At 35.9% G+C, this 72,089-nt stretch overlaps 4 protein-coding genes across 4 annotated transcripts; all 4 read right to left on the bottom strand.

Moving 5' to 3' along the window:
* Positions 1–13,953: 13,953 nt before the first annotated feature.
* Positions 13,954–14,508, bottom strand: LOC118070079 (uncharacterized). Its single transcript, XM_035088499.1, has one exon. The coding sequence runs from the start codon at positions 14,506–14,508 to the stop codon at positions 13,954–13,956; it is 555 nt and encodes a 184-aa protein (XP_034944390.1).
* Positions 14,509–33,473: 18,965 nt separating this feature from the next.
* LOC118070078 (uncharacterized) lies at positions 33,474–34,589 on the bottom strand. The gene has a single exon (XM_035088498.1). It carries the CDS (start codon positions 34,587–34,589, stop codon positions 33,474–33,476), a length of 1,116 nt encoding a protein of 371 aa, XP_034944389.1.
* Positions 34,590–34,753: 164 nt separating this feature from the next.
* LOC118070077 (uncharacterized) lies at positions 34,754–37,702 on the bottom strand. Its single transcript, XM_035088497.1, has one exon. It carries the CDS (start codon positions 37,700–37,702, stop codon positions 34,754–34,756), a length of 2,949 nt encoding a protein of 982 aa, XP_034944388.1.
* Positions 37,703–37,792: 90 nt separating this feature from the next.
* LOC118070076 (uncharacterized) lies at positions 37,793–39,256 on the bottom strand. Its single transcript, XM_035088496.1, has one exon. It carries the CDS (start codon positions 39,254–39,256, stop codon positions 37,793–37,795), a length of 1,464 nt encoding a protein of 487 aa, XP_034944387.1.
* Positions 39,257–72,089: the final 32,833 nt, after the last annotated feature.

Raw genomic sequence — 72,089 nt, 5'->3', positions numbered from 1 at the left:
CGATTTTTTTTTCTTTTTTTTATTTACGTGACTTTATATACTTATAAATTAATTCATATATATGATTAAATTATTCTTCCAATGAATTACGGAAAAAAATTGTTTTTCTGAAAATAAGCTGAGGGTGAGCAACGAGTTACTATGAATTCTCTTTTTTAGAAAATCTTGTCTTTAGAAGACAATTGGAATTAATTTTAAACTTATATAAACAACCAATTACTGCATTTATGTAAAATTTTAATGAAAAAAAAGGGAAAAAATTTGGCTGTGACTGGGATCGAACTCTAATCGGTAAAATAAAAGCCTGGTGTTCTAATAACCACAGAGCTAACATATCATCTCTGACATTGTGTTTATGTTTATAAATTGTATAATGCAGGCTTAAGTACGAAGGGTGGGGATAGAGTTTGCCAGCGAAGTGCCGGAACTCGCCACGGATTGTTTAAACTACTTTCCAATGTTAATAATAATATGATTAACTTGTTAATAACATAACATTGTTAATACATGTAAAGATGTATAAGTTGTTAAACACAGGCTACTATTAATGTATTTGTACAAAAAAAAGGTTTATAGCCCTGTTCAAATATTTTTTGACTTAGCGTCCATACATTCAATGAGTGAAGAAAAAAAAACAAATCATTATAAAAAATTAATTATCGGATGTCAATATCATAATTACATGCTAATCTAACAAATAAAGTAGAAAAAAAAATGGTTATGACTGGGATCGAACCCTGCCTTGCAAAATAGAATTCTGACGCTCTAACCACATGGCCAGCATAATGTCAATCTAGAGATTATGTGTATTTCGTTTTTACACTACATGCTTGGATATACCGACTTGGAATTGAGCTCGTTTGTTAGAATTTATACTTGATAGAAATGATAATGATGGATTAATTTATAAGCATAAAAAATATTATTTCAGATAATGAAATTAGATAATTACAAAAAAATTAGAAACCTACGATTTGGGATGATCATCATTGGAAATTAGTTCAAATAAGTCCGACAGATAGCAGCACCATGATGACAGTTGACCCCAGTCATCTATATTGCAAAAATGCTCAATCCGTGTCCAGAACTAATGGAGCCCTGTATTTTAAGTTATTTTCTAGTATTACATTAATTAATTTCCAATGAGTATCATTATTTCGAGTCATATGAACTGCAATAGTCATCAAAGTGTAGGGCATTGTAAAGTGACACACTCTATTTACATCACATATATGTATTACCTATACACACACATACACGAATTACTCGCCGAAATGCAGGTTTGCGAATAACAAAACTAATTTAGCCTCATTTGATCAATATTTCATAAAATTTAATGAGTTCATGTAGTTGGAATTTCCCCGCAAACCGCGATCGTTTAATGCGATACACCGATGGAAAGCCGTAGAACTCCGTCAATTTCTTTTATATTTAGGTCCAATCGTCTTACATGATGTTTTATCATCTGCAAAAATGGAACATTTCATTACATCACATTGTGTTATACCCATTTTAAGTGATCACGATTTTTATAAATCTAATAATTCTTATACCAGATATTTACTAGAATATTTTATAAAAACAGCGAGAATATTATATGGTGATTGGACACAAAAATTTAATCTCCATCGGATGTTTTATCTTTTGGTCAAGTTGATAGTTTTAGTTGCTTTCCGTATGAAAATTATCTCCATAGAATAAAATTAACTATTCGTCAAGGTAATAATCCACTAGCTCAAGTAATCCGTAGAATTTCTGAGATGTCGATTCAGACACCGCCAAAAAAATAGTCTCTTCGCGCTTCTATTTACAATATCCTGTTGTAAATAATTCAAGTTTTCCAGAAGATTTTATTAATTTTTACAAAAGAATAAAATTTCGTGATTTTATTGTTACAAATAAATTTCCTAATAATTGCGTTTATTTAGAAAAAAAAAGAGCTATTTTTATCAAATATATTTGTTTTAAAACTTTAGACAAAGATCCTGTAATAATAGGTTCCGAAGTTATCAAACATACTTCTGTAGATCATTATCCTATTGACTCCAGAGAAATAGGAGTCTATTAAGTCTTGGAGTTTGCTCAATTCCAATCATAGCCAATTAGAAAGATTACTAAGAAAGGTTTCGTTATTGAGGTTGCAGATAACTGTTATGTATTTCCATTAATTCATAAGAATTTCCGTCCAACTAATTGTTAAATTCTATCTTCATCGCGATTATTAACTGTGTTTCCTTATTTCCAGAAGCATGGAAATCATACATTATACCTACTGGGGAGACTATGTAAAAAAAAAATGCACCAGATACTCTACCTCCATGGTAGTGTGGAAAGGAGTAATTATTTTATGTTTTATTTTCAGATAATGTTAATAAGTATATCCTACCACGCTTTTTAAATAAAATAATTTTGATTACATAACTAATTAGAATGGAATATGTAATGTCAGAATAGCAAAAATATTTTTCAATATAAAACATAATTACATAACATACGGTGCGATTAAATGACTTAAGGTGTTATCTATATATTATGCACTACTGTACTTCAATAATTCGTTGATAGTTGAATAAGCTACAATTGTTCAATTATAATAATTTATGTAAGACGAAATCATTGCTATGGGATCTTTAATACTTTATACACTTCTTGTTCCATTGTCAGAGTGCTGATAACCTGGACGGCGATTTCAACTCCGAAAATGTAGCTCGCGTCTAATGCAGATCATTAAAAAAAAAATAGGTCTGAGCACACTTTGTTTGTGCTAACATGATGAACTTCCCATTAGTAATTGTTTATAACGAATTTAAATAGTTATAATCAATGTTTGTTGAAAACATGCAAATACATGTGATAAACATTACTTATTCAATAAATACGATTTTTAATTGTTTATAACAAATTCATATTGTCATAAAAAATATGTAATTTTTGAGAGTCATATTTCATCATTAATAATATTTTTTTTTGAAAGCTTCCAAATCCATGTGATATACGCATTACGTAATCGATGAACACAATTTTCAATTGTTTTTAACAAATTCGTATTGTTATAAACAATGCATGTTTAATAAAAGTTATATTTAGTTGTAAACAATAATGTCTAGTCAGTATCGACTCAATTTTCAAATGAGAATGTTATTGTTTGACTTAAAAATATTTTAAATAGCTAATCTTTTCATTTTTTATGAGTTATTTTGTTATAAAAAAAACGGCTGGACCTAATTTGTTTAAATTTTACTCAGATCTTTTTTTCGATAATATCTTCCGAATTAATTTTGGTTGTAGTCGATATTTCAATCCGTTCTTGAAATATCGAAAACGAAAAAAATGCTGACGTCCATGCATACGTTTGACGAACACACATCATTTAAAAAATTGGTCAGTATGCTTGCAAACACTGAGGAACGTGGAGATATGATGAAAATTCATATTTCACCAATCGACCCAATTTCAATAACTTCCTAATGGGAAGTTAATAAAGAAAAAAGAAAGATTGTTTATGTTTGTATTTAACAATTGTTCCACGTCTACACTGAGAAAAAATTTTCGTTTGATGAAAAAATTTTTTAATTACGACATGTATGGAAAAAATGACATTTTTTTTGTTTGATGGAATAAAATGATTTTAATGAAATATTCATAATGTCGAATAAATATTCCACTGTGACTATTTTAAATTTCGATGCTAAAGATGTGTTGAGAAAATCTCAACTTGTGAATTAACTTAACCGTTTAAGGATAGGGATGATAGTGCCGGAACAGAGCAAACGGAAGTCAGGTTTTATAAAAAATATAATATCTTTATTTTCAGCACTAACAGGTACACAATATACACTGAATGACCTTTGATGTCTGAATACAAGAATTGAATGTTTTTAACAATAATTAGAATAACAAGAATGAATGTTTGAATTGAATGTCCAACAATAGTTCAATTTAGTGTATTCGGTATTATTGACCTCCCACACGAGCTCAACACGCCTCTCGAGTTGATCAAGAATATGATTGCTCACGTGGCGTTAGCCTATATATGCAATACAAAATGAATTTATTTTACTTTCTTGAATGTTCTGTGAATTGTCTTGAACTATTGATTGATTTCCATTGTAGACTACAACTTAAATGTTTCTGATGATTTACAATAGCACTAGCACTAATAATTGACTCAAAACTTTAAGATTTGTTAGAAGGAATGTGAATGGCGTGTACACTGAACGAGAACAGTGAAAGAATGGCGACAGGAACTTTATTAGTCAAAAGGGACACTGAAAATTGGTCAAATGAGTGACTAGATTAAGAATTATAGATTATTTGGTCGATTGGTTATCGACCCAGTCCCAAGATGGCCGCCGAAGTTCCTGTCAGCTGGCAAATTCAAACTGAGAATTAATTAATTCTCAACAAGATGAAATGGAATATATTTTGTATGGGGTAAATTTTTTTCTCAGTGTATATTCAAAATTCTTTCGATTTATTTTGGAACTATTAAATAAATAAAAACTAATCACAACGCAATTTTTCAGTGGTTGAACTCCTTTCAGCTGCGACGGAAGACGAAGGAATTGCCATTCCAGCCCCTCCATCTAATTTTTCAGCGACTTGCGAGGAAGACACAACAACAGTAGCTAAAGTTGCAGAAAATAATGGTATGTGATGGTATACAATGTGACGTTATTTTTGGGATAACGTTCCATTGACGCTTTAAAGAAATAATTTAATTAATATCGGAGGCTAAGCGTAGCCCAGTTAGGTTGCTCTAGCTATTGTTCACGTAATATTTTATTATTTTGAGTCCTCAGGGGCTATTTAACAGATGGTTACAGTAATGGTTCACGTTCTGTTTATAAACTATTTTAGTCTAATAAATTATAGTTATTTTTTTTTTGTTATTACTTGTTTTGAAATATTAATGTAACGAGAGGTAGCAAGGTTGGAAGATGATGTATTTAATTTTGATAGTAGGAGAAGACTCAATAGATCGAGGAGGAGTTGGTAGAGGAGAAGAAACAAGCATTTGTGTGGTTGAGAACCATTAAGTGGAGAAGTGAATCGCTAAAGTGGAGTAGAGAGCCAAACGAAACGTGCCACCCGTTGGATGGTCCATGCCAGGAGACGTTCTAGCCCTGTGAGTGATCATCACCTGATCAGGCCCAGTAACATGGCACTCCAATAGAAGAGATGGAGGTGTGGAAGGTGCATTTTGGAGATTTTTAAGGTTTTTGGGATTTAGATGTAAGTTTTGCCAGTTTAGTTATTCTGGCGATTAAAAATAACTTGGCGCCCGTCGTTTATAATTTTTATAGGCGAACTAGGGATGTTAGTTGGTAAAATAGAGACCTGGAGGAAGGTAAATATTCAGTACACCTACCCCAGTGAAAAAGTATCGTCACAACGAATATACATTTATTGAAAAAATTATAATTATTATATAAATGTTAATTATAGCTAATTCAATGACTGATGAAAATGATGAAAATCAACAACAATTTATTATTCATGAGTTGATAGATCTGGGATCAGTCACTGATAACTTGAGCCAGCTTAATGCAAATCAAGTATCACCGAACAACGATATCCAAGTTATAAAAACTTATTTAGCAACGGTGATGAAGCAGCAAGCAGAAATACTGCTACTACTCAGAAGTGGCCATCATTTAGGAACATCAGAAAATGCAACCCAAGCTATCGCAGAAGACTCGGATGATGAGCAGGATCGTTCACCCTGCATGCCATTGCAAACTTTGCAGCAATTCCTTAATTTCGACAGATATTTACGAACAAATAAGAATGTGCGCAATCAATTTGTAAGTACTACTGGAATATTTTTATTAAAAAAATCGAAAAAAAATTGATAAATTTTTTATTTGTAACAATTATTGTCTTCATTTCAGAAATCTCGAGCCGCTAAAATTGGTGGAAGCGACCAAAATAAAGTGGTCAGTAAAATCATGAAAATGGTCATGACAGATAAGCTAGCGGAAAAATTCACATAGATTGGCGGAGGAGGAAAATTTGCCATGAATGACAAAAAAATTCCCAAAATAATATTTAGTAAGTATATCTAATTACTCAATCATCATAATTTAATCACCTAGGTGGCCCCCGTATTTACATAGATGTTTCTGTCCTTTAAGATATGTTGCGTAACACGGGGGCAGATTAGATTATAGTTCGTCGTGCCCCATTTCGTACTCCTTTATATCGTAGTCTGAATATGGGTACTCCGAACACGCTAAACGCGAGACGCGTTAGCGACCGCCGACCAAAGCGGATAAAGTTGGTGCTACGGGAGACTGAAATCCAAGCCCTGTGCCTAAGGCTGCAAAGTTAAAATATGACATATAGGACTAGGTACATCAGGCCAATTGAGGTCGGACTCGTAGTGGTATGTCGTAAGGCCTCGCGCTTGTTACGTGTATCCCTGTGCCTGTTTCAAGATGCAGGTATACGCGTCCCGGGAAACGCCATTGCGAAGAGAGTAGAGTTATAATTTCCCAGAGTTGTGTCCTAGTAGGCGAGGTACTCAATTTCCGTCCTTCGGACGGGATAAGCAAGGATTTAATCACCTAGGTTTGCTAATCTAAGTTTATTATAACATTTCAAATATACTTAGGAAGGCGTACAACATCAAACTGCGGATGGAAGAGACAGATCGGATTATAAAAGGATGGCTGATGACATCAGGTGATCGAATCAGAAATGCTGACAGGAGTGCCAAAACCAAAGAATTAAAGAAGCGCCAAAGACGCGAACAAGAACAGGCAGCGATAGAAGAAAAGATATAAAATGTTATGTAGTATAATGTTCTACTGTTCTTTATTAATAATGTCAATAGATTAAGGTATTAAAATAAAAATCTATTCTATAATTGTTTTATTAATAATATATTAATAGCTAAATGCATTTCTCAATATTTTGATTGTTTGTAAAACCATAAAATCAAACATATAGTCTCTGTAATCGAATACATATATAATATATATCTAATATATTGAATTATCAAGTTATATAACGATGACATTACACATTTATTTGTTGTCATTCTGAAAGGAGTTGCTAGTTCAATAACATAATTTATTCATTTGGATTACAGTAAATTAGTGCTACTTAAAATCAAAAATTTCACGAACTATTATCGACGTATGAAAGCTTCTGCAGGTATTACCGACTGCTCATGAAAAGTGATACAAAAGTGATACGTCGTAACACTTATGGGCAATGAAAATAAAAAAGTCGTTTTAGACATCTTCAAGATATCTTTTCACTCATTTTATGAAATCTTTAAGGACATTTTTATGGCTGGGCTGAAGTCCGAAAAATTCCCGAAGTTGACTTTACGCCTTCGCGTTGTGCGGTAGACGGCCGAAACTTGATATCAATTGGAATTGAGTAAATAACAGGGAAATTGATCAAAAAATGATAATTTACGGAAATTCACTACAAAACAGGAGCTTTAGGGCACCAAGACATTCACAAATTTCAGAATAATTTGTTCTGAGCAAGACAGAGAACAAAATATATACATCCTTCTCCTTCTTATTTTTCAGAGAAAAGACTGCCAGTTCAGGCCGTTGGCGAGCAAGTTTAGCCCCACCTTTACTTCTGTTTCCAAGCCTGAAGCTTATGATATCTAAACGTAAACAAAGCAAATGAAAATATGCTAGTTCTGGAGTCAAAGCGGTCAACATTTATTTTGCCAAACGGTGTTCGATTCCAATTACGGCAAAATTTTTAAATTCCATGTAATTGCAATTTTATCATGCCAAAAATGAGTTTTAAATTTCGATTTCAATTTTTATGTATAACCATCTTTTAATTAATCGATGAAAAAATTTGAACAGGGCTATTAACATTTTTTTGTACAGATACATTGATAACAGCGTCTTTTTAACAACTTATTAACAATAAAAAATAGTTCAAACAATCCGCGACAAGTTCCGCACTTTTCGGGCAAGCTTTATCTCTACCCTTCATGCCTGAGCCTGCAGCTTATAGTTTACAAGCATAAATGGATAGTTTATAAACACGACAGCTCTGCGGTCAGAGTGCTGGACTACCATATTGCCAGGTAGGATTCGATCCCAGTCACGGCTAATTTTTTTTTTTTTTCCTTTTTTTATTCATTAGATTTGCATGTAATTATAATATTAAATGTCAAAATGAATTCTTACTGAGGATTTGATTTCTTGTTTCAATGATTTGGGTAATTTATCGACGCCGAGTCGGAAAACATATGAACAAGATTATAAACACTTTTTTTAGTACAGCTATATGAACGTAGCTCCTTTAAAGCAATTCAGAAGAATTTAGAAGTAGTTAAAACAATTCGCAGGGAGTTCCGGCATTTCGCTGGCAAACTCTATCCCCACTCTTCGTACTTAAGCCTGCATTATACAATTTAGAAACACAAACACAATGTCAGAGATGATGTGTTAGCTCTGTGGTTATTAGAACACCAGGCTTTTATTTTACCGATTAGGATTCGATCCCAGTCATAGCCAATTTTTTTTTCCCCTATTTTCTCAGTAAAATTTTACATATATGCAAAAATTAGTTATTTATATAAGTTTAAAATTAATTCCAATTGTCTTTTAAAGACAAAATTTTCTAAAAAAGAGAATTCATAGTAACTCGTTCCTCACCCTCAGCTTATTTACATAAAAATAAGTTTTTTTATCCTGTTTAAATATTTTTTTACTTTTCCGTGATCAATTTAATAAAATATATAAACTAATATTTAAATATGTGAAGTCACTTAAACGAAAAAAATAACTCGCCATGACTAGGATCGAACTCTGCCCGGCAAAATAGAAGACAAACACTTTGACCACAGAGTTATCAGGTTAATAATTTTTCCATTTATGCTAGAAAATTATAAGCTGTCGGCTTGAGCACGAAGAGTGGAGATAGAGCTTGCTAGCGAAGTGCCGAAACTCGCTACAGATTGTTTAAACGAGGTCTTCGCTGTCATAGAACAGAGACGTGAACATATCACGAAACTGGGTCCATTCTGATGAGTCGCCTGAGAATGTCGGTAAAGTTATTTCTGGGAGAGTTGCCTGTTGGTAAATCAATGGAGTCATCTGCTGGGTTGAGGCTTTGTAGTCGTTGATTGCCTTCTGGATGTGCTTTTCGTGTAATTCTGATTTCATGCGGTGGAGAGTTGATTCAATGTCGTAATGAATCCTCAACGCACTTTCGTACACTCTATTGTGTACGTGTGCTTAAAGAGCGTCAACCGGCACCCCACACCTAGTGCCTTATGTAGTAGGTTTGTCAGGCACCTTGAGCATCGTCTCACTAGTACCTTCTGCATAAGAGTCAACTAGAATGGGTGATGGCACTTGCTCCACACTTACTTGTCCTAACAACTTACTATCACCGTTATTTGAATCATTATCTTCAGCTACATCCACCTAGTTCGACTTGACAGGAGAAATTACACGTTTATCTGCCATGATTTACTTAATTCAGTTGTCTGGGATCACGACCAGTACACTTATTACTAGAAACTGCACAAAACCGATTGCAAGAGTCGTCTAATGTCACCTTGGCACTAATGGTAGGCTTTCACGAAAGTCTCGACACCAAACATATCACACAATTTATTGAACGAGTCTACGAACTCTTAATAGTCTTGTGAGGAGACGACACTTACACTAAGGACATTAAACTAAATACTATGTTTATCGACACGTGAGTTGACTGCGTCAAGGCCATGTTGACCCTAACCAGAATGCGCGCCAAGCGTTTAAAGGAAAGTCCAAGTTGGTTAAAATGAGCACCACTGAACGACAATAACAAATATGAGTGTCACTTAGCACTGGAATGCGTAAACAACTTTTGCCTCTGAAGTTGTTTACACGGAAACACAAAGAGTTGTCTGGTCACAAACACTTTATAATGAATATTTCACTAAATATTCACTTAAAACATTCACCATTAGAATCTTCTAGAATTGTTAGAGATGCATCCAAACCGTTCTCATCCAGCTCGAAAGACCAAATATTCTTACTTCGAGTCACTACAACGAGTCGTCTGCGCGATAGAATAACAACAACTATCTCAGACCGCCTGTAGCGACAGGCACACAATACAACGAAATTTTTCAGGGGTGTGCTGTACGTGTGACTGTCCGTGAGGCTCTATGGCGTCGACGCCAGCACAGTTACGCGCCCAAAGACACACAACTGCTTTTCCTAGACCACTTGCACTGTTAAGACTACTAATTCTCGCTCGCGTTTTTCCGTGGGACACTGACTGAAACGACTGATATAGAGTTTTTCTGAAAATCGTGAGTTTAATAACAAAGTCTGCGATTTGGCTGCGTAGAAAACCACAGAGTCAACCGCGTAAGTTGTCTGGAGTTAACTGACGCCACAAGTGCTAAACCGTGTGCTTGTTGGCGTCATTAAGGTCGTAGAGTTGTCTGCTGGGCCACTAGAGCAACAGTTTTCCCTGATTGGTTCAATGAGTTCACTGACGCGCCGGTGGACAAGTCCAGTATTAAACAATTTTAAGATTCTCAGATTGCAATACAATATACAACCAAAAAATGACCAAAACTCATTTAGTAATAGAATCGTCTCCTCACAAACAGTTAAACTATTATGAAATATCCTCCCATGCTGGGAGGCAGTAGTTATAAGTTTTTAAGTCTAGAAATTAAGTTTTGGAATTAGAAGTAAGTTTTGGTGCACATTAGTTGTAAGTGGCCCTTCCCAATAAAATCTGGGAGAAGCCACGTGAAGATAACTACCAATAAGAAGTGTTATACGACAAGTTCAATAAATTTTGAGTTCGGAAGGTGTTCAGTAATTAATTACTGAAGAGCTAACCTCACTCAATTCAATAATTCATATCTGGTCACCTGGCCGGTAACCAACTAGAACACTCATTACTCGGACCAATTAGGGCCCTCAACGCCGCCGACTTCCGGGCTTCACGAATTTTCTCGATAAAACTCGATAGCCGACAAGTTGTTGCTGAACCGCGCTTACCGACGCTGGATCGTAGCTGTCGTACACGCACTCATTTTTCTTTGTTCTGAACTCATTCTATTCAAGTAAACATCGAGATCATAATTAGTGCTCAACAATTAACGTCAGCAGCTCACTGAACTCATCTTGTGCTCAATAAACTCATAGATAATAGTATTCATAATTCTTGAACTCATTGTGAACGGCGTGGACTTACAACCCACGTCGTAGTACATTCAAACTCTCATTCACTAGTGTAACTACAGTGCTCATCGTTTCCATGAACTCAAGTGAACTCATAAACTCATTTACTTTAAACTGTGATTACTGTTGCCTATTGTTTAATAAAGTTTATCTGTATTAAATTATTTTCGTACATCCATGATTGAGTTAACCCAGCATTTTTACTCATCCTATATCATTTTCAAACAGAAGGAGAAGAGAAGATAAAAGATTTCAAAAAGGGAGAGATTCATGAAGCTTGGTTTGCTCTCATACTCGTTAATTTTAAGTTTAATTGTAGATTAAGTAAAGAAGATTATGATTTAGTTTAGTTACTTTGATTTAAAGTTTTGTCTATTTGTCAAAAGTTAAGATATTGCGTTTTAAGTTATGGGTTACTGAGAAACCTTTTGTTAAGAAATACTCTTTAGTTAGTTTTGTGACAAGACGAGTCTAAGTTCATTGTCCATATCGGACAAGTGGCGCCATCCGTGCCGGTCAGAAGAAAACCTGAGGCAACGTACACTCATGTCGCCCTCTATGGGAGATTTCCACTTGCTGTCACAGCACCACCGCAACTACAGTCGGTATCATGGGAAGAACAACCTACAAAATATTCCACTAGTCAGCGCTTCGGTCGAGCCAAGGGGCGGAGTCAGAAGACGGTGGGGGATCCCGCCAGAATCCGGCGGCTACCTCGACGCGCGAGCGAAGAGAAGTCAGGTGAATGCCGTCAGTTGAACGCTAGAGACGCCGAGTTACACCACGCGCTCGTGTAAGTACAATTAAAACGCTACAAGTCACGGAAGTTCCCGAGGACGGTAGTACCGGTAGACGCGCACAGTGGAAGATCAACCAAGAAGGTATCGGCCACGACGCAGCCAGACTCCTAGCAGACAGAAAATCAGGTCAGGACGCCAGGGTAGTCCCCCGCATACTCAGCAGTCTAGCAGCAGCCGCCATCCATCACTTCTCCGGCAGATGTAGCATCCAAGGCAGCAGAAGGTCGCCGAAGGTCAACCCGAAACAACGAGACAGATTTTCTGAGGATTTCCCAGTACTCTCCGCTGTAGTATTATCAGGGTGAGCTCGGAATAATTTTATTGTACCTATAAAAGGGCCTACGCGCACGGGCGAGCCCCCGTAATTATCATAATTGTAAATAATACTTATTGGCCCTTCTGGCAATTGTCTTGTTATGTTTATGCCGCCTCGTACCCGGCTAGTATTCCAGTAATTATTGTAAGCTATATAATTAATTACAATTGGACCAGTACAATCAATTATAGTGAAGCGTGTAATAATGGGTCCGCTTCAGGTCGCGGATTGGTGAATCCTGCGGGTTGTACGCAGATATCCTTGAATAAAGTTTCTATAATTGTATTACTCGTGGAAGACAATTTCCTAGGGTTAAAATCCTCCTGTCCATTGCACGCAAATTTGCAGAAATTGACTTCAGAACCTCCAAGGAATACTGGAGACCTCCGACGAATATCATCAGCGTGCTGACGGATACCTCTCACACCCGCATTCTGCGTGCGTGGTGCAACTCATCGTCGTTGCCGAAATTCATAATATTTGCTCGTAGTATTATTCTCTTGCGTCGCTCATATATTCTCGATATATATTCCTCTCGGATAAATTACTCTACCACACCAAATCAAGGAATAAGGTACGTGAGAAACTACCTATATATATATTAAGCAGAAACATAAAAATTACACTTCATTCCATTGTCTACTTTCAAGATCCGAGACCCTGAAATACCCGGCTATTCCATATAAATAATAAATAGCTTTTGTTACGACGAAAACTTCTCTGAAATGGTTAAAAAGTAGATCCTGGAGGAAAGAGTCAAAGAGACACTCCATCAAACTTTTCCCGGCGCGTTTCCTCATTCCACAAATACCTTCCAGTCCCCTGAGGACTTCCCTCCACCTTCAAAATAGAACAGGAATCCCTTAATTCCCTAAAAATCCTAACCTCAACCATCTATAATATATAATATCTGTTCTGACTTCGAGTCGACCGGACGAGAAAACTAAAAACTAGTGGACTGTAATGATACGAGCAGAACAAAGAAAAAGGTTGGATGCTAGAAGGTTCCTTAAAAATAGTTCATTAACACCAAATTGTATGGGTTTTATAGATTTTATTAACCAATAACACTTAACTTAAACAATAGAAATTGATGATCACTAAGTTTATGTGAGTTGACTGTACATTAAGTGTTCATACACTTATGAATCGTCTGATGGTTAATTTTTCACCAAAAAAATCTTAAACAGTGAATAGCAACAGGCACACTATACACCTGAGTTGTTCGAGTGTGTGATGTATGTGTGACTGTCCGTGAGTCACTATGGCGTCGACGCCAGTTCAGCTTCGCGCCCAAAGACACTACAACTGACTTTACTGGACCACTGGCACTGATGAGATTAATTATGATGGTTCAATGATGTTCACAAGAGTTGTCTGGAGATAACTGACCGTATTGTTTACTACAAAGGGTGAGCTGACTGCAAAAAACTGCGAATTGACTGCGTAAAATTATACAGAGATGACCGTGTGATTTGCCTGGAGCTAACTGACGCCACAAGTGCTCGACCGCGTGCTTGTTGGCGTCACTAGGGCCGTAGAGTTGCCTTCTGGGCCATGAGGGACATACTTCCCGATGATTGGTCCAGTGAGTTGACTGACGCGCCAATTTTCAAATATTCTGAGACTTGCTGACTTGGGGCCCTCCAAGTCAGAACATTGTCCCACCATCAGCAACGCCTTTGCTGATCTTCTGCACGTGAACAAGCAGTGTGAAAAGCTCTTTATATGTAAAGAATGAGTCGCCTATGGTTCTGTTAAGATCAAACTTTACAGATTTGACTGCAGCTTCCCATTTTCCTCCTATATGTGGAGCAGCTGGTGGATTAAACCTCCACTCAGTTCCATCCTTTGTAAATACAGCTGCGTGTTGACTGGCCTGTTGAGTCCTCTGCTTGAAGAGTTGTCTGATGAGCGTGTCTGCGCCTCGGAATGCGGTGCCACAATCACTGTGGAGAGTTCTGCAGTCACCTCGACGTCCAGTGAACCGTCTGAACGCTGCAATGAATGAGTCTGCTGAATAATCTGTTACAATCTCTAAATGCAGTGCAGATGTAACGAAGCACACAAAAATGCACATCCAACCCTTCGATGTTTTGGTGCCTCTGCCTATCCAAGTCTTTAGCGTGATGAGACCAGCGTAATCCACACCACAGACGGCAAATGGTCGGGCTGGAGTGATTCTTGATAACGGCAATTGACCCATTAACTGCTTCGCTCGTTCGCCACGTAAACGAGCACATTTCATACAATGATAAATATAGGATCGTACTGGGAGTCGTCCGCCAATGATCCAGTACGATGATCGTATGAGGTTCAGAGTTGCCTGCGTCCCACCGTCCCAATGTTCTTTTATGAGCATCTGCAATGATTAGTCTGGAAAGATGAGTTTTCTGTGGTAGGATTGCAGGATGCTTTGCTTCTTGGTCCAAGCTAGCATTTGCTAACCTCCTTCCAACACGTATGACTCCTTGAGTGTCAATAAATGCTGTCAATCGTGCTAGGGGGTGTGAGACGGGCAGTGAATTTGAGTTGATTTGCTTGATTTCCTGTGAGAAGTACGATTCTTGAGTTGCCTTCATCCAAAAAATCTTTGCTCTCTCTAAATCTCATGGCGTGAGAGGAAAGGTAAGAGATGACTGAGGTACTCGTCTAAGGAGTTGGCTGAACCTGAAGCAAATTGCAGTCACTCTGAGCAATTTGATTAGACGAGAATGTCTGTACATCATATCCGAATGATAATCATGGTGAATTATCTGAGTATTTAACGTGATCACTGGTCGCTCTTCTTGCTGAGCTTTTGAATCGTACACTGATGATTGAGTTGGCTATGATGATTCGTCTACTGTTAACCACTGTGGACCTGTCCACCACAGGGGGTGCTTCCGAAGCTGGGATATGCTGATACCTCGAGAAGCACAATCCGCTGGATTTCGTTTGCCAGGCACAAACCTCCAAACGCTGATTGGAGTGAGATCTTGAATTGCTGACACTCTATTTCTTACAAACTCCTTCCAACGGGATGAGTGAGACTGAATCAAGGTCAATGTTACTGAGGAGTCTGTCCAACATACCGTTTGAGTTGGCTGAATGTCTAATTTGTTTCTTACATAAGTGATTAGTCTGGCAAGCAGCAATGCTGCGGTGAGTTCTAGTCTCTTTAGAGTTGTGCATATGAGTCATTTTTTGTGAGTCGTCTGATCATGTGTCGTAAACACTGATGAGCTCTCGCTGATGAGTTGCCTAGAAGAGATGGTGATGCTTTTAGTGGTATTCTCACAATGTATCTCCCATCTTGATCTCTTGAATGAGTCGTAACATAATGATCTTCACACGATTGATCATCTGGGCTGAGTTGGCTGGCTAAAGTATCTGAAACTTCTTCTTGAACCCAGAATTTTATCAAGAGATCAGATACTTGCTGGTATGAGCTGACCCTTGCTGCGTGATGAGTTCTCGTAGTTGAGCATCTTGTCTGTTGTGGCATTCCAATGAGCATCCATCCAAAGATTGAATCTTGGGCTATTAGAGATGACTAAGGAAATTGTTTGATGCCCGCCTTCACAATCAGACCATAACAATCTGCTCCTATTAAGATATCGTTGGGTCTTGGAGTTGAGTAGTCTGGATCAGCAAGTTGAAGAGAGTTGAGAGCTGACCAGTTGATTTCCTTGAGTTATCTGGTTGGTAAAGTACCAGTGACACATTTGAGGATATGAGCATTAATTGTAACTTGCTCCTGTGTGTGAGTTGATCCAAGTGTCACTGTTGTCACTCCTCTAGTTTGTACAGCTGGTTCGTTACTGATGCCCCGCACTGATATTACTGATGGACGACGTTGGAGATGACAAGTCTTTACCACACTTGATGAGATGAACGTAAGCTCAGACCCTGAGTCTATTAGGAGTCTTACTGGAAGCTGAGAGTAATACTGCAGTGGCTGTGGCGAGTAAGACTGCTGAGCTGTCTAATTGATCTGAAGACTCATTAATACATGTCTCTTCTGCTGCTCTAAGTGCTGAAGAGAATCGTCCATGAATCTCTGAGTTGTCTGTCTTGTTCTTGGTGATTGTTGAATCATGTGAGTCGTCTGAGAGTTGACTAGTGTAAGTTTGACTAGTTTCTTCAGCTGTAGGAGATCGAACGAGACCTTCTGACTCTTCTTCCAGGACCCTCAACCCTCCTGAGGCCGAAACCTCATGTGCTAAGTTCATCCCTTCCGTCGAGTCATCAGAGAAGCGTTCTTTACTCCTGTTAGCGCATATAGATTGACATGATTTATCACCATTGATTGTTGAGTTGTCTGCATGTTGAGTGATCACACCACCACTTGAAGAGTTGACTGAAGCATAATCAGAGTTAAATACAGAGAGTTGACTGTGATGATGAGTTACCTGGTGAGAAGTCAGTTCAGATGAATGAGTGTGATCTGGGGTCGGCTGTGGAAATGGCACGTCATCACCACACTGCTGGGAGGCTGATGGCTGTTGGCTGCTGTGAGTAGGCTGCGGTTCTTGGCCTGGTCCATACCCTCTTTTTCTCAAGGACTCTGTCCTGGGCGTATGAATCATTGAGTGGTGCTATCAATTGCACGTACTGCACCTCTTCTCTGACTGACACACCTGCATGGAGTGGTGGCCGAAGCAGCTGAAGCACAGCCGTGCTGCGAGGACCAGCTTGTATCGGTCGTGTTGCGAGAGTCCTGCGAATGATTTGCAGTCAACCAAATAGTGATCCAAGCTGCTGCATTGATCACACGGGTAATCTGCTTGTCGTTTTTGAGCCCCATGCCTGGAGGCTCGAGTCGTCTGCGATTGAGTTGTCTGCTGGCGTGTGGACTGTTGTCGTGATCTGGACTTTCTGGTGATCACTGGAGTAGGCCACCGTTTTGCTTGACGGGCTGCTTCCTGCGCTGACTCCATCGCACGTGCGACGAACGAGAGTAGACGGTCCAGAGTCGTCGGTGAGTGAGACCTACTTCGCTCGAGTTCCCATGACTCACGTAGCGGCTGCTCAAGTTTACTGGCCACCAGGTATACCAAGAAGTAGTTTGCTGAGTCGACTGGGACATTGAGTACCTTCAAGGCATCTCAGTTTTGGCGTACCACGCCTACGAGGTTATCGAGTTGTTCAGCTGACTTTGATGATGGTGTAGTCACACTGAACAAATCTTTGATGTGAGTGAAGATGAGTTGCTCTGGGTCATCATACCTGGCCTTGAGTTGATTTCACACTGGTTCGTATCTATCGTCGTTCATCACTGCATGACGAATCAATTGGAGTGGGGGACCTGATACATTGGCCTTAAGGTAATATAGTTTGGCCACTGGTCTGAGATCTTCCCAGTCGTGAACGAGGGATGTGAACATGTCCCTAAACTGCGTCCACGTTGATGAGTCGCCTGCGAATGTTGGGAGAGGGATCTCTGGGAGAGTTGCCTGTCTGTAGATCATTGGAGTCGTCTGCTGAGTTGAGGCTTTGTAGTCGTCGATGGCCTTCTGGATGTCTTTCTCGTGTAATTCTGATTTAACACGATGGAGAGTTGACTCTATGTGGTAATGAAGCCTTAAAGCACTTGGTACACTCTATCGGTCATGTATTTGTGCTGAAAAAGCGTCAACCGACATTCTACACCTAATGCCTCATGCTCCACTACGAAGTATGTCCAGAGGTCGTTTAATTGGGATAGCTTAGCCTCGGTCATAGACATTGTGACGAGAGCAGGCTGTCGCACAAGGTCAGCCACATCTTGTTGCATAAATTGAAGCTGCTCATACCTGGACATTTGAGATGTAAGCTTAAACAGCGTGGTGTTTGCCAGGGCAGGAGGTGATTTCGACCTGTCACGTGATGTGGTGGCTTTTTCGGGAACCTTGAGTGTTGGTCCACTGATACCTTCTGCCTGAGAGTCGACTGGAACTGGTGATGGCGCTTGGCTTACACTCACTTGCTTTAATATCTCACTAATCCCTTCAACTGACTCATTGTCTTCGGCTACATCTACGTAGTCCGATTTTGCAGGCAAATTAACCATTTGTCTGCGATAGTTCAGTTGAGTGAGTTGTCTAATGTCACTAGAGCTACATTTATTACTAAGAAAATGCACAAAAAATGTTGCTAGAGTTGTCTAATGTCACCTTGATACCAATGGTGGGCTTTCAATAAAGTCTCAACACCAAAAGATTCACACAAATGAATTAACTGAGTCTACGAGCTCTTAATAACTTTAGGTGACAAGAGTTACACTAAGAACACTGCACTAATTATTGAACGATGTTTATATACACGTGAGTTGCCTGTGTCAAGATTATCTTGACTCTAACAAAAATGCGCGCCAAGCGTCTCAAGAAACTTTTCAATTGGTGAGAATGAGCACCACTATGTCACAACAATAAAGATGAGTGTCACTGGGCATTGGAATGCGTAAACACCTTTTGTCTGTAAGGTTATTTACACACTAACACTGAAAGTTATTTGAGTCTTACTGAATTACAAGCAATTTATACAGAACATTTCACAAAATTATTAAGCAATAGAACCTTCCAGAGTTGTTCAATATGCATCCAAGCCGTTCTCATCCGGCTTGAAGGACCAAATGTTCTGACTTCGAGTCGACCGGACGAGAAAACTAAAAACTAGTGGACTGTAATGATACGAGCAGAACAAAGAAAAAGGTTGGATGCTAGAATGTTCCTTAAAAATAGTTCATTAACACCAAATTGTATGGGTTTTATAGATTTTATTAACCAATAACACTTAACTTAAACAATAGAAATTGATAATCACTAAGTTTATGTGAGTTGACTGTACATTCAGTGTTCATACACTTATGAATCGTCTGATGGTTATCGTTTTCACCAAAAAAGTCTCAAACAGTGAATAGCAACAGGCACACTATACACCTGAGTTGTTCGAGTGTGTGGTGTATGTGTGACTGTCCGTGAGTCACTATGGCGTCGACGCCAGTTCAGCTTCGCGCCCAAAGACACTACAACTGACTTTACTGGACCACTGGCACTGATGAGATTAATTATGATGGTTCAATGATGTTCACGAGAGTTGTCTGGAGATAACTGACCGTATTGTTTACTACAAAGGGTGAGCTGACTACAAAAAACTGCGAATTGACTGCGTAAAATTATACAGAGATGACCGTGTGATTTGCCTGGAGCTACCTGACGCCACAAGTGCTCGACCGCGTGCTTGTTGGCGTCACTAGGGCCGTAGAGTTGCCTTCTGGGCCATGAGGGACATACTTTCCGATGATTGGTCCAGTGAGTTGACTGACGCGCCGGAAGACAAGTCCGGCATTAACAATTTTCGAATATTCTGAGACTTGCTGACTTGGGGCCCTCCAAGTCAGAACAATATGATATACACATTTCTCAAGGATCTTCCTCCCTCCAACATCTACTAATTTTTATTTCTTTCTCCTGGTGCGAAAATAACCCTTTTCGCCAAGAGAAGCCATTTCAGTTTATGTAAGCTTTACTTGAGCCCCAGAATTGTTACATGGTAGAGCGTCGTTTAATTTGGATACAGTTATTGTTAAGGTAGTTTAATTAAGTAAAGTTAGTTAAATAATTTTGAAAATTGAAATATGGTTAACCTGTCAAGTTTTCCTGTAGTTTAGGGACCTTTAATTTATTCCGTTAGTTACTTTATTTAATTTTTTTTTTTATTTCTTCTATTCATTTGTATTTTGTTGAACCATATTAGTTAAGTGAGATATAAGTTTAAGATTTAGTTTCAAGTATTGAGATTTTGGGATATTGTGTGGACTTTGAGTTAGTTAGTAAATTTTAAAATATTAAGTGTAGATTTAAGTTTGAATTAGTTGTGAGTTATACCAGTGTAGTTATTCTGGTGAGTAAAAATAACTTGGCGCCCTAGGTAAAGTAGTATTAGTCTCCCAGGGATGGTTCTAATCCAGATTCCCACCTGAAGGAAGGTGCGTTATGGAGAATACCTTTGAGGGGCAGAAAATAACGGTACAATATATACATATCATAATTATAAAATTCCACTATTAATCAATTTTCGATCAATAAATTAGAGGTCATGTACAACATGCATAATGATGCTCATAAAACAATTGAAGAATTAGAAAATAGACGGAAACGTTATCGAGTTCCCCTGATTCTTTGGATCCTTGCTTTTGAAAAATTATATGAATGATATAATTCACAATGGAATTATTATTGATGCAGAATTCGACGTTGCAACAATGAACTTGGATGGGATTGATGATCTTATTGATGAACAAATCGCATCATCTGCAAGCATCTTATATGAAACAAATATATTGTAAAGTATTTGTATGTCGCCATCTAATGACTATTAGACTAACGACAGTTTGTTAGTTAACAACGATTGCTTGACGATTAGATTGTTTATAGCAACGAGGGGAGAGTTTGTTTATCTCCAGTTTTTGACTGTGACTTGAGTTGACCGCACGGATTCTTTCTTTTAATTAATTGCTGTCAATCATTAATAAACATTTTTCTTTATTTACTAATTTTCCGAAGTTGTTATAGAGTCTTATTTTACATTGGTGTCAGAAAGTGGTTCGTTTCACGTGCCGTGAATATTGTTGTTCGGTGATTTTTGGAAGAGTATTTAAAAAATCATGCCAAAGAGTCCAAGTCGGAGACAAACTCGAGCTTGAAGGAGAACTCAATATGCCGATTGTGTCGAAGACGGTAGTAATTAAGGACTTCTAGCTTTAGAGATGAGATTAAATCGTTTGGAAGAAAGACTAAATCGTCATCAGATTCGTTTTGAGGAAGGTCGAAGAGAGACTCAAAATTTATTTGAAGAGATAAGAAATTTAATTAATAATAATAACAATAATCATAACAATAACAATAATAATAATAATAATGATAATAATTTGGAAATTCATAATTTCGAAAATTATTCTAATAATTTTGATCTAATAATTCAGCAATCTAATAACTGCTGATATTACGGTTGTTAATTCTTCTTTGTTTAAAGGGATGGTAACTGTTTCCAATAATTCTTCTATTTCTTATTTTATTTTTACAGTTTCAGGTGATAAATTTGATTTTGATTTTATCGAAACCGTAAAAATAAAGATTTCCAATACTAAGGTTAATTTAGAGGTTGTTTTTGCTGAAATTGAAGAAGAATGTATTCTAGGATTAGATTTCTTAATCAAGTCTGGTTTATTTACTGATTTCAAAGATCTTCTTGATAAAAAATTCTCAGAAAGTAATAAAGTTGTTTCAATTAATACAATTAGTTCTTCGTTGAATAAACTTCCAAAATTTGTTTTAGATTTGTTTGAAAGATCTTCAAAATTCTTGAATGTCAATGATAAATTTCGTTTTGAAGAACTTTTATTGGAGAATATGGATATTTGTGCCAAAAAATCTTTTGATTTAAGGAAGTTCAAAATTTTACAACATAAAATTAATGTTGGAAATGCACTTCCTATTAAACAGGCTCCTCGTCGTATTCCTTTACATTATAGGGATAAAGTTGATTCAGTTATGGAGGAAATGAAACAACAGAATGCAATAGAACCATGTAATGGTTCTTGGGCTTCTCCTGTTGTTCTTGTTCCAAAAAAAGGTGATGAAATTAGATTTTGTGTTGACTATCGTAAATTAAACGATGTCACAGTTAAGGATTCAACTCCAATTCCTCATCAAGAAGACATATTGAATATGGTTCTTGGTGCTCAATGGTTTTCTACCGTTGATTTAAAAAGTGAATATTGGCAAGTTGAAGTTGCACCGGAAGATAGATCTAAAACTGCTTTTTGTATTTGGAATGAGGTTTGGCACTTTAAGGTTCTTTCTTTTGGTTTGTGTAATGCTCCTGCTACCTTCGTTAAACTTATGAACACAGTTTTAAAAGGTCTTCTCGGTAAAATTTGTTCAGTTTATTTGGATGATATTATTATTTTCAGTAAAAGTCTAAATGAAAATTTAATTCATCTTCAAAATGTTTTTGAAAGACTTTTACAAACTTCTCTTAAGATAAATCCTAAGAAATGTATATTTTTCCAAAAAGAAGTTATTTTCTTTGGACATGTTGTTTCTGGTGAAGGACTGAAAAGTTCTCCAGATAAAATTTCTGCTATTATTAATTGGCCTGTTCCTAAAAATAAATCTGAACTTAGAAGTTTTCTAGGTCTTTGTTCTTATTACAGGAAATTCGTCAAAGATTTTGCTACTATTAAAAAACCCTTATATCTTATTAGTCAGGAAAAGAAAGATTTTATTTGGGATGATTTAGCTTTTCAAACGTTTCAGAAATTGAAACAAATTTTGACTTCTACTCCAATTTTGGGTTATCCTGATCCAAATTATCCTTTTATTCTTGATACTGATGCTTCGAATGTTGGCATTGGTGCTGTTCTATCTCAAAAGATTTCAGTTAATAGTAATGGTGAGACTGTTTATGAAGAAAAAGTTATTGCTTACTTCAGTAGGACTTTATATAATCGAGAACGTAACTATTGTGTTACTAGGAAAGAATTATTAGCTGTTGTTATTTCTGTTGAACATTTTCGTCATTTTCTTCTTGGCAAGAGGTTCACTATTAGAACTGATCATGCCTCTCTCACTTGGTTACTTTCTTTCAAAAATCCTCTAGATCGAATAGCTCAAATTTCAAAATGATAATAACATTTCGAGTGTAATTATTAAATTCAAAAAGGAAAATAAAGTTCCCGAGTTTAATGATATTTCACATGCGGATTCTACTTTTAAAATTTATTTACTTTATTGAAATTCTTTAGAATTGAAAAATGGTGTTTTAGTTAAACGTTGGGAAGCTCCAAATCTTTCTTATATTATTTTTCAGGTTGTCATTCCTCGAGCTAAAGTGAATGAAATAATTCATGAGGCTTATAATTCTCCTTGTGGTGGTCATTTTGGTATTAATAAAACGATTTCAAAAATTTGTCAACGATTTTTCTGGGCAACTCTTAAGCAAGATGTTGAGATTTGGTGTAAAAAATGCAAAGTTTGTTTCGCTAAAAAGGGTCCCCATAAAAAGTCTTGTGGTCAACTTTAAATTTATAATGTTGGTTCTCCTTTTGAAAGGGTTGCCATTGATATTCTTGGTCCTCTTACTGAAACCTCCTCTGGAAATAAATTTTCACTTGTTGTTACAAATTATTTCACTAGATGGCCTGAGGCGATTCCTCTGCCTAATCATCAGGCTTCTACTATTGCTGGGGCTTTAGTAACTCAAATATTTTGTAGATATGGTGTTCCTATTGAAATTCATCCTGATCAGGGTCGAGAATTTGAATCTGAAATCTTCAAGGAGGTCATGAGTCTTTTTGGTATTAAGAAGACAAGAACCACACCTCCTTATCCTCAATCAAATGGTTTAGTTGAAAGGTTGCATAGGACTATTCTTCAATATTTGTCCAAATTTATTAGTAAGAATCAAAAAGATTGGGATAAGTGGATTTCTTTATTTTTATTGGCTTATCGTTCTTCAAGACATGAAACTACTGAGTATTCTCCAGCTTTGTTGATGTTAGGTCGTGAATTAAGGTTGCCTATTGATCTTCTTAGAGGAATTAATCCTTCAGATAATTCTTTTGAGGATAATTCTATAACTGATTTTGTTTTTAATCTTCGTGAACAATTAAAGATTGTTCATGTTAATGTACGGGATAAGTTGCAAATTAAATCTGAAAAACTTAAGTATATGTATGATTTGAAATCTAATATTCTTTCTTTTGATGTCGGTTAAAAGGTTTGGTTATTTTTCCCTAAAAGAGTTAAAGGAAAGTGTCCAAAACTTCAATGTGAGTGGGAAGGTCCATATATTATCAAAAATAAACTTAATGATGTTGTATTTCGAATTCATAAAATTCCGAATGGTCGTTTGAAAGTTGTTCATGTGAATAGACTCGCTCCATATGAAGATGATTAGTTATTTTGACTCTTTCTGGATTCCTAATCTCTGTTGAATTCAGGGTTTTTGTAACTTCCAGTCTGAGAACGTTGGCTCTCATTAATCATTTGATTGTTGATTTAAATTCACGATGTCTGTCCTGGAGCGTTCTTGTGGAGTAACTGTAGGATATACACGGTTGGAGTCATTGTACCGGAATCCTTTTTTTCATTTATTGGCCAAAGTGAAGCAAAGTGAGGTACTAGATGTCCATGGTATCCTATTATTTTTGTTCGGATAGTATGCGTGACTGTGAGCCCAATTTCTAACAATTTAGTTTGCACAGTGAGCAGAAGCTATTGAACTTATTTTTGAAAATTCCTTGCGCAAGGCGGAATTGAATTGATTGTTTTAATGATATTGAATCATTTATTTGAAAGTCGGATTTTTATTTTAAAAAAGAATGCGAAGCCGGAATTTATTTGGAGAATTGACTGCATGAAATGTGACCATTCAACCTAATTATTAATTGAACATTGAATTTATGATTAAAAATGAAATTCTTAAAGAACTTTGATACTGTAAGGAACTTTCATTTTGTTCAGTTCCATGACCTTCCAGTTCTTGGCATTTCCTACTCTTTGGGTTCTTTTGGTTCTTCCCAGTGGTTCCTCCTGATGAAAAAGAAGGATGGAAAGGGAATTGAAGATGGAAATTTTAATTTTTAATTTGACTAACGGACGATTAAATTTTAAGAAATCTTTTATTGTATAGAATCACGTTTTTAGTTTAATTTAGATCATTTTGGTCTGTTTGGAGATTTTTACCCGCCGCAGGATTTTTCCCTCCTAATTATTTGTTTTATTCATTTTAAAGTAGACAGATTTGGAAAGCGGCAATATTGGAATCTAGGCTGAATGATGATTGATTTGATTTTCATAATTTCGAATTAGAAATTCAATTTTAGATTTTTCATGTTATTTATTTCAGCCTAATTCAATATTTTTACCCAACTAATAGGAATTGCCAGGTGGCAATTTTTAGAAGATCGGGAGAAGCGTAAAATATTTGTATGTCGCCATCTAATGACTATTAGACTAACGACAGTTTGTTAGTTAACAACGATTGCTTGACGATTAGATTGTTTATAGCAACGAGGGGAGAGCTTGTTTATCTTCAGTTTTTGACTGTGACTTGAATTGACCGCACGGATTCATTCTTTTAATGAATTGCTGTCAATCATTAATAAACATTTTTCTTTATTTACCAATTTTCCGAAGTTGTTATTGAAGTAGATACGCAGGGCCGGTTCTGAATCACTCTACAATACCGGCTAAGTCAAAAAAGTGGGTTCTGATCCGCACTAATTACCGACCGCGATAAGTTATCGACACTGATAAATTATCGGCAGCGATTTTTTTTTTACCGATCCTGAGTGCTGGTAAATTATCTTCAGCGATAATATTATAATTATCAGCAAAATAACCGTAGAAAAAAAATGGCGGTGATGTGTCTCAAGGATGTTAGATGATTGGGAAAAAGTTTTAAAGTAAAAACAATTTCTCTTTTAAGTCAATTTTTTTTTATTAAAGAAAAATTATAATATATTTTTTCTTTTTTATAAAAAAATAATGATCCCTTGAATAATGGTTTCCAAGTAGCATTAATCTACCTGTGAGAATCAAAATTATTTGCTTTAATAACTTTTTTCATATAAGTAAAACTAGAAAAACTAATAATAAAACAAGACTTACAGTATCATAACCATACTTATAGTCAGTGGAATCATCATCATAATTATCGTCATCAATTGTTGGAGGTGAAAGAGGTAGAAATTTTACTTCACTATCCTCCGATGACACAGTCGCTGGAGAAGGATGTAGAACTTCTACCTCACTATCATTGTCTTTGACAATGATGATTTTTTGGCTTAGAGGTAGTGGCACGACGGAGATGTCTCCTTCTATCTGGAACCATATGACGTTACCGGGGAACGTTAGGCAGGTAGCCGTTACGCCACAAAGTGTAAGGGTAGCGCCTTCTATCCCTCCCGTCTCTTCCTAATGATCTTCAAGTGTCATTAGAATAATAATTTCTAGGAGGGTGATCGGTAGATCGAACCAGGCCTCCGGAAGAATAAAAGTGCACATCTTTTTCTAAAAAGTAACAACGATTATAAGAGATTATTTTCAAACTTAAAAAAAGAGAAATTCTTCCACTTGATAAATTATCATTCAACAATTCATAAAATTCACAATTAAACTCAATAAATAATTATATTAATGCATAAAAATTAAAAAAAACACACTTTTTATACTTGAATGAAGCAAAAGTCACTACTTACTTGATATGGTTTGATCAGTTTGACTGTCGAAAATGAACTAAATATTTTGTCCTATGCATCATACACTATGGCTAAATGTTTATAATTTTCAAATAGGCCAATGGTGAAAAATCATTAAACGATATTGATTTAAATCTATACAGAGAGGCCTCGATCACATCACTCAGCATCAAATTACAGATAAAGAAAAGAATTTGACAACAAGAAAAAATTCATAAATGACATTTTTTTTTCTTTTTAATTATTAAAATAGTTTGTAAACGATCTATACTTTGGATAAATAATTTTAGACACATATTTTTTCGATTGGATTTTTAATTAAACGTGTTTTCTTTGTCGCTCATGCCTCTGCTATCTTCTTTTCCTCGCTCCGCCACCGCTTCCTCACTTTGTCTATACTTTTATTCTCCGCTAAGAAGCTGTGATTCATGCAAGAGTTGAAAGGGGCATGTGTCGAAAAATAATCGACTTATTTTATTTCATTTAGAAACGTTAACGTTTGATTCAGTCGGTCGACTGCATCATATTTTCCTCATCCTTATCTCTTTTCCACTTTGTTTATGCTCTCATTCTCTGTTACTTATTGAAGTAAGACAGAATACATATTATGAATAATCAATTGAAATATTTTATTTACTGTATGAGTAATCATAACTAAACGTATTTTAAATGTAAAAAAATTATTGAAACGAAAAATTATTATCTTTTTTCATTTTATATTTTTCATCTCCTTTCACGTAAATACGGTCTCGATCTTTAACAAGTACACGAAGAATGTATGGAAGTTTGTCATATGGTATTGTTCAAGATTTCCATGGAATGCCATGATAATTACGTATCAACCACGAATTTATGCATTCATATTTTTCAGGTAAATATTCCCATTGATATGGCGGTTTAAAAATTATCATTGAAATGTCTTCCATGCCATCACTATTATCTTGGATTGTAATAGTCGCCAATTCTTTCACTAAAAACTGATTATTTGGCTGCCTTGAAACCTTGAACATCCAATATCATTTCCATGATGCGCTTCAAAATTTGTATACATGCCAAAATGTAAAACCCAACTGAAAAGTTTTTTGGTAAATCATCTATTTATATGTTTATCCCCACTTTAAAATTATAACATCTAATTTTATTGTTTGATCACTACAACGATTGTCTATAAAATTATATTTTTTTTCATTACATGTAATTTTCGATAGTCTGAAATTTTCAGCAAGAATGATGATGAAACATCATGCCAACCCCTCAAGATTTTTTCTTGGAAAATCAAGCAAAAATTTAAATGATCTCAGGGATGATTCGCAGCCTTGACATATTCTAGAAATTTTCAGCGAGAATGATAATGCAACATTATGCATTCGATTTTTTCTTGGAAAATCAAGCAAGAATTTAAATGATCTCAGGGCTGATTCACAGCCTTGACATGTTCTGGAAGTTTTCAGCGGAGGATGATGATGAAACATTATGCAAACTATGCATGTTTTAATTTATGATTGCATCAAAAATTGAAACATTCTGGAATCTTTGTTTTGGAGGGGATGAATTGTATTTATACCCATGCGACTCATGTTCAAATCACTGATCAATTGAAACTGTAAGAAATACATTGTTATACATAATTCAAAACAGTAAAAATGGATCTATCGAGAGTAAATAAAATTGCCAAGTGTGCGACGTACTTACCAACCAAAAAGATGGATACATTAAAACCGTCTAAAACGTATAAAATTACTGGTTTAAAAGAACTTGAAACTGTGTATGGAACAAAAGTTGTGGCAACAGTTAAAAATGGCTACATGATATTTTTACCTCCAAGAACGGTGAAAATTTTGGAAAATCATAAAGAATTTGAAAAATTGGTTGAGTTGGCCGTTGACAACAGATTATCATTGTTGTACCATAGTGGAGCTAACAATTCTTTTGAATTCATAGTTGATGATGAAATGTAATCTAAAATTTTACATGTCAAACAAAAAAAATATAATGGATACAATTGATGAAATGTAAATCTTACGATAATCAATGTAATCTAAAAAAAATTTTCATGTTACAAAAATAATGAATACAATAAATAAAATTTGAAATTATTGTTCTTTTGATTTAAATATTTTCCCTCTCTACATTTTAAGAAAATCGTTATTTAATGACGGTTAAATTTGGTAATTGATATTCTCGAACTTTCAAGAAATTTTTTCGGATTATGGCACCACATTACAAGGTCATCCAAAATCCTATATAAATCTTTTCAAACACGCTTTTATCATTGTAATTCTGAAGTTTGTCTAGTATAGTCGAAAGAAATGAGTGCATTAAACTATTATTCTGATTTAATTAAAATGATGAAGGAGGCTTATACTCTTCTACCATCTTTGAATCATGAATCTAGTAAAATCATTGATAAGTGGGTGCGAATTAGTAGTGACAATATTACTACAATAAACAGACATTTGCAATCGAGTGGTTTATTGGTTGGTAAAAGAACAACGAATTCAATCGATAATTGCAGCACTCGCAACATTACATGAAAAGTTTATAAATCATTCAAACGTTGGAGGAAGCCTTCAATCAACAGAACAATTGATTCGATGGAAAGATTTAGAAAATATTTTCCAAAATCGAATTCGCACTGGTGTTGTCATTAACTTGCAACATTTAAATTTACGAGACTTCGTATTGGACGCTGAAAAGCTGATTACCGAAAAGTTGACAGATATAGTAACAAGTGAGGGAAATTTAAAAGTGAGCTTTGTCCTTGCTTGTAAATTCAGTAATTAAACAAATGATGGAACAGTTGTAGAAATTAAGTACTTTAATGTTAAAAATGAAGCAATTTTGCCGTCAACAGACATAAAAAAACATTTTCTGGAAAATGTTGTTGACAAACTACTTACAAAAGTCGAGGATTGTCAAGAACGAGATTCTGGTTGGTCACTTGTAGAAATTGAATATCTGCAAGTCAATATTAATCATTATCAACCTCTATTTGCTGCACAATTTACATTTATACCTCTACCAAAATTTATACAACGAAAAAAAGCAGTACTAAATATTAAAAACAACGATCAATGTTGTTTCTTTTGGGCTGTTACTGCAGCTCTTTATCCTGTTTTTGTAAATTCACTAAGAGCAAGTTCATATCCTGATTGCAAAAGTGTGTTAAAATGTGAGGGTATCAACTGTCCCACAACCTTACATGATGTTCCAAAATTTGAAAAACTCAACGATTTAGCAATAAATGTGTATGGTTTAGATGACGGTACATATGGTTTAGATAATAATTCTGAAATTATTTCGTTATATTCAAGTAAATATTATAAAGTAGATGAACCATGTATTCACCTGTTAATGGTACAAAGTAGAGTAGAAGTAGGTGATGAAAATAATAATATTAATCCAGTTTTTCATTTTTGTCTGATAAAGGATCTTTCAAGATTAGTTGGAAATCAAATTTCTAAAAATGCACACAAACTATTCCTATGTGATAGATGTTTAAATCACTTTAAGATAGAAAAATCATATAAAAATCATCAAAAAGATTGTATCAATATGAATGATACGCGAATTTCACTTCCGGAAAAAAGTGTTAAAATGAAATTTAAAAATTTTCATTTTAAAGAGCCTGTGCCATTTGCTATCTATGCCGATCTTGAGAGTATTCTTGAAGCTGATAATGAAGGTAATCAAAAGCATATTCCATGTAGTGTAGCCTATTATATGCACTGTACATATGACCATTCAAAATGTCGATTTAATCTTGAACGTAACGTTAATTGTATAAACTGGTTCATGACTGAGTTGAAAAAAATAGCTGAAACTTTCAAAACTTACCTAGAAAACGTAGTACCAATGAAACCATTAACATCCCAATAGTTAAACGATTTTCATAATGCAAAAATCTGTCACATTTGTAATAAATCATTTTTACATGATGAAACGAGAGTACATGATCACTGTCACTTTACAGGCAATTATCGAGGCGCTGCTCATGCTAATTGTAATTTAAATGATTAAAATTCATGCATAATTCCAGTCATTTTTCATAACCTCTCAGGACATGACTCACATTTTTTTATTAAATTATTAGCTGCATCATTTAAAGGTTATATGGAATTATTACCTGTCAATAAAGAAAAATACATAGCATTTACAAAAACAGTTGATCAGAAAATTTCCCACGAAAAAAGAAAAAAAGAAATATTTGTTAAATTACGATTTATTGATTCTTTCCTATTCATGAGCAATAGTATTGAGAAACTTGCATCATTTTTGGATAATAACGCGAAATCAATTACCAAAAGTTTCTATCTCGAGCCAGATAAATTTCAGTTAGTAACTCGTAAAGGTGTTTTCCCATATGAATGTATTGACAGTTGGGAAAATCTTGACGAACGACAACTACCTGACAAAACAAAATTCTATTCGAAACTCAACGATTCGGTCATTTCCGATGACGATTACCAACATGCACGCCACGTTTGGGATCAATTTCAACTAAACACCCTCGGTGAATATTCAGATTTGTATTTAAAAACAGACGTTCTTCTGTTAGCAGACATTTTACAAAATCTTAGACAAAAATGTATCTCTACTTATGAGCTTGATCCGTTACATTACTACACTGCACCTGGATTAGCTTTCGATGCTATGTTGAAATATACAGAAATTGAACTCGAACTCTTGGACAATGTAGAAATGCTCAATTTCATAGAAAAAGGTATGAGAGGAGGAGTGGCACAGTGTTCAAATAGATATGCAAAAGCAAATAACCCGTATGTGTGCAATGATTATAACCCCAATGACAATGTATCATATCCCATGTATTTCGATGTAAATAATTTGTATGGCGCAGCAATGAGTGAGTATCTACCGACTGGATCATTTGAATGGATGAAAGATGACATCGACATTTCTAATATCTATGAAATAATTAAAAATATCTCCAAGGATTCTTCAGTTAGTTATATTTTCGAGGTTGATTTAGAGTATCCACACATCTTACACGAGCATCATAAAGATTTACCATTGTGTCCTAAACACCACAAACCTCTAAACAGGAATACTAGCAAACTTATGACGACATTGTTACCTAAACTTGAATATGTAATTCACTACAGAAATTTAAAACAATGTCTCGATTCAGGAATGATTGTGACCAAAATCGATAGAATCCTTAAATTTAATCAATCACCATGAATAAAGAAGTATGTAGATCTAAATACAGATTTACGAAAAAAATCTAAAAATGATTTTGAAAAAAATTTCTATAAATTAATGAATAATGCAGTTTACGGAAAAACAATGAAAAACGTACAGAAGTGTAAAGATAGTTACACAGTGGGAAGGTCGGTAAGGTGCAAAAAATCTCATTGCCTTTCCAAAATTCCACAATAGTATAATTTTTGACAATGAAATGGTAATAATAGAAATGGAGCGAAAAAATATATATTTCAATAAGCCGATATACGTAGGATTTGTAGTTTTAGATCTTTCAAAAATGTTTATTTATGCCTCCATTACAATTTAATTAAAAGACAATTTACAGACAATCAGGTAAAATTATTATACACAGATACAGATAGTTTAATTTATCAATTTCTCAATGCTGATATTTATGATTGCATCAAAGATATTATACATAAATTTGACACCTCAGACTATCCACCATATAACTGTTTTAATATTCCATTAGATAGTAAAAAAATTGCAGGTCTTATGAAAGATGAAAATAAAGGCGGAATAATGACGGAATTCATTGGTCTGAAAGCCAAAATGTATACATTCGAAGTTTAGAATAAAAAAAAAAAGAAAAGACGAACCTAAAGCAAAGTGTGTTAAAACTGCAACAATAGAATCTATAACAATCGATGATTACAAAAAATGCTTACTTGATCATGAAAATTATGTAAAACGGAATATCATATAGTCAGCAAGAAACATGAAGTACATACAATTAGTAGACAAAAATTAGCATTAAGTTGGGAAGAGAATAAAAGAGTTATTTTAGCACAATCAACTGATACTCTTCCTTGGGGTTATAATTTATATTAAATAGTGTAATTAAATTATTTTAAATATGAGGTTTATGTTAAAAAAAAAAAAAATAATTTGTAAGAAAAAAAAAAATTTATTCAATAAAAAAACAAAATATTATAAATTATTTACATTAGTTTGTATTGAACTCATCGTCTACAAATAATATGACAAAATCATCTTCATTCTTATTGGTCTTTGATGAGAAAATCTCAACTTGTGAATTAACCTAACCGTTTAAGGATAGGGATGATTGTGCCGGAACAGAGCAAACGGAAGTCAGGTTTTATAACAAAAATAAAATATCTTTATTTTCAGCACTAACAGGTACACTGAATACACTGACGAACTTGAGTTGTTCACTAGGAAGACTGAATGTCGCTCAAAATCACTGAATGTCTAGTTTTAATTACTGAATGTGAATTGAATGTCTAAAAAATACTCAACTTGGTGTGTTCAGTATTATTGACCTCCCACACGAGCTCAGCACGCTTCTCAAGTTGAGCAAGAATATGATTGTGCACGTGGCGTTAGCCTATCAATGCAATGCAAAATGAATTTTATGAAATGTCTTGAATTTACAATGAATTATCGTGAAATATTACTTGATTATAGATTTAGCGTAAAGCCTGAATTTTTCGATGATTTACAATAGCACTAGTACTGATGATTGACTCACAATTATAAGATTTGTTAAGAATGAATAAGAATGGCGTGTACACGTGAACGAGAACAGTGAAAGAATGGCGACAGGAACTTCATTAGTCAAAAGGGACACTCAAAAGTAGTCAAATGAGTGACTAGATAAAGAATTATTGATTATTAGGTCGATTGGTTATCGACCCAGTCCCAAGATGGCCGCCGAAGTTCCTGTCAGCTGGCAAATTCAAATTGAGAATTAATTAATTCTCAACATGCCGCCCGCCATCAGCAACTGGTTGATGATTGTCTTCTGGTTGATTCTGCTGCTGGGCTTCAGGAGTTGGGTTGATTGGTAGAATGGCTAGCTTGACGATTGGTCTGACCAACGTCGTTGTTGGTGTCTTCACCGTTGCTACTCGTGGAAGCCCATCTTGCCCTGGGTGTAGTTGAATTATCCTCACGAGTGGCCATTTCGTGGGGGGAAATCTTTCATCAGTTAGCAAGGCTAATGCACCAACTTGAATTGTTCTGTTCCTGAAAAACCACTTAGAAATAGCTTGTAATTTTTGTAAGTAAGATTGTGACCACCTGTACCAGAACTGCTGTGATTGTCGTTGAATCATCCGCCATCGATTTTGAATTGAATGTGCAGGTTCTGAGGTTGATGGTTCAGGAACAGTGTTGAGTGCTGACCCAATAAGAAAGTGTCCAGGAGTGAGTGCTTGAATGTCTTCTGGGTCATCACTGATTGGCTCTAGAGGTCTTGAGTTGAGAATGGCTTCTATTTGTGTCAGTAGTGTGGTGATCTCTTCAAACGTGAAGAGTGATTCTTTTACTGTTCTCGTCAAATGAAATTTAAGTGATTTCACTACTGACTCCCACTTGCCACCCATGTGTGGTGCTGCAGGTGGGTTGAATGACCATTGAGTGCCGTTGGTGATGATGAATCTAGAGATGACCTCATGTTCTCTGGTGAATTGTGTGAATAATTTCTTGAGTTCTATATCAGCTCCAATGAAATTTCTGCCACAGTCAGAATAGATTGTCTGGCATAATCCTCGTCTAGAGGTGAATCTCCTGTAGGCAGCAATGAATGCTTCAGTTGAATAGTCACTAACTGCTTCCAAATGAACTGCAGAAGTTGACATGCAGACAAATACGCAGACCCAAGCTTTTCTAGTCTTGGCTCCTCTGCCTGATGATGTTTTGATTGTGAATGGCCCAGCATAGTCTATGCCAGTATGAGAGAATGGCCGTGAAGGAGTGATACGTGATTGTGGCAATTGGCCCATGAGTTGTTGTGCTCTTATGCCTCTTTGTCGAGCACATTCGATGCACCGAAGAATGAATGTTTTTACTGGAGCTCTTCCACCCATGATCCAGTAACGTTGTCTGATTGTTGTGAGTGTAAGTTGAGTGCCACCATGTAGCGTGATTAAATGGTAATGTCGAATAATAAGAGTGGTGAATGGTGAATGTCGAGGTAGAATTGATTGATGTTTTGAATCATGACTCAACTGAGCATGCTGAAGTCGTCCTCCTACTCGTAGAACTCCTTCTGAGTCAACGTATGCTGTGAGTCTGTTAAATGAATGGTTTGGTGGAAGATGTTGATTGTTGGATAAAGTCCTGATTTCTTGGTGAAATGTGCTGCTTGAGTAGACTTTATCCAGAAGATTCTCGCTTTTTCGATGTCAGCTGTTGTGATTGATGCTAAAGGACTGGTAACTGAAGAATGTCGAAGTCTTGAAGTGAATTTGATGATTAAGGCGGTGATTCTAAGTAGTTTGTTGAGTGTTGAATATCTGTTGACCAAGTCCCATTGAATTATTGTATCTTGAATTGCTGCGATGAGTGAAATTCCAGGACGAGCTTCTAAGTTGCAAGCCTCGTCAGCTGGTGGTGAATTTACTGGCCAGTTTTCTTGATTTTCAGCTAACCAGGTGGGTCCCCTCCACCATAGCGAGTAATCTTTTAATTGATTTGCTGTGATGCCTCTTGAAGCACAGTCCGCTGGATTTTCCTTGCCAGAAATGTGGTGCCAGTGCGCGTCCGCAACTAGTTCTTGAATTTGCACTACTCTGTTCCTTACAAAGTCCTTCCAGCGTCCTGCATTTGAATTGATCCATGAATGTGTGATTGAAGAGTCCGTCCATAAGTGAATTGAATGTATGTTCACTCTGTGGAGTGTAGCTCGAACATACTTCGTGAGTTTCGCTAGAATTAACGCAGCAGTTAACTCTAGCCTGGGGATCGTGATTTGTTTGATTGGTGCTACTTTAGTTTTCGCACAGATGAGTGTGATTTTGGGCCCTGTGGACGGTGAATTGAATTTTAAGTAGATTGCTGCAGCCATCGCAAGCTGTGAAGCATCAGAGAATCCATGAATCTCGACAGTTGAATGTCTGGTTGTGTGAATCCATCGGGGAAGTGAAATCTCATGAAGTTGAGTGAATTCTTCTCTGATGATCAGCCAGCGATTGATGATTGATTGTGGGACTGGTTTGTCCCAGCTGAGGTTGTGTAACCAGAGTTCTTGAAGAAGCATCTTAGCTCTGATTGTGATTGGTGACACAAACCCCAAAGGATCATAAATTTGAGCTACTTCTGAAAGAATGAGGCGTTTTGAATATGTTGACTCATGAGTGACTGATTTTGATGTGAATGTGAATGTGTCTGAGCTTGGATTCCATTGAAGTCCAAGAATTTTGTAGTGCAGTCTTCGAAGGTGATTTTTTTGTTGATTGCCTGATGATTGTGACGTTTTTTGAAGAAGTGATTGACTGTTTGATTGCCATTTTGCAAGGGGAAAGCCGCCCGCCTTGCACAAGTTGATTAATTCCTCAGCAACTTGAATTAGTTCTTCTGGAGAATCTGCTCCTCCAAATATGTCGTCGACATATCTGCCTTTAATGATTGTCTGAGTTGCTTTTGGATATTTATGGCCTTCATCCTCTACTAATTGCAGTAACACACGAACTGCTAGATAAGGAGCTGATCTAGTGCCGTAGGTTACTGTTGTGAGTTGATATGGGATGATTCTGTTGTGATTGTCTAGCCAAAGAATTTGTTGAAGCTTCCAATCTTCATGATGAACCATTATTTGACGATACATTTTTGTTATGTCGGTTGCGAATACGTATTGATGTTGACGAACCCAAAGAAGTACGTCGAAGATGTCCAATTGAATTTTTGCTCCAGTATGAGTGATGTCATTCAATGAGATTCCAGTTGACGTCGGGCTGGATCCATTGAAGACTACTCTGAGCTTGGTGGTAGTGCTACTTGGCCTTAATACCCCATGATGAGGAAGAAAATATGGATGAATGTCTTGAGACTCTGGGTTGATTGTTGGAGCAGGTCTCATATGACCGAGTTCTTCGTATTCTTTCATGAATTGTCTGTACAGATTGCTGTATTCAGTCTCGTTGGTTAATCTCCTCAACTGACGCCTCAAACATCGATACGCAGTTGTATAGGAGTCCCCAAGAGCTGAGGGTGAAGAAATGAGTGGGATTCTAACAATATATCGTCCTGATGAATGTCTAGAGTGAGTTGATTTAAAGAAATCTTCACATTGTTGGTCCAAGGATGATAATTGATGTTGATTTGACATAGGAACTTCTTCTTGGACCCAGAATTTTGTTAGCAACTCTTGAATGTCTTCATGGTTCGTGATTGTAGTAGCATGATGAATGTGATAGTGATTGACTGATGAATTTGGTGCTACTGGACCAAGAATTAGCCAACCAAAGATAGAAAGTTGAGCTATAGGAGCTGTTGGAGAATGAAATATGATATTTTGTTTGATGATTTGTCCATAAAAGTCAGCTCCAAGTAGAATGTCTATCGATTGTGGAGTGTTGAATGTTGGATCAGCTAGTGTTAATCCATTGAGATGAGGCCAGTGATTGTTGGGATAATTACATGGCACTTTTGGAATTGAAGCTGTCAACTGTTTCATTATGTGAGCTCGAATGTGTACTGAATGATTGGATGATAATGATTGTAGCTCGCAGAATGTTACACCTTTTGTTTGAGTGAGCTTAGAGCTGCCCACTCCTCTTATGTTGATTGTCTGATGGTGTTTTCTCAGTTGCAGCAGATTGGCTAGATAAGAAGTGATTAGTGTTAGCTCTGATCCAGGATCTATGAGCACTCGTGCAATGTAACTCCCTGAATGTGAATTGGCTCTGACTTTTGCTGTTGCTAACAGCGTTGAATGATCATGTAGATGACTTGGAATTGTTTGACTTGAGCAGATTGCTCTCGTCGGTGATTGTCTGCTGAGTTGAGTTGATTTAACGTCACTTGATTGATGATTTTGTGTGCTGATAGCACTACTAGTTGAATGTTGATTGATTGTCCTGTGGTCATTCTGACCTTTTGATTGTCCTAGATGATTTTGCTGCTTCTGAGCTTGTCCTTTGGACCATTCCAACTGAACCCTCAACCCTCCTGAGGCCGAAACCTCATGTGCTAAGGTCATCCAGTCAGTTTGACCCTCCAGAGCAAGTCCATCAGCAAGCTTGAATGTCTGTGAATTGTGTGAATGTTCTTCGAAGACTGCTTCGCCTCCTCATTGCTGTGAAGTTGAAGGCTGAGTGTCTGATGATGATTGTTGTGATGATTGTGTCCTGGAAGACGCTTGATTGTTGTTGCTTGATGATTGTCTGAATAGTAGTGAATGGAACATTGTATGATGTTTAGAGTTGCACTCCTTACATCTGTTCTTGTTGGTGCAAGCTGGTGTGTTATGTCTTCCAAGACAGTTCCTGCAGAGTTTTTTACTGTCTACAGTCCTCAATCGCTGTTCAAGAGGCAAAGCCCTGTATTCTGGGCAGACTACGATGAAATGACCGCCATTGCAGCAGTCACAAATGAATCTACGCTCACTGGTAGTTGAATGCGATGAGCGTTGTTGATTGTCTGATTTGATTCGTGGCTCCAGTTTCTCCAAGGTACGAATCCGAGCCAGCAGAAACTCACGAAACTCTGAGTACGTAGCCATCCGCTCAAGATCATTGTCCTGAGTTTCCCAGAGCTCACGAGAGTGTTGGTCAAGATGTTTGAGAATGTGAAAGATGAGAATTGTATCCCAATTCTCAGTTGATTGTCCCAATAGCTTGAGTGAGTCCAATGAATTGTCTACGATGGTGAGTAAAGATGATATCTTGGCTGAATGAAGAGCAGCTCTTTTAGACTCAGCAAACTGGCTGAAGAGTTTTTCCAGGTGAACATTGATGAGCCTCTTGCGATTCTCGTACCTGGATTTGAGTGTCGACCATGCCTTGGTGAATGATTCCTTCGTGTGAGGAAGGTTCTCTACCAGAGAGAGAGCTGGACCTGAAAGAGCTGATTTGAGATAATTAAACTTGATTACCTCATCCAGACCAGGTTGATTGGCTATCATGGACTCAAACTGATCTCTGAATGACAACCAGGATGCACTGGTTCCATAAAATTTTGGTACTGATAACTTTGGAAGTCGGGCTAATGCTTGTGCTACGTCAGATGCACCACTGGTTGATGTTGATTGTGCTGGAGGTTCCTTGGAAGCTACCTTAGCAGATATCATGAAGAAGTCTGAGACTGATTTGTTGAATGTCTCAAAGACATCATCCACAATGTACGGATGATGAAATTGAGATGGTGGCCAAACCTCCTCGAGCACTTGATGTTCTGAATTGAATGACTCGTGCAGCGCTGTGAGTTGTTTCTCCAGCGAGAGTCTTTCTTCTTTAGTGATTGTCTGTTGTTGGTCTTTGATTTGCTGAGTGAATGATTGGGCTAAGCGTAGCCGAGCCATTTGAGACTTGATCTTGAAGGTCAATTGAATCGGTAGACCAGGATTTGATGGTGTGATTGTCTGTATTGTGCTTTCAGTTGTCGATCTCCGTTGTGGCTGGAGATCTGGCTCTTCTAGTTGATCAGTTGGACTACCAAACTCCTCTACACCATCGTCAGGAGTCACGCTGATTGTTGGTTGAGGCTTCAAGGTCGTGGACTCTTGGTCCTCACTCTTCCTGTCTTGATCGGCCATTTTGTGCACTTACACACTTGATTGCCGGAAGCAGTGCACTGGTAGCACCAAAAAATTTGTACTTCAAAACCGAGAGCTCTGATCCGGCTCGAAGGACCAAATTAAATGATGAGAAAATCTCAACTTGTGAATTAACCTAACCGTTTAAGGATAGGGATGATTGTGCCGGAACAGAGCAAACGGAAGTCGGGTTTTATAACAAAAATAAAATATCTTTATTTTCAGCACTAACAGGTACACTGAATACACTGACGAACTTGAGTTGTTCACTAGGAAGACTGAATGTCGCTCAAAATCACTGAATGTCTAGTTTTAATTACTGAATGTGAATTGAATGTCTAAAAAATACTCAACTTGGTGTGTTCAGTATTATTGACCTCCCACACGAGCTCAGCACGCTTCTCAAGTTGAGCAAGAATATGATTGTGCACGTGGCGTTAGCCTATCAATGCAATGCAAAATGAATTTTATGAAATGTCTTGAATTTACAATGAATTATCGTGAAATATTACTTGATTATAGATTTAGCGTAAAGCCTGAATTTTTTGATGATTTACAATAGCACTAGTACTGATGATTGACTCACAATTATAAGATTTGTTAAGAATGAATAAGAATGGCGTGTACACGTGAACGAGAACAGTGAAAGAATGGCGACAGGAACTTCATTAGTCAAAAGGGACACTCAAAAGTAGTCAAATGAGTGACTAGATAAAGAATTATTGATTATTAGGTCGATTGGTTATCGACCCAGTCCCAAGATGGCCGCCGAAGTTCCTGTCAGCTGGCAAATTCAAATTGAGAATTAATTAATTCTCAACAGTCTTATTTTTTTTTTAAAATCTTTTAACATTCGTTTATCAATTTTATGAAGATGTTTAATTGTTTCTTCTTCCTTATTAATTTTTTGTTGTTCTCCATGAGTTAAAGGTATCCATTTCATATTAGCAGCTTTATATTTTGTATAACGTGGTAATTTTTGAGCATCACTATACATTTTGTCAGCCATTGTTTCTAGCTCTTCAGCTAAAGACATTTTGGCAGTCATTGTTTCTAACTCATCCGTTAGAGACATTATAAATCTTTCATGTTAATCCAGCTATTGTGTGTTTTATCGAATCCTACCCACTTGACAAAAGCTTGATTACCAGGTTTTTTTAGAACTTTTTCTACCAAATAAATATCAGGGTATTGAACCTTAGTCAATTCTTCTTGATAAAAACCTCCTTCAATCGGTTGATCTCGATAGTCGACAAGCTTGTAGGTTACTGGATCAGTATTCAATACTTGACTTACATTAAAGATTTCAGTTGTCCAATTAGGGGTGTATCCCTTCTCAAAGACATGCTTATATTTACTTATGCGTACTTTGTCCCCAACCTTGAATTTAGTCTTTTTTATTTTTTGTTGAACTTCAAGTTTATTATTATAGATAGTATGACGTAATTGTTTCTCATTGGCTGAAGTAACATCAATCAGCTTTATTTTGATGGTTCTATGTTTGCTATTGTTATATGATGTCATCAATTTTGGTAAGATGTCTGTCCACTGGTAATTACCTCGCAACGTAAATTGTTTCCACATTTGACTTTTTAACGTGCGATTAAATCGTTCACATATAGATGCCTTAAGATTACTGAATGTGGAATACATTTTGATATTATATTGTTTCATAAGTGCTCCAAAATGTCTATTGCAGAATTTCTTTCCTCTGTCAACATGCAAAAATTTTGACACTCTTTTTTGTGATAAAATAGATTTCATTGCATGAGCGATATCATTACCATTTTTAGATTTTGTGGGCACGGCCCAAGCGTATTTGGCAAAACCTCAATAACAATCAATAAATACTGATGACCTTTATTATAAGATTTATATGCTGTCATGTCAACTAGATCAGCTTGCCAAGTTTTATCAAGACCACGTATATGAACATGTCATTAATGATTTCTTCTAACCGATCTATGTAGCTCTTCAACTTTTATTTTTCTCTCCTTGTTGATGATGCTGCTGATCAATATATTTCCGAATATTTTCTTCCAATTGTTTAATACTTTCAGCTTGTTTACGATTTGCTTTTTTCAGTAAACGTAATCGATCTGACTCATGCAGTTCAATTGTTTCATTCAATTCTTCTTTCAGACGTTTACGATGTTCTTGTGATGATTCAATATGTTGCTCTACTTGAACATTAATGATTTTGATTCTTTCTCTATTTTCTTCAACAATTCTTCTTAAATTTGCTACAGTTTCGCGTAACAGACGTAATTCTATTTCAATAAATTTTTTTAAAATAGTCATCTTTTTTTCAATTACTCCTAATGATGTTGCATCATTCAAATCTACTGGTTCAGCGAGATTACACAATCTCTTATTATTCATGTCAAACTGTTGATCCCCAGTTAATTTGAATCCTTCACCAGGAGGCCCACGAACAGCACTTTTCACAATATCTTTCGCTAATTGTCGTCCAAAAACGTCAACACTCATTTTTAAACCTCTCACTTCAAAAGTTCTTCAAAGAATGAGTAGCTATGTAGAATACATCAGATTAATAAATGATTTTAGCTTCACGCAATTCCTTTAAAATTGATAAAATCTCGTTAGTATGACTGAAATTTCCAGCAGTTTGAGATGCAATGAGTAAACGAAGTCGATCTACAAGTTTATTGGGATCATCCCAATAAATATAATCGGTAGGATGGTTTTGTTTATGTTTAATGATATATTGTGGTAAACTTCCTCCACTTTTTGGTATATATTTACTGATTATGCCGGTGAATTTTCTTAGATTCTTATCTACTCTGATACTTCTGTCAGGAAGACAATGCTTTCGATAGGCGTTTGTCATACTGATAATTCTGCCATAAGTGTTTTTATCTTCTTTTGTTATTTTTAATTGATCAGGCGAATTCATAAATAATAATTCCAATAGACCAGAAGTAGTATTGTATTTTTTATCACCAATATAAATAAAATTATTGTCGAACCTGACTTCAGAATCACCCATCATCAGTCGATTACCTTTTAACTTTCGTATGCCATACTTTGTATCTAATTCTTTGGACAAGAGCTTAGAATCGAACATCTTCAAATACCTTACTACAGGTATGTCTTTAATAGGAGTACTTTGATGGGTAATTTTTGCTGTTGTATAAGAATCATCATCAGTTATTTCATAATCAGGTGTAAGGCTTTCTTGTTTGCTTCCAACTTCTTCTTTAATTTCTTCTTTTTTTATTTTTATTTCATGAGGTTCCTCTTTAATAAGTGTTTTATCAGCTAATTGTTTAAGAGGAGTCACCATAGGTTTAAATATTTCACTCATGGATCGTTGAGTCATATCTCTTCCAAGTTTAATCAACTTATGCTTTTGGCGTATTCCATCACTAACTTTCGCTATTTGATGCAATATTTTCTTTCTTGTTGCAGCTTCGTAGTTTTCATGTTGACACTTTGACAATCACAAATAATGTACAGTTTAATGTATTCACGGTGAATTTATACTAATGAAGCAATCAAATCCTCTTCTATATCGCCCATTATTAAGATCACTGTCTTCATCAATTACCAAGAAGCCATATTTATCATTATTCCAGCACATTGAACATATATCTCGAAAATGAGAATAAGTCATGTCAGTATTTACATGATCATCGTAAATGTGTTTTAGATTCATGTCATCTTGCCTGAAAAGTACAAGAAAGTTTGTATTGTCACGCACCAAATGTTTAGGAATTCGTGCATAAGTTTGACAAAGATAGAAGCAGTCAATATCTCTATGTCGTCCCATACAAAAATAGATTTACATATTATCTTGTTTTTTGCATGCTACATCATCGAAAATCATAATTAAGTTCGGTTTTGCTTTATCCGGTTTTACCACTTCCTCATGCTCATTAAAAGCATAGAATTAAATAACTTCAATTGGTTCAATTATTTTTTTTTTTTAACTAATATTTAGGTTGGTTAAATGATTTTGAATACAAATAGATATTTTCAAATCGTAGGCCATTTGGATGTACAATAAGTGCTAAAAGAGTATTTGTCTTTCCACAATTTGATGGACCACAAATAACACCACGGACACTATTTGGTAAAAGTTGTCCGTGACGTTTGATATTTGTGTCTCGTGATAGGTCAAAGTTCATTACAGGCAACTTAATGTCTTGTTGATTGAACTTCATCTTGATGTAGAATGACATTCTAGCTATAAATTTACATCTTTTATAGGTGTCGAGTTAGTCGTTCTTGAACAATGATAGTGCAAAGACGTATCAAAAAACGAGGTGCTGGTATTGTTAACACACTTATAAACAAATTGCCATTTGAACTTCATATACCATGATATCATTATTGTGGTCCAGGAACTAAATTGAAGGAGAGATGAGCACGTGGAGATCCAGGAATCAATCCATTAGACGCTGCTTGTAAAGAACACGATATTGCATATTCGCAAAATCGAGATAACATTGAAGCTAGAAACGCAGCTGATAGAATACTTGCTGAAAAATCTATAAAACGTGTTTTTGCGAGAGACGCAGATATTGCTGAACGAAAAGTGAGAGGTATTTTACTTCCTATACCTCTATTTGCAGGTTTAAGTGCAGTTGGTGCTGTAGCAGGGGGCGCTGCTGGCATTGTAAAAGCAATTAATGATGCTAGAGACGCCAAACGTCAACTAAAAGAAGCTATACGACATAACGAGAAAATGGAAGCAATAGCTTTCGGTAAAGGTTCACGTCTAAAACCGCACACGAGAGGATTAGGATTGTATTTGAAACCGGTAAAAAAAAAAACTTTTAAACTTACCCCATCGTGCACTGACTGATATTGCATTTCAAAAATATGCAAAAATCATGAAAATGCCCTTTTTTCGTGGTGTTTTTATGCGAAATGATCTTCCAAAATCTTCACCGTGGAAAAATGAATCAGCAATTATTAATCTCGATGATAAAACTGGACCTGGAGCTCATTGGGTGGCATATAAAAAACGTGGTAATAAAGTTATATATTATGACAGTTTTGGCAATTTGCAGCCACCACATGAGCTTATGAAATATCTTAATATGGATAAAATACTGTACAATCATGAAAAACATCAAGATTACAGTGCAGATAATTGCGGACACTTGTGTTCAAAATTTTTACGTAGAAAAGAATAAAAGTAATATGCACTTTCCAATAAGCATTAGTCATGGATGATTCACTCACGTTAACATTGTCTGGACAAACGTCCATTCTAGAAGCGTTTTATTTTCCGCCAATTGAATTATCATCGTCTAAAAAATATACCCTAGGACTTGTAGAATTGTTAACCTTCAATTCCATTCCAAATATTGATAACGGCAATAATAAATTTTATTATACACTCAATGGTGAAAATAAAAGTATTAAAATACCCACAGGAAGCTATGAAATTGAAGACATTGAAAATTATTTGAAGAAAGCTGATACTCAATTATCAATTCCTATTAAGCCCAATAATAATGAACTACACAGTGAAGTTTACAGTGAAAATGCAACAATAAATTTCAAACCGCATGATTCTATTGGTAGTTTGTTGGGCTTTAGTCCACGAGTTATTTTTCCAAAATTGACTCACACATCAGATTTACCAGTATCTATTTTGAAAATTAATGCATTAAGGATTGAATGTAATATTACTACAGGAGCATACATGAATCATCAGTTGGTACATACGATTGATGAATTTTTCCCATCAGTTCCACCAGGATATAAGATCATTGAAGTTCCATCAAACGTCATTTATCTTCCAATCACCGTACAGACAATACATAATTGACAACTGCGCATTGTTGATCAAGACGGTCAATTGGTTAATTCACGTCGTGAAACTGTAACAATACGTTTACATTTGAAATCAGTCACGTAATGGGGATTGTTTATAAACCAATAGTAGGGGGAAGCTATAAAACTAACATATCATGCCTGAATCCCATCAGTCATCGAAGAAAATTCAAACGATTAACTTATCGAAATCGATTATTCCTACAGAGTCTGGGACTAAAAATACGCAAAAGTGCAACAAAATTAAAGTGAAAGTGTGTTGTCCTGCATGTCTTTGACCATGGAAGAAGAAAAATTAGCAATAAGCAAAGGTGTCATATTTAATGAGTCTATTGCACACATTGAGGTGCATGCTCATCAACCATATGCATCTACAACATATGATAATAATGATGAGATACATATCTTAGTTCAACATCAAGATTTATGTCTGTTGCCAAGCAAAAGTTCCCTTCATATTACGGGAAAATTTACAAAATCTAACGGAAATGCAGTAACAGCAACTTCAAGATTTGTTAATATGGCCGTATGCTATTTACTTGAAGAAATACGATATGAATTGAATAGTGTTGAGATTGATCGAAATAAAAATGTTGGTTTTACAAGTCTCATGAAGGGATATCTATCTCTTCATCCAGGTCAAAAAAATTATTCAGATAATGCAGGTTAGATGACTGGTAATGAAAGATTATTTAATGATAATGGATACTTTGATGTTTCGATACCGTGACAGATGCTATTGGGATTTGCTGAAGATTATCATCGCATAATTCTCAATGCCAAGCATGAATTAATACTTACTCGTTCAAATACCGATTTTAATGCAATTGTACAAGCTGCAGCGGAACCTGAAGAAACGATCACGCATATAAAGATTGAATGGAAAATTCCTTATGTCACTGTTGCAGACATAAAAAGAGAAGAATTGTTAAGTTACGTTATAAAAGACCCACCGATTTCGGTGAGTTTCATATCATAGTAATTATATGAATATCCAATGCTGCCGAACACAACCAAACATGTATGGTTCGTAAAAACATCAACTTTACTGGAGAATCTACGCTATGTTATATTAGGATTTCAAACTGCACGCAAAAATGATGCTACAAAAGATGCAAGTCATTTCGATCATTGTGATTTAAGGGATGTAAAACTTTTCCTCAATTCACAATGCTATCCATATGGCAACATGAATCTTGACATGAGTCACAATCAATTTGCCTTATTATATGATATGTATAGAGATTTCCAAACATCATATTATGATAAAGAAGCAGAACCTCTGCTCACGAAAAAAAAATTCATAGATATAGCACCACTCGTTGTAATTGATTGTTCTAAACAGAATGAATCCTTAAAATCAGGTTGATGTTCGACTGGAATTGGAATCATCAAAAGCTTTTCCTGCTAACACATCAGCCTATTGTTTGATTTTACATGATCGAATAATAGAGTATAAACCTTTAAGTGCGCAAATGAGAAAACTAACATAAAATATTGTAAAAAATATACATATCATATAATTATGATTATATTATTCATGTATTAATCAAATTTATTTTTGCTATAAATAAATTGTGTACATGAAAAAGATTACTGTTTTCATTCGTTAATTTTCAGAAAAAATCTGATAGTCAGTAGCGCAAATTTTGAGAGAATATCAATACATTGACAAAACTTTGAAAATAAATCAGTTATTTTTGCTGATAGTGAAATTTTAATCGCGGTTGGTAAAAAATCGGTATTATCATTGAAGAATCGGTATTATCATTAATTACCGCGGTCGGTAACTTATCGTCAAAGTTATTGCGGTCGGTAATTAGTGCGGATCAGAACCCACTTTTTTGACTTGGCCGGTATTGCAGAGTGATCCAGAACCGGCCCTGCTTATCTGCTTATTGAGACTTATTTTACGATATATAATATTAATAGAGACCAATTAGCTAGGCGAACCAGACTACTTCAAGGTAGTATATGATTTATCGATATTCATTAAAACATTACAAATTTGTTCTTTTATTAATTGAATAACGAATAGAATTTCAGAGGGATTTTTTGTACTCAATAATGGCATCTATATGGCGTACGTCACTAACGAAATAGGAATTACATTCACACCATGTATACGCTGTGTGATATGCAATGACTGCCTAACTACTACCCAACAGATTGAAGGATTCAAAAATCAACCATTTGGATGTCCATTGTGCAGAAGCATTCCAGAAAACATGAGAGTTTTTGAATAATATTCTTCATTTCATTACCAATAATTAATCAGTTTAATTGAGATTGAGTTCGTTTTTGATAAACATTCAACAAAAATGTTTTTTCTCACACATAAGATTAAGTTTATAATTAATATTAAGTTAATTTCACTTCGATTTGTTTCCATTAGTAATTAATAGTGATAGTGTAAAGATAATACAAAATTATATTCTGTTCTTTGTATTTCGATAGATTTTTTTTAATACTGTTGAGAAAATCTCAACTTGTGAATTAACCTAACCGTTTAAAGATAGAGATGATTGTTCCGGAACAAAGCAAACAGAAGTCAGGATTTATAAAAAATGTAATATCTTTATTTCTGGCACCAACAATACACAAGATACACTAAATGACTTTTTATGTCTGAATACAAGAATTGAATGTCTTTAAAAATTCACAGAATGTCACTCGAAGTTACTAAATTTTCAAATTGAATGTCCAACAAAATGCTCAACTTGCTGTGTTCGGTATTATCGACTTCTCATACGAGCTCAGCACGCTCCTCAAGTTGATCAAGAATATGATTGTGCACGTGGCGTTAGTCTATCTATGCAATACAAAATGAATTTATTGTACTTTCTTGAATTTACTATAAGATGTCTCAAAATATTAGTTGATTTCTATTGTAGAATGAAACTTTGTTCTGACTTGGAGGGCCCCATGTCAGCAAGTCTCAGAATATTTGAAAATTGTTAATGCCGGACTTGTCCACCGGCGCGCCAGTCAACTCACTGGACCAATCATCGAGAAGTATGTCCCTTATGGCCCAGAAGGCAACTCTACGGCCCTAGTGTCGCCAACAAACACGCGGTCGAGCACTTATGGCGTCAGTTAGCTCCAGCCAAATCACGCGGTCAACTCTGTACAACCTTTCGCAGTCAAATCGCAGATTTTGGCAGTCAGCTCACCTTTCGTCGAGAAAAAATACGATCAACCAGACTTAGACAACTCTAGTATCCCTCGTTCACGACTGGGAAGATCTCAGACCAGTGGCCAAACTATATTACCTTAAGGCCAATGTATCAGGTCCCCCACTCCAATTGATTCGTCATGCAGTGATGAACGACGATAGATACGAACCAGCGTGAAATCAACTCAAGGCCAGGTATGATGACCCAGAGCAACTCATCTTCACTCACATCAAAGATTTGTTCAGTGTAACTACACCATCATCAAAGTCAGCTGAACAACTCGATAACCTGGTAGGCGTGGTACGCCAAAACTTAGATGCCTTGAAGGTACTCAATGTCCCAGTCGACTCAGCAAACTACTTCTTGGTATACCTGGTGGCCAGTAAACTTGAGCAGCCGCTACGTGAGTCATGGGAACTCGAGCGAAGTAGGTCTCACTCACCGACGACTCTGGACCGTCTACTCTCGTTCATCGCACGTGCGATGGAGTCAGCGCAGGACGCAGCCCGTCAAGCAAAACGGTGGCCTACTCCAGTGATCACCAGAAAGTCCAGATCACGACAACAGTCCACACGCCAGCAGACAACTTAATCGCAGACGACTCGAGCCTCCAGGCATGGGGCTCAAAAACGACAAGCAGATTACCCGTGTGATCAATGCAGCAGCTTGGATCACTATTTGGTTGACTGCAAATCATTCGCAGGACTCTCGCAACACGACCGATACAAGCTGGTCCTCGCAGCACGGCTGTGCTTCAGCTGCTTCGGCCACCACTCCATGCAGGTGTGTCAGTCAGAGAAGAGGTGCAGTACGTGCAATTGATAGCACCACTCAATGATTCATACGCCCAGGACAGAGTCCTTGAGAAAAAGAGGGTATGGACCAGGCCAAGAACCGCAGCCTACTCACAGCAGCCAACAGCCATCAGCCTCCCAGCAGTGTGGTGATGACGTGCCATTTCCACAGCCGACCCCAGATCACACTCATTCATCTGAACTGACTTCTCACCAGGTAACTCATCATCACAGTCAACTCTCTGTATTTAACTCTGATTATGCTTCAGTCAACTCTTCAAGTGGTGGTGTGATCACTCAACATGCAGACAACTCAACAATCAATGGTGATAAATCATGTCAATCTATATGCGCTAACAGGAGTAAAGAACGCTTCTCTGATGACTCGACGGAAGGGATGAACTTAGCACATGAGGTTTCGGCCTCAGGAGGGTTGAGGGTCCTGGAAGAAGAGTCAGAAGGTCTCGTTCGATCTCCTACAGCTGAAGAAACTAGTCAAACTTACACTAGTCAACTCTCAGACGACTCACATGATTCAACAATCACCAAGAACAAGACAGACAACTCAGAGATTCATGGACGATTCTCTTCAGCACTTAGAGCAGCAGAAGAGACATGTATTAATGAGTCTTCAGATCAATTAGACAGCTCAGCAGTCTTACTCGCCACAGCCACTGCAGTATTACTCTCAGCTTCCAGTAAGACTCCTAATAGACTCAGGGTCTGAGCTTACGTTCATCTCATCAAGTGTGGTAAAGACTTGTCATCTCCAACGTCGTCCATCAGTAATATCAGTGCGGGGCATCAGTAACGAACCAGCTGTACAAACTAGAGGAGTGACAACAGTGACACTTGGATCAACTCACACACAGGAGCAAGTTACAATTAATGCTCATATCCTCAAATGTGTCACTGGTACTTTACCAACCAGATAACTCAAGGAAATCAACTGGTCAGCTCTCAACTCTCTTCAACTTGCTGATCCAGACTACTCAACTCCAAGACCCAACGATATCTTAATAGGAGCAGATTGTTATGGTCTGATTGTGAAGGCGGGCATCAAACAATTTCCTTAGTCATCTCTAATAGCCCAAGATTCAATCTTTGGATGGATGCTCATTGGAATGCCACAACAGACAAGATGCTCAACTACGAGAACTCATCACGCAGCAAGGGTCAGCTCATACCAGCAAGTATCTGATCTCTTGATAAAATTCTGGGTTCAAGAAGAAGTTTCAGATACTTTAGCCAGCCAACTCAGCCCAGATGATCAATCGTGTGAAGATCATTATGTTACGACTCATTCAAGAGATCAAGATGGGAGATACATTGTGAGAATACCACTAAAAGCATCACCATCTCTTCTAGGCAACTCATCAGCGAGAGCTCATCAGTGTTTACGACACATGATCAGACGACTCACAAAAAATGACTCATATGCACAACTCTAAAGAGACTAGAACTCACCGCAGCATTGCTGCTTGCCAGACTAATCACTTATGTAAGAAACAAATTAGACATTCAGCCAACTCAAACGGTATGTTGGACAGACTCCTCAGTAACATTGACCTTGATTCAGTCTCACTCATCCCGTTGGAAGGAGTTTGTAAGAAATAGAGTGTCAGCAATTCAAGATCTCACTCCAATCAGCGTTTGGAGGTTTGTGCCTGGCAAACGAAATCCAGCGGATTGTGCTTCTCGAGGTATCAGCATATCCCAGCTTCGGAAGCACCCCCTGTGGTGGACAGGTCCACAGTGGTTAACAGTAGACGAATCATCATAGCCAACTCAATCATCAGTGTACGATTCAAAAGCTCAGCAAGAAGAGCGACCAGTGATCACGTTAAATACTCAGATAATTCACCATGATTATCATTCGGATATGATGTACAGACATTCTCGTCTAATCAAATTGCTCAGAGTGACTGCAATTTGCTTCAGGTTCAGCCAACTCCTTAGACGAGTACCTCAGTCATCTCTTACCTTTCCTCTCACGCCATGAGATTTAGAGAGAGCAAAGATTTTTTGGATGAAGGCAACTCAAGAATCGTACTTCTCACAGGAAATCAAGCAAATCAACTCAAATTCACTGCCCGTCTCACACCCCCTAGCACGATTGACAGCATTTATTGACACTCAAGGAGTCATACGTGTTGGAAGGAGGTTAGCAAATGCTAGCTTGGACCAAGAAGCAAAGCATCCTGCAATCCTACCACAGAAAACTCATCTTTCCAGACTAATCATTGCAGATGCTCATAAAAGAACATTGGGACGGTGGGACGCAGGCAACTCTGAACCTCATACGATCATCGTACTGGATCATTGGCGGACGACTCCCAGTACGATCCTATATTTATCATTGTATGAAATGTGCTCGTTTACGTGGCGAACGAGCGAAGCAGTTAATGGGTCAATTGCCGTTATCAAGAATCACTCCAGCCCGACCATTTGCCGTCTGTGGTGTGGATTACGCTGGTCCCATCACGCTAAAGACTTGGATAGGCAGAGGCACCAAAACATCGAAGGGTTGGATGTGCATTTTTGTGTGCTTCGTTACATCTGCACTGCATTTAGAGATTGTAACAGATTATTCAGCAGACTCATTCATTGCAGCGTTCAGACGGTTCACTGGACGTCGAGGTGACTGCAGAACTCTCCACAGTGATTGTGGCACCGCATTCCGAGGCGCAGACACGCTCATCAGACAACTCTTCAAGCAGAGGACTCAACAGGCCAGTCAACACGCAGCTGTATTTACAAAGGATGGAACTGAGTGGAGGTTTAATCCACCAGCTGCTCCACATATAGGAGGAAAATGGGAAGCTGCAGTCAAATCTGTAAAGTTTGATCTTAACAGAACCATAGGCGACTCATTCTTTACATATAAAGAGCTTTTCACACTGCTTGTTCACGTGCAGAAGATCAGCAAAGGCGTTGCTGATGGTGGGACAATGTTCTGACTTGGAGGGCCCCAAGTCAGCAAGTCTCAGAATATTTGAAAATTGGCGCGTCAGTCAACTCACTGGACCAATCATCGGGAAGTATGTCCCTCATGGCCCAGAAGGCAACTCTACGGCCCTAGTGACGCCAACAAGCACGCGGTCGAGCACTTGTGGCGTCAGTTAGCTCCAGGCAAATCACGCGGTCATCTCTGTACAACCTTTCGCAGTCAATTCGCAGTTTTTTGCAGTCAGCTCACCCTTTGTAGTAAACAATACGGTCAGTTATCTCCAGACAACTCTCGTGAACATCATTGAACCATCATAATTAATCTCATCAGTGCCAGTGGTCCAGTAAAGTCAGTTGTAGTGTCTTTGGGCGCGAAGCTGAACTGGCGTCGACGCCATAGTGACTCACGGACAGTCACACATACATCACACACTCGAACAACTCAGGTGTATAGTGTGCCTGTTGCTATTCACTGTTTGAGATTTTTTTGGTGAAAAGACAACCATCAGACGATTCATAAGTGTATGAACACTTAATGTACAGTCAACTCACTGAACCTTAGTGATTAGTGTTTTCTATTGTTCTACTTTAAGTGTTATTCGTTAATAAAAGCTATAAAAACCATACAATTTGGTGTTTGAAAACTATTTTCAGGAACCTTCTAGCATCCAACCTGTTTTTTGTGCTTTGTTTTTATCATTACAGTCCATTAAGTTTAGTTTTTTCGTCCGGTCGACTCGAATTCAGACAAACTTGAATATTTCTGATGATTCACAATAGCACTAGTACTAATGATTGACTCAGAAAATAAAGTATGAATAGAAAAAAATTAAAAACCGTGTACACGTGAATGAGAACAGGAAAAGAATGGCGACAGGAACTTTAGTAGTCAAATTTTTTTGTATTAACTAAAATTAGTATTAGTACTTGTTCGAATCCACGTTATGAGCCTGGATTTATTTCTGAATGAGTTGATACAAAATTTGATGATAATTTTTAAAAATCAATAGAGCAGTGCCATCTAGCGTGAGTTAGGAGTACGAAAATAAAATCTCTTTAAAATTATATTGAGTTTCTCTTTGTTTCTTATTATTTTGTTATTTAAAAAATTCTATATTATCGATAGATTATTTTATATATTCACTACTAGTAACTTATCCACTTAACTTTTTATTATGGCATTGGGCGTCATGTGGGAAGGAGAAATTACTTTTTCATCATATTGTCTAAAAGTGATATTTCATAATAGTTTAACTGTTTGTGAGGAGACGATTCTATTGTTAAATGAGGTTTTTGGTTGTATATTGTTATCGTATTGAATTGTTTTTTTATCGGTTTTTATTTATTTGGTCTAAATGTCAAGATAGTAATATCGAATTTTTTATAATATTTACAATATTCTCTAGCGAATTCAGATTTTGATCGCTCTAGGCTGACAGGCTTTTTATTCTTTCACATAACCTTAGGGCACTCCTCAATTATAGTTGACGTCGAGGTTTCGCCCTCCACCGCACAAAGGGAGGGAGACAAGTCGACTTTGGAATTTTTCTTTGGTACAGCCCAGCCTTAATATTTATACAACTGTTAAAAGTCATTGAATAATAAATAATGGCGCAGACGAAATAGGTTTTAATTTGTAAAAATTTCTTTCATAGAATGCATATGATAAAGCTGCAAGATTGATTTAAATGTCAGACAGGTCGTATGAGAATTAAGTATAGTTTATTATGAGAAATGAAGATGTGAAATTGTCGGCATAAGAGATTCCGTTCATAAAGACACACTCATTTACATTTTTGTTAATCTTGAATGAGCAATCACCAACTGCGAGAATGGTTTCTATTTGCATTTCCATTTTGCCACAAGGTGACACTGAAGCATCGACACAAAATGCCGGAAATAATGGAAGGATTCAAATGAAAAGGTGACAATGGAATAGATTATAATAATAAGTTTAAGTTCAGATTTATGTGTCCTGATTGACGGCTCGAGCTAATCTAGAAATGGGTGAAAAGTTATTAGAAATGTTACAGGCTACTCTTTGTCTATGAAAATTAGTTATAAAAATTAGAATTTTTCATGAACGAATGAAAACAGGGCTTATGCAATGTATCCGATTTATATCTGTTATTTGGATTTATATGACGAAGCAAATGAATGAAACGATTCTTAGCGTAATGACTGATATTATCGCTTTATATCGCTAAAAACTGTGAACTTACGGATCTAAAAATTTGAACGTTATGCAACAATAAACTTCCTCACCAATTTCAATTGAATTCAAATTTTTATTTTCTTAGTTACATCGTTCCACGTTTAGGAGTAGATTTTTTGAATAACAATGGCCAAGTACCAAAAAAAAATACCTCAGGAATAATTGTTCAATAGAAATAAAAAATTTTGGATGAAAGATTATAGTAGAAATCACTCAGAAAAGCATTTGCGAAGAAAGTTTTCACTCAGAATTAGTTATTACTATTATGTAAACAATGTCAAACATTCACGATAAGTGTTTTTTATTTTCCCTGCAGGCGTAGCAGAAGCAGTGATAGATCGGAGAAGAAATAATAACAGTTTTTTTGTAAAAGATTCGCTATAAAAAAGAATATCAGTGCTCTGCAGTGGTCCGGGTGCGACCCGAAAGGTCCACACGACCAACTTCCCAGTGGAAAAAATAAAAAAACAATTCGAATAGAACCCGTTTCCATTCTTTATAACCAATGGAATTGTTATAAACGAAATGAGTGTATTTATTCATTTCATGTGGTTAGTTACTTCATTTCAGTAAAAGAAAGAATTTTGCGTTAGAAGAATACGAATATACTTCACAGATTCTTTTTTTTTCATTATGTACAACAAATTTCATTGTTATACACGAAAAAAATATGTTTTCATTCATCTGCTATGATTGGTAATTTTTTTTTAGTAAAAGAAAAAATTATGCGTTAAAAGTACTTATATATATATATATATATATGTATATATAGCATGGATCTCTATTTTTATTATTTATAACAATTTAATACTTATTATTTAAATATTACTATCATCAATAATCACTTATTAGTAACAATGTTCAATTGTTATAGACGCAATTCTATATTATTGACAATTATAGCGTCTTTAATGATGTTTTCTCAATCCTGACACGAGTTTAAAATTCTTTCATTGCTGATTTTGTTTTTTGAAATTTCTTTTTTCGATGAAATATTGTCATCATATTTTCATACAAGTATTCTAATCATTTAATATTCATATTTTTTTTAAGATTTCTAAATTTTGTATAAAAAGTGGTATAATTTCTAAATTGCAAAATTCAGGTCATTTTTCGGGATCACCTAAAAAAATTCCCAAAAAAAATCCTGGAAATAAAATCCTGGCAAAAATATCTTCAAAAAAAATGTTCCCTATACTTAAATCCCGTATAAATAATGTTCCCGAGCCATGAAATGTATGGAAAACTATAATAGAAGCATAAGTATTTTTAATTCAATATTAGTCTCAATTAAATTCTGTAGTACCCATTACCGTGTAAAGTCTCTAAGGGCAGATCTAAGGGATATTTTTGCTAGGATTTCTCTTTTTAGGAATAGGAATATTAATTTTGGGAATGTTTTCGCTATGAAATGTATGGAAAACATCAAACAAATCATTATCATACTGTTTTGCATAACTGTGTTGTAGATTTCTGTAATATCGATTGATATTGATAATGAACCTAATGAGTATTCTTGTCATATCGATCGTATAGTGAACGAAAAATTGATTTTTTAAAATATGATTCTAAGGACTCAGATGTGGCTAGTAGTGAACGTTTACTGATATTTACGACTGACAATAACTTATCAGTACTAAGAAATGCTGAAGTGTGGTATGCAGATGGAACATTCCAAACTGTTTCGCGAATATTTTATCAATTATATACTATACATGCAAATGTGAATGATGCAGTTGTGCCACTTGTTTATGTTCTTGTTACTGGTAAATTTAAATCTGTTTATGTTGAAATATTGAAACAATTACAAATACTTGAGCCACGTTTAGATCCAAAGACAATAATAGTAGATTTTGAAATAGCATTTATACATGCTGTCAAAGAAGTGTTTCCTAATGTTCTTGTCAAAGGCTGCTTTTTCCATTATACTCAAGCTATCTGGCGAAAAATACAGGCTTACCATTTACAGAACAATTATGCTAAGGACTCTGAATATGCATTAAATTTAAAAATGTTATTCGCAATACCGTTTGTGCCAGAATGTGATGTTGTAGCTGCATATGATGAATTAATATGAACTGATTTTTATATTAAACATGAGAGTGAATTAGAAGAATTGCTAAGTTATTATGAGAACACATGGTTAGGTAAAATGAATCGTCGGAAACGTCGTGGTGGTGGAAAATATGCATTGTCGTTATGGAATCAGTATAGTAATACTATCAATGGGATTGGAAGAACCAATAATAATGTTGAAGCTTGGCACAATGCATTAAAAACTCGTGCACAAGCATGTCACTTAAATATTTGGAAATTTATTGATTTATTAAGAAATGAGCAAATATTAACTGATGTCAAGTTGGAACGTTTTGTTAGTGGAGCAGAAAGTAAACAAAAAAGACGAAAGTATCGTGATAAAGAATCAAAAATCAAAAGAATAGTTGACAGTTATGACTTAAATGATGTTTTGTCTTTTCTAAGAGGAATTGCACATAATTTATATTAAAAAATTCATATTGAATTTTTTTGTGCTAATATACTAATGTACAAATGAATAGAACAAGAAAAAAATATTATATGTTGAAGGCTCGCGGCTGTTGAGAAAGCTGAAGAATTGTATTTATTTTTTTTTCCAGTCTGGACTGGTTTTCAGCTCGAGAAGTATTGTGATAAAAAATCAAAAATCAAAAAAATAGTTTAAAATTATGACTTAAATGATGTTTTGTCTCTTCTAAAAGGAGTACAATTTCATGGAGATATTAATATTAAAGTTTTTTTTTATAAAAAATCGAAATAATTGGCAGTAAATTTTTACTTTGATGACGTTAATAACTAGTAACAAGAAAAACAAAGATTTATGTATCATTTTATGTTAAAACAAAGATTTATATTTTGTTAAAATAATGTGACTGACCAAATGTTCATGTGTAATATCATAGAAAAAAAATATTTTTTTTTGTGTTGGTGAAGAAAAAAATAAAATGATGAAAAATGCAAGTAGAAGTACTGTCTTTTATGTTAATTTATATTTTAGAAATATTAATTTTCGGGATATTTTTACTAGGATTTTTTTTTTAAGACTATTAATTTTGGGAATCTTTTTGCCGGAATTTTTTTTTCGGGATGTTTTTGATGAGGATGATAATAGGTGGACTCCATTTTTCATTTTTGCCAGTTTTTTGATTCTGCATAAAAAACTACTGGACCGATTTTGTTGAAAACTTTATCAGTTCTAAGTTGCTTAATTACGTGTCGAATGCAGTTAAGTTCACGTCGGTATCATTTTTTGTTCTCGAGATAATCGAGGCGAAAAACAATTCCGAACGCACATACGTACATACACACACACAGACGTCCACTGGAAAACAATCGTATTCGACTCTGGGGACCTTAAAACGTGGAGATATGTCAAAATTCGGGATTTGCAAAATCGGACCCATTACTATAACTTCCTACTGGGAAGTTAAAATGCAAGAGTACCTGTTTATCTGAAAGAAGTGGAGAAGTACAGTGCTCTGGAAGCGTGCTTAAAAATCTACGAAGTATTGAGATTTTGAGATATTGTGTGGATTTTGAGTTAGTTAGTAAATTTTGAAATATTGAGTTTAGATTTAAGTTTGAATTAGTTGTGAGTTATACCAGTGTAGTTATTCTGGTGAGTAAAAATAACATGGCGCCCTAGGTAAAGTAGTATTAGTCTCCCAGGGATGGTTCGAATCAAGATTTTCACCTGAAGGAAGGTGCGTTATGGAGTATACCCTTTAGGGGGCAGAAAATTAATGTGACAGTTATATATATATGTACATATATATTGTAAAATAAGACCAAATAACAACTTCGAAAAATAAATTGATAAAGAAAAATGTTTATTTAAGATGAACCGCAATTAATTAAAACGAAAAAATACGTGCGGTCGACTCAAGTCTCAGTCGAAAACTGGAAATAAACAAACTCTCCCCTCGTTGCTAAAAATAATCTTGTCGTAAAGCAATCGTTGTTAACTAACAAATTGTCGTTAGTCAATCTATCTATAGATGGACACACATATATTTTACAATATATATATATATATATATATATATATGTATATTATGACGTTATTTTTCGGGTAACGTCCTATTGACGTTTTAATAAATATTAAAGGCTAATCATAGCCCACTTAGTTTGCTCTAGCTATTGTTCATGTAATATTCTACTATTTTGAGCTTTCAAGGGCTACTTAACTGATGGCTAGAGTAATGGTTCACGATTTGTTTATTAATTATTTTAGTAGAAGTAATTATAGTTATTGTTGTAAGTACTTGTTTTATCTATTTAACTTTGGTAGTTGAAAAGGACTCAATAGGATGAGGAGGGGTTGATAGAGGAGAAGTGACAAACAGTTGGGGAGTTGTAAACTATTGTGAGGAGAAGTAGATCGATAACGTGGAGTAGGAGGCAAAATGTAATGGGCCACCCGTTGGATAGTTCATGCTAGAAGACGTTCTAGCCCTATGAGTGATTTTCACCTGATCAGGTCCAGTAACATGGCACTCTAATGGAATAGATGGAAGTGTAGAATAGGCATTTTAGAGATTTTATGCAAAAAATAAGTCTTAAGTTGATAAGCGAACCAGGGATGTTAGTTGGTAAAATAGGGTCCTGGAAGGAGGTGAATATTTAGTACACCTACCTCAGTGGAAAAATATCGTCACAAATGGTGCCCGACGTGGGGCTGGGCGAATAATTTTTGATTGTCGTAGTTTTTGAGTAGAGTGGTTGATTTCATTTTATTTGAGAATTTGTTTAAGAAATAATTGATTTGGTGTATTAGAATAGGTAGAAATTGTAGTTTATGGGTTTTGATTTATGTTTGGATATTTGTAGAATTTAGAAATAATGTATCAGAGTATTAGTCATTCAGAATTATTAGTTGATTTCCTTTGTCTTGGTGTTGAAGGTTCAAGCTGAAAAAAAACATTGTTACAAGACGAGTGGAATCATTGTCCATTTCGGACAAGTGGCGCCATCCATGCCGGACAGGGCAAAGTCACAAGACAGAAAACTTATGTCGCCCTCTCGGGGAGAACATTCACTGTTCCAGCAACTACGCCATCTACCCGGCGCGGTGACCACGACATCTATCGCCAACAGACACGACACCTATGACCGACATTCCAGGGACCTGTTTCACCAGCCAAGGTCGATTGACGGTCAGCTTCCAACAACATCCAGCAGAGCAGCGCTTCGGTCAAGCAAAGAGGGCGGAGTCAACGCATGGTGGGGGTCCTGCCAAAACGAGACTATTACCTCGACGCACGACGCGGAAGCAATCAGTTCAGTTTAGTTAGCGGCGAGCCAGCCAGCAGATCAGTTACTAGCTAGCGGTTAGCAGTTAGTCGCACACGCAGTCAGTCGTGTAATCACGCTATAATTCCGGTAGAATAAGTACATTGTTCCCGAGAACGGTGAATCGTGTCTCGCGCACAGTTTCGATCGCCGAAAGCATCGCAGCTGAATCCAGGTGGACGGACAAATTCAGGTCAAGATGCCAGGGCAGTCTCCCGCACAACTTCCTTCACCGAGAGAGTCGCAGTACACGTTGCAGTCGTAGAGAACTGGAAAGAAGCAGTCGAAAATCATCCAAGGACAACATCAGCCGACGGCAGGAATCACTGCGGTATCCCAGGATTTCCTCGTTCCATATCATCACGGTGAGCTCGTACATAATTTTTGTACCTTCTGTAAGGGCATAGGGCGAGCTGCGCCATAATCAATTGTAATATACGATTATAATTATTATCGATATCATTTGGCCCTTCTGGCAACTGTTATTTTCTTGTTCCTCTCGTGCCCGTCTAGTATTACGGAGATTGTACATTTATTATAATCTATTTGAATTGTTCATATTCATTATTATAATCTCAATTAGACTGTTAAGTTATAAATTCTGTAATTCATGCGAAAAGCAGGTCCGCTTCAGGTCGCGGATTGGTAGAATCCTGCGTACAGGTGTATTAAGCAATAAATAAACAGATTGTTCATGTTGCCTAACGTGGGAGATAATTCCCAAGGGATAACATTCTCCTGCCCCTTTAGCATGTGTATTTGCAGGTTTTAACTGACGGCTAAGGAATACTGGAAACAACGTCCATCAATTGCATTAACACCGCGTGCCGACGGATCGGTGTTACACGCCAACGCTGCGTGGGTCTCTTCGTCGCTTTGCATTTTTATTTTCTCGATCATTAAATTTATTCAATTCGATTAATATCAATTAATAATTAATTCAATTACAATCGTCACTTCCTTTCTTCTCGCTCATCGTTGTCTCTCCTCAATCACACTAGCTCTACCACCGAGGAAGATAAAGGTAGGTGAGAACACGCATGACTATACACACATTATACGCAGGAAATATCTATCAAAAATCTAATTGACTTCCTTGTCCGCCAAGACCCTGGAATACCCAAGCTATTCCTCATTAAAATTCATAAGCTCTCGAACCTGGCGAGGACTTCTTCGAAGTGAATGAGATAGATGGAACGGGACAGATACAGATAGAGAGAGACCTCATACGACCTTGCCCGCGCTTCCTAGTGCATCCCCCATTCCTTAAATTAACTATCCCTTTTCCCTAGAGATCCTTCCCAATCTCTACAATATCCGGGAATCTCCTTATTCACTGTATGAGTATTCCAACGATATTCTCCCCCGAACCTCCACCATCCACAATCTCTTTCTCCTGGCGCGGAAATAAACCTCTTCGCCAGGAGCTCATTTCAACATACATTTCTTAATTTAGAGTGCCTTCTTTGACGACTTCTGGAACATTCTCCAAGAGATTAATTTCGGTAGTAAATAAAAAAAAACGTCGAAAGATTAAGAAATTCAAAAATTTTATCGTTTCAATTCACAGATTTCTTGGATATAGAATGCTAGTTAGAGATTAATCCTAATCCAGTTAAGAAAAACTACGCAAATCCTTTGCTATAAACAATTTTTTTTTGTTGTATTAGTATTAGCTCTAATAATATTCTAGATTTTTCTTTACGTGTTATCGATGATCTTGTAAAATTGAGTTAACAAAGAAAGTTCGAAACATTCTTTGTTTGTTAACGTGAACGAGATCTAGTTTAAGTAAATAATTTTTTTTTTGCTTTGCCTATCGTAAACAAATAAGTGCAAGTGAACTTGCTACGTACCTTTCCGGTAGTGAGGACAAAATAAGCCAATCAGAGAATGAGAGAGATGACGCGAGAGCAAATCCCGGCGAATCGTATCTCATTCTATCTCAACTGTTGCACAGAGGGTGGTGAAACCCTCGACTTTAAGGAAACAGCCGAGCGATTGCTGGCAGTACACGTGGTCGACGACCATTTAGAAATGAATACAGATGAACAGAGCAGGATAAAAATAAACGCTCTCAACCTAACCAACACAGATGATGCAGAACCATTCAACAAAGAAGAACTCAAGCAAGTAGTCCGAACGCTTAAGAATAGAAAATCTCCAGGGCTAGACTTGCTGGAAGTGAAGGTTGTTGAACGTATAATTGCGTAGCTCCCAGAAAGATTTCTAACATTATTCAACGAATGTTTGTCCTAAGGCGTCTTTCTTCGGGCTTATAAGGAGGGAACAATTCATATGCTCCTAAAGAGTACCGACAAAGATGTAGCGGACCCTAAATCATACCGCCCTATATGTCTTATAGACTATATAGGACTTATAAAAATTAGTCTCTCAACTAGCGTCCTTAAACAAGGATACATCTCAGATCACCAACATGGATTTATGGAAGGGCGATCAACGGTAGATGCGATATTGACAGTGTGAAGAGCGGTGCAAGAGTCTACGGAACGTACTTTTAGGCGTACACTGCCATGTCTGATCAAATTCTAGTGTGTATTGCTATTCACAGAACGATCCAGTGTTAAATCAAAAGCATAGCACCGAAGAGTTGTTCGACATGAGAAAAAATGAGTCGTTCTTTTCCATAAGACCCCTCTGATTTTGCCATATGAGTTTCGTTCTCAAGATGTGATTTAATTCCATTAAGAATAGAAAAGGCTGCACAATGAATCTCCATTGCCATGGCGAAGAGAGAAGTAGTAATGTATTCATGCTCGAATACACTGGCATGGCATGAATCTCTAATAGCATCATGCTTTGCACAAAATGTTTTCCAAAATTCGGCAAGGGAAGCAATCTTGTTGTCAATAAAGCTCGTAGAAGTCGTGGTTTTATCAATAGTAAGAGCTTCATCTGTTAGTGTGATGAGTTGAAAGAAGCGTTCCATCTGAGCTGATAATTTGCGTTGTGTTATGCGAAAATGTGATTCAGGAAATAGCGACCTTGACCAATGCTGTAATGAATTGTCTGCTGAATGAGTTGCCGAACCTATTAGCATAGTTGAGTCTTGCTGATGTGAGTCGTCTTGTGAGAATATGTTCTCACACGTTGAGTTGGCTAGTACAATGATGCTCTTGTCATTTGACATTCTGAAGCACTATTTAACAAGATCATAATTACTCACTGAATCACTAAGATCACTAGAGTTGTCTAAAGTGAATTTAATGTTCACAAAAATCGTGATTATAGGTACGAGAGATAACACAACACAGAGTAGACTGACTTGCTTTGACCGCTAACCATCAATAATTAATTCAGAAATCCACTTTTAGATTAGGTACTAAGAGGTTAGGTACTAGAGATTAGGTGCGGGTCTCTAGTCTCTACTCTCTAACGCTAGATCTTATGTTGCATTAGATTGCACTCATGCATGAATAGTTGTCTGTATGACACAACAACTACGCTTAGTTGATAACAACACTTAACATTGATGAGAGCTGACTGAAAATGAGTCACAACAAATGACCAATTTCTCAAACAGTTCGAGATAGAGCTACACAGATACTTTGTTGGCTTTCTGATCGCCAAGAATATAAACTTTCTCAATTTTCGTATATATTTGTGAGGCGCTAGAGTGGCTTATCGATGCCACACTGAATAGAGATGTCTGAAATTATGACTGAGCACAATAATCTTCCACGAAAACTGAGATCAATTGATCAATAGATTACTTCAATGCTCACTGAGTACATATGAAACTACACGGTGTACTTATTCTGAACAAAAACTTGATTTTTGGATCACCCTCTAAGGCCTTACGAGCTGTAATTTTGACTTTTAAATTGAACATAGTATGTGGAAGATCAATGTATTTATCACCTTGCCCTTGTACAACAAATTCAATAGATAAATTATCTTTGAATTCAAATGATGAAATAGGTTTATAAAATACCCATTGAGAACTCTCAATTGTTGTTTGTGTAGGTGGAACAAAAAATAATTCTAGTTCTCTTTTTGCATACTCACAAGAATAAACATGAAGAAAAGCCATTATGATGATTAAAATATATCTGCTACGGATCGTGATTTCTTACAAGTTTGTTTCTTGATCTTTCTCTCCTCTTAGTCTTTTTTGTCTCCTTGCCTTATTTATTTTGACCTCCTTGGGGAATATTATAGTCAATTTCTTGATACATGTTTATTTTAATTTTTGAAATGTAACGTTACGGTCAACGTACCGCGTTCAAATGGTACAGCCTGGCCATATTCATTTCTCATATCTTTTTCTATTGTACGTGTTCTGACTTTGAGTCGGCTGAGTGAGAAGTCGGGAATTTGTGGACTGTATTTTTTAGGATATTTGGATGCTAGAACAGTCGGAACTGTTGACCGGTATAAATGAATAGGCTGACACTAATTAACAGTAACAGTTAACGATTTATTAAACACTAACGTAAAAGTAACGAAAAAATTACTATAAGAGAGTCTTTGAGTTATCTGTACAATCTTGAGTTCATTGAAATTTCACAGAGACTTGATGAGTCGAAGATCACAGGATAGTTGTAAGTTTTCCTGTACTGGTCTCTGCACCAGGAGTCGTCTGGATGTTTTGAGTAGTCTGAGTTTCATTGTGTTGGCGTCAGCTTCACAGACACAATCAAGTTGTTCGTGTGTGTATCTGTCCATGAAGCCGTGAGGCGTCAGAGCCGACATCGTTCGCGCCTTTTGTGAGAAGGTGCTGATGCAGACCAACATGAGCTTACTGATGATGTCTGATGAGAGTTAAGCTGATTGGTAAGTTTACAGTCATCAATGCAGATGACTAACTGTTGAGTTATTCGATGTGTGAGGAATATTCTAAGGAGTTGTCTGCGTTTTCACTAGAGAGTTCGACTGTGTGAGTTCTCTGCGTGTACTCGAACAACTCAAAGAGTTGTCCGTCAGTTGGCATCGTCCGATGATGCCCGAGAATCGTCCGAGTACGAACTTCGTACGAATACTGGCAGTAATCAACGAATACTGAAGACCACGGTCCGTTTTTCTCGAAAACTCTGCGTTCCCGAAGCTTCTAGGCCCTTCGAGAAGGAATATCTACGCCTAGGAATTAATAAGAGTTGTCTGATTGGCGAAAATGAGTTGACAGAAGAGACCTTGATTCATCTAATTATTCGGTGGGGAGAAAAATGTTAGGCCGTCAGTAGAATACCTCCGACCAAGTCAGAACAGTATGAATATCTGACTTCATAAGAGGAATGGAGAAATGGCGATAACTGAACTAGGTGAGCACTGTTACAGCTGTCCTTGCAAACCATTGTAGCTTCTATGTAGCCACCTGAGTTTATCTCTTATTTAATATATTTTTGAATTATAAACATCGGTAACATTTACTTTGGAAAAGTCTAGAAGATCAACATTATGTATGAGTGTGAATAAAACTGTAGCATGTTTTACAGATAAATTCAGAAAATTCATTGGAATTCTTTTTTTTTCTAGAAACACGCCCCATCCGCCAGCTAATTTGAGATGCTAGGATAACTGTGTCATAAAGTGCGTTGTGATGTTATCGGGAAAATGAATCATACTACTATTACTGGGCAATAATATGTGAAACTCGTCTTTTCATAACGACGTTTTTATTTATGCTGTTTCGAATTTTGACAAACTTTTGTCAACTCTTTTGCATAGAAAATACCGTCGATATCTTGATAATTAAGATCTTAAAGAATGTAAACAGGTGGTTGGCAGAACATTGGTATGCGAATAATTTTAAAAATTTCTTCACTCCAACTGCTTGTATAACCTTTCTCGAAAGCTGTTCTTGCTTTACTGATGTAAACGAGATTACCAACACTATATTTAGACTTTTTGGATGATTTCTTATAGCGCTTAATGTTTTCATATCTATGCTTTATGTTTAGAAAAGCTGTGAACTCATTGTTAAAATCAATTTCAACAGGCCTAAGTTTTGTAACACTATGTTTAGTATTATTGTAAACGTCGACAATTTTTTGTAGAACGTCGATGTATCGTTTTATATGGAAATATGTAAAATAACGCCACATTTGCTCTTCTAAAGTGAAACTAAATCGTTCAACAACAGCTGCTTTGACATCCGGATTTCTTACAGTTCTGAAAATAATTTCTTTTTTATCCAAAATTTTTTGAAAATCAGAGCCTAAAAATTCTCTGCTACGATCTGTCTGTAATATATGCGGTAATCTTTTATTACTACGGCTTAAAATACGTTCCATTGCTTGAGCAACAGTTAAACTTGTTTTGTTAAGCAATAGTTCAACCCATACAAATTAATTCCAAACATCAATAACGAGTAATAAATATTCAATGTTATCATTATAAGTAGCTATATTACGTAGATCAACTAAATCTGCTTCCCATACATCGTCACTATGTGAAACATTATATGTGCGCCTTCAAAAACGACGCCTTGTTGAGCGGTATAACGTGTAAGCATCTTGATTCTCGCCATTTTTCACATTAGCCCGGTGTATGATTTTCGTATAATTGAGCAATTAATTGGCACTAGCAAAACCGGCTGGATGTTTAGGGCTGTAATATGTCTTTTTAAGAGCTGCCATTATTTAAACAAAAATTTTAACTATTTATTTTTACACTTTTTCTTTGAAACTCCTAAACCTATTTGAGATTTACTGCTACGAGCACTCAAAAGATCAACGGCGTCGTAGGGGTCTGACTAGCTTTGTGATTTCATTGATGAAGAACCTTTAGCTATTATATCCGGTATGATTAGCCGACGTCTTCGTGATACACCTGTCGGTGTAGACGTTTATAATTTTTTAGGATCAAATAACTCTTTATTTTCTATGTACTCCCGAGGCACGTTATGAATAACATGTACAAACCGGCCTCTTCCTATAGAATATTTATTTTTTCTAGTTAGCATTATCGTAAGAGAAACACGTGCCGCTTTAATTTTGCTCTAGCTGAGGATCCGTTTTTCATAATATAGCCGCTTGTTGTTCTTTGCTCAGATAAAATAAAGCACTAAGCATTGCTGCTTGTTTCATGCGTGATGCGTTTACCGCCATCACTGATTAAAAACTGGTAAATCATGATTACGCATGCTTTTATTTATAGGTTTGCGTTGTACATAAACGTAGTGCTTTGCTAGAAAAATACACGTGCGGAAGCGACAATTTTCAGGCGTTGACTGTTTCATGTCCAGCAATAAGTAACCATGCGGTTGAACTGTTGCATCATAATATATTTCTTGGAAAAAGCGTGCATTTTCTGGGAAGACTTGTCGGGCTAAATGCTGGATCTGTGAACGATCACGGAGGTGAAATAAGTTTTGTGCTATAAATGTAACGCTCAAATTACGATGATGACTGCCCTACGTGAAAAGGTCAATAATTGTGCTGCTCGATGATTCACGTATAAGATCGTTAACGGTAATTAATTTTGACCGTCGATCAGGCTTAAGAAGAAGGAATTTTAGATGATTATTATAACCTTCTTGCCCTCAGCATCATGTAATATTATTTTTTAGAAACGCATATCACTCATGTGATGTATAGTACGGATAAATTTTTTCGAACAGACGGTTTCACCGCAGGCCCACAAATAATCGAAGTCCGAGGATGTTTTCAGCGTGGATCCAGGGTTCAACATCAATATTTTTTTTATAGTATTATAGGGCGAAATTATCAATTACTTCTGAAATGGATAATTGAGGAAATAAAATTATCAATTACAGTATTAATTGATAATTTTATTTTTAAAATTATCAATTGATAATGTAATTTGAAATTTGATGGATCGAATTACAAAATAATAAAATAATTTGTAACTTGTAACTTATTTATGTTCGAATAGACGAATATTTCCTTATAGTGAAATATGCGTTCCAACATCCGTTGTCGTTTTATAATGTTAGAACGATTTTTTCGAGCAACAAACATGTGTTGAAAAACAATTTTAAAAAAATATTATCATTTTTCCGGATGCATCAGTTGAAAGAGCATCGTTCATTATTAAAAAATGAATTTTCCAATAACTATAATTGTTATTGGAACTATTTTTTTAAAAAACAATTAAAAGTTAACATACCACAAATGAATTTTTAATAAATCCAACATTCTGTTGATAATTGTTTATAAAAAACCTACAAATTGGATACAAAAAAAAAATAAATAATCAAAAATTACGCATTTGTTTATAAAATTTATCTATAACAAATCCTGAAAAAAATTGTTTCTTACCCTTCACATAAAGATATAAATTTTGTTGTAGATAACTTTCATTTAAAAAAATAACTTTACCCTCAAAATGAGGGTGAAAGAATCCAAAAACAACATTTGAAATTTTTTTAGTATTAGAAAAAATTTTTCTTTATAAAACTGAGATAGCCATTTTATAGAGCGAGAAAAATCCTATCTGCTTCTGAATTGGCTATAAAATGTGCCTATGAACTTAACAAATATAAGGGTGCAAAAGTCACGAAAAAAATCTAACAAAAAAACGTTTCAGATATCATAAAAAATCGAAAAATTTTTTTTTTTTAATTTTAATTGGAAAATGTTCAGAAAACGATATTGAACATTCCAGAATTTTTCCAGATTTTTCAAGATATCTAAAATATTTTTTTTTAATTGTTAATTAGAAAGGCGCCTAACGGCATATTTAAAATACTCGATTTTCAGCGCGCCTTCGCAGTGCTGTACATTTTCACCTGTCCATGGTATACAGGTGTTTTGCAGACTTTTTCATAGAGAATTGAATTTTCTACAAAAACAAATAATAGTTAATATTGTTTCCAAGTAATAAAAATTTGGACGAATACTCTTCTTATCGTCATCTACAAGAATATGTAACCAAAAATTTTTTATTTCTATTCTATAATTAATGCATGATAGCATATGGCTTAAATTAACGGTTATTAAACTATTATTAAACTTACTGACTATACCTTAACTGAAACAGTTATTTCACCATATTTTGATAAATACAGCGATCCATCAAGAATTCCGAAAAAAATTGATTATCAATTATTATTTTATTCTGGTAAAATTAACAATAAAATCGAAATATCGGTAAGTAAAAATTGGAGAGATTGGAGGGGTAATAAAAAACTAAAAACAACTTTTTTTCACCTGAATCCAATATTTTCGAACATTTAGAGAAAAGATTTTTTTCGGCGTTTTTTTTTTTAAGTGAAATAACTGTAAGAATAGAAAAATTAGGAAAAATGAAGGGCCTCAATGGCATGGGACTGGTGCGACAGAGATGTCCGCGCTTGTCGCACTCATGGTAGAACTGTCTGTTCACCTCGCGCGTTTGTGAGACTCTGCACACCCGATTTATTAATTTTTAACGTCGCTATGGTCATTCTAATTTCTCTTTTAAAAAATTGACCACAAAAAAACACTGTTTTTTAGCCTAAAAATTCTACAACTCGGAAAGTTATTAATGTATTTTGTAGAAATTCATACAAGAATTAGGGCAAGACGGTCCTCATGAAGCAATACGGACTTTTCGATTTTTGGTAACTTAGTGAGGCAAAACAAATTCCTTGAAGCTGTTGATATGGAAGTTAAAATTGATTTGAAAACATAATTATTGCTCAAATTACATTATTATGTGTATTAGTCATTTTAAAATTCAAAAGTCCATCTTGTCCTCAGACTTCACGTAATTATATATTATCGTATATAGATATATGTTGTTTATGTACAGACGGAGAAAAATCAGTCGGTGAATTTGAACGTGGAGAATTAATTATTATTTTTCATTTATTTTTACTTCATTCTTTATCTTGAAAGTACAATTTGAGTTGATCCGGGCCAAATCGTGAATCCCCCCCCCCAGCAGAGGCATTATCGTTGGCACCTCCGATGAGTTTATAAGATTTTGTTTGTTTTGAAAAATCGTTGATTACAAAGAAAAGTCATCTGGTTCAAGCAATTCATCAATTGATGATGTTATCGAAAGCTATCGAAGTACTTCGAGTTCTTCAAATTCGGGTAAATTGATTCCCAGAAATATTCAAGAATTTAAAGAAGAATTACTTTAAGAATGCAATGAACGTCCATACTTAGATGGCAAATATTTTTCACCAGATTTAGAGAATTCATCATTGACTGGCTCTATTAAAGTACTGTGCCATATTTGTAAAGCAGAAAATAATGCAAATCATTTAATTTGTGGCTCTATTAAAACGTCATCGAATTTTGTTACCCACATTAATGTAGAAACCGTTTTTTATCGCTTGATTTTCTGTTTGTGTTAATGTTTTTGTTAATGGAAATTTTGATAAATATTTTCAGGAAAAAACAGATTTCACCATGATGTTACTATTATATTTTTAGAGAGCCTACAAAAAGAAAATTGATAAATACAATCAATTTGCTTCTGAAAAATGTAAGCGAATGAAGTTAGATGAAGACCATTATAAAACGTATTGTTCATTTAGCCAAACGAAATTTGAAGGAAATGTCATCGGTTATATTTTAGAATCGTTGGCCTCATTCAATACAGTTAAACTGTTAAACTGCTTTTAGAAACATTTTTGATGGTGAGTAGAGAAGAAGATAGCTACATACTGAACAAATAAATGCATATTTACATGAATATAGCTTATAAATGATATCATCGTCATTATTCTATAAAATAATTCTACTTAATAACGTTGAATATGCGATACTTAATTTACAGATCGATTGTTTGACGTTCAAAAGGAAATCCTATGCACTGGCGTAACGAAGATTCGATGGGAATCATACGTATAACCGAGTGGCAGAAATAATCAAAGGTATCCACGGAGAATTTGATATTTCAGATAACAAAGTGAATTTGGAGTCAAAACGTGTGATTCTTTTTTCCGATAAAATAATGAAGAATCAATCAATGAGATAGAGGCTAATTCTGAAGATAAACGAGAGTCTGCAGGAGCTTTAGAATTGGATATTAATGTAGATAGCGAGGAGAGATTCTTGGAGAGAGATCCTCTTTTACCCCAACATTTAAGATGCAATAGCCATACACTGAATTTGATTGCTACGACAGACGCACTTGTTGGTTCAAAATCATGTAAAAGGTTAGAAAACGCATATGATGAAATGATTAGTCGGTGTACGACATTGTGGAAATTGATGAATTCTCCAAAAAAATACGAAAAACTGGTCCAAGTTTTAGGGAAATTAATTAAGAAAACAGTAGTCACTCGTTGGAGCTCACTGTACGATTATTAATGAAATATTTATAGTCTAAGAGAAAACTGTCTAGAGAACGAAATGTATATAGACGACTATTTGAGAGAGAGAGTGACCCCAACTTCATGGATGAATACATACGATATAATCAGCTAATAGCCGATGCAATTGATATTATACAAGGAGAAAAAGAAGCATACTATGGATATTTATTACCTACATTAATTTTAATAGAGAGAAAATTAGCAGTATTGCAGAACAATAACACTCAATGGTGTAGACTTTTGATAACGTCCATGCTGAATGGGCTAAAGACTAGATTTAGTAAAGTCTTTAATGTAGAAGAAGAAGGAAAAATCAGTGCAGTTGCTGCAGCAACGCATTCAGCATTTAAATTGAAATGGATTCAGTGTTTGACAAGCTCATCTCAAAATAATGTCATGATGGCAATAAAAGAAGCACTTCAGAGCACTACAGACATATCAGTGCAAGATGAAAACTGCGGTGCTGGATTAGACAGCTTTTTTAATTTTTTTTGTGATAATGAAGTACAAAGTGTAGAATCCTTTGGAACGAATGACTAAGAAGCCGATTTTCAAAAATTTTTATCGGAAAGACGAACGGATTTAGAATTATTGAATAAATATCCAAAAATTCGAGAAGTATTTATTAAATTCAATCCTCCGTTACTATCTTCTGCTGCAATTGAAAGATCATTGTCTGCATAACGGCACAAAAAAAAATTCGAATTTTTCGTTAGATGTAATAATTTTTGAATTATCCCTTGGTACACAAGCAGGACGTGTCTTCCCAATCGAGAAAAGTTTACGTAGAACAGGTAGGTAAACATTTTTTCGACTGTAAAAGTGGCGTCCTCCTCGTGGGTACAGCTGGAAATCTCTTCAATTGTTTAGACTTGAAGAGCTAACAGCTACTATTTTTCCAATATTGCAGACAAATTTTTTTGTCAAGATAACAAAATTTTTAAATCCCATGCAACCACTTTGATTTTTGCGTACTTATCGGAGTAATCATAGATTACAAACGGAATAACTCTAGTCTTCGGCCGGGCTGCTCCTTATTTTCATTACCATTAAAGAATTTATGTGTTTATACATCTTTTGGTAATAAATCACTCCAGTTTATTTTCCGTCTTTCTTGCAAACTTTTGCCATCAAAAATGATTGTTGAAAAAAACAATAATTATCACTAACAATGAAAAAAAAAAGACATTACTCGAATAATAAGAGCAAGATATAAATGGTCACGATTATATGCAATATAGACTAGAACTAATGATCATCGACAATCGTGTGATGGATGAATACAAGCATAAAATAATCATCAATAAAATTCAAAGTTGCGGTT

This window comes from Chelonus insularis, unplaced genomic scaffold (assembly GCF_013357705.1).
Source record: "Chelonus insularis isolate UGA/USDA-ARS -01 unplaced genomic scaffold, ASM1335770v1 contig_50_pilon, whole genome shotgun sequence".
NCBI classification, from domain to species: Eukaryota; Metazoa; Arthropoda; class Insecta; order Hymenoptera; family Braconidae; genus Chelonus; species Chelonus insularis.
Note: the sequence above shows the minus strand (reverse complement) of the source record. Positions and strands in the feature narration are given on the sequence as shown.

Bases quoted from the DNA above. Each gene is read 5' to 3' on its own strand.
- LOC118070079 (XM_035088499.1), bottom strand. From the start codon at position 14,508: ATGGGTCAATTGCCGTTATCAAGAATCACTCCAGCCCGACCATTTGCC.
- LOC118070078 (XM_035088498.1), bottom strand. From the start codon at position 34,589: ATGGGTGGAAGAGCTCCAGTAAAAACATTCATTCTTCGGTGCATCGAA.
- LOC118070077 (XM_035088497.1), bottom strand. From the start codon at position 37,702: ATGACCTTAGCACATGAGGTTTCGGCCTCAGGAGGGTTGAGGGTTCAG.
- LOC118070076 (XM_035088496.1), bottom strand. From the start codon at position 39,256: ATGGCCGATCAAGACAGGAAGAGTGAGGACCAAGAGTCCACGACCTTG.